Genomic DNA, 72089 nt, shown 5'->3' on the forward strand with positions numbered 1-72089 from the left:
AAACTTGCAACAACAAAGTAGAGGACATCTAACTTGTTTTTGCAGGGCATGTTGTGATGTGATATGGTCAAGACATGATGCTAAATTTTATTGTATGAGATGATCATGTTTTGTAACCAAGTTATCGGCAACTGGCAGGAGCCATATGGTTGTCGCTTTATTGTATGCAATGCAATTGCGCTGTAATGCTTTACTTTATCACTAAGCGGTAGCGATAGTCGTGGAAGCATAAGATTGGCGAGACGACAACGATGCTACGATGGTGATCAAGGTGTCGCGCCGGTGACGATGGTGATCATGACGGTGCTTCGAAGATGGAGATCACAAGCACAAGATGATGATGGCCATATCATATCACTTATATTGATTGCATGTGATGTTTATCTTTTATGCATCTTATCTTGCTTTGATTGACGGTAGCATTTTAAGATGATCTCTCACTAATTATCAAGAAAGTGTTCTCCCTGAGTATGCACCGTTGCCAAAGTTCGTCGTGCCCAGACACCACATGATGATCGGGTGTGATAAGCTCTATGTCCATCTACAACGGGTGCAAGCCAGTTTTGCACACGCAGAATACTCAGGTTAAACTTGACGAGCCTAGCATATGCAGATATGGCCTCGGAACACTGAGACTGAAAGGTCGAGCGTGAATCATATAGTAGATATGATCAACATAGTGATGTTCACCATTGAAACTACTCCATTTCACGTGATGATCGGTTATGGTTTAGTTGATTTGGATCACGTGATCACTTAGAAAATTAGAGGGATGTCTTTCTAAGTGGGAGTTCTTAAGTAATATGATTAATTGAACTTAAATTTATCATGAACTTAGTCCTGGTAGTATTAGCATATCTATGTTGTAGATCAATAGCTCGCATTTAGCTCCCCTGTTTTATTTTTGATATGTTCCTAGAGAAAATTAAGTTGAAAGATGTTAGTAGCAATGATGCGGATTGGATCCGTGATCTGAGGATTATCCTCATTGCTGCACAGAAGAATTATGTCCTTAATGCACCGCTAGGTGACAGACCTATTGCAGGAGCAGATGCAGACATTATGAACGTTTGGCTAGCTCAATATGATGACTACTTGATAGTTTAGTGCACCATGCTTACACGGCTTAGAATCAGGACTTCAAAGATGTTTTGAACGTCATGGATCATATGGATGTTCCAGGAGTTGAAGTTAATATTTCAAGCAAATACCCGAGTTGAGAGATATGAAGTCTCCAACAAGTTCTATAGCTAAAACATGGAGGAGAATAGCTCAAGCAGTGAGCATGTGTTCAGATTGTCTGGGTACTACAATCGCTTGAATCAAGTGGGAGTTAATCTTCCAGATAAATAGTGATTGACAGAATTCTCTAGTCACCATCACCAAGTTAGTAGAACTTCGTGATGAACTACAGTATGCAAGGGATGATGAAAACGATTCCCGAGCTTTTCATGATGATGAAATCGATGAAGGTAGAAATCAATAAAGAGCATCAAGTGTTGATGATTAACAAGACCACTAGTTTCAAGAAAAGGACAAAGGGAAATAAAAGGAACTTCAAGAAGAACGACAAGCAAGTTGCTGCTCAAGTAAAGAAGCCCAAGTCTGGTCCTAAGCCTGAGACTAAGTGCTTCTACTACAAAGGGACTGGTCACTGGAAGCGGAACTGCCCCAAGTATTTGGCGGATAAGAAGGATGGCAAAGTGAACAAAGGTATATTTGATATACATATTATTGATGTGTATTTTACTAGTGTTCGTAGCAACCCCTCGGTATTTGATACTGGTTCAGTTGCTAAGAGTAGTAACTCGAAACGGCAGTTGCAGAATGAACAGAGACTAGTTAAGGGTGAAGTGACGATGTGTGTTGGAAGTGGTTCCAAGATTGATATGATCATCATCGCACACTCCCTATACTTTCGGGATTAGGGTTGAACCTAAATAAGTGTTATTTGGTGTTTGCGTTGAGCATGAATATGATTTGATCATGTTTATTGCAATACGGTTATTCATTTAAGTAAGAGAATAAATTGATGTTCTGTTTACATGAATAAAACCTTCTATGGTCATACACCCAATGAAAATGGTTTGTTGGATCTCGATTGTGGTGATACACATTCTCATAATATTGAAGCCAAAAGATGCAAAGTTAATAATGATAGTGCAACTTATTTGTGGCATTGCCGTTTAGGTCATATTGGTGCAAAGCGCATGAAGAAAATCCATGCTGATGGGCTTTTGGAATCACTTGATTATGAATCATTTTGATGCTTGCGAACTATGCCTCATGGGCAAGATGACTAAGACTCCGTTCTCCGGAACAATGGAGCGAGGAACTGACATATTGGAAATAATACATACTGATGTATGCAGTCCGATGAGTGTTGAGGCTCGTGGCGGGTATCGTTATTTCTAACCTTCATAGATGATTTGAGCAGATATGGGTATATCTACTTGATGAAACATAAGTCTGAAACAATTGAAAAGTTCAAAGAATTTCAGAGTGAAGTGGAGAATCATCGTAACAAAATAAAAGTTTCTACGATATGATCGCAGAAGTAAAATATTCGAGTTGCGAGTTTGTCCTTCAGTTAAAACAATGTGAAATAGTTTCACTACTCACGCCACCTGGAAACCACAGTGTAATGGTGTGTCCGAACGTCGTAACCGTACTTTATTAGATATGGTGCGATCTATGATGTCTCTTACCGATTTACCACTATCGTTTTAGGGTTATGCATTAGAGACAACTACATTCACGTTAAATAGGGCACCATCTAAATCCGTTGAGACGACACCGTATGAACTATGGTTTGGCAAGAAACCTAAGCTGTCGTTTCTTAAAGTTTGAGGTTGCAATGCTTATGTGAAAAAGTTTCAACCTCATAAGCTCAAACCCAAATCGGAGAAGTGCATCTTCATAGGATACCCAAAAGAAAATGTTGGGTACACCTTCTATCACAGATCCGAAGGCAAGATATTCATTGCTGAGATTGGATCCTTTCGAGAGAAGGAGTTTCTCTCAAAATAAGTGAGTGGGAGAAAAGTAGAACTTGATGAGGTAACTGTACCTGCTCCCTTATTGGAAAGTAGTTCATCACAGAAATCTGTTCCTATGACTACTACACCAATTAGTGAGGAAGCTAATGATGATGATCATGTAACTTCAGATCAAGTTACTACCAAACCTCGTAGGTAAACCAGAGTGAGATCCGCACCAGAGTGGTACGGTAATACTGTTCTGGAGGTCATGTTACTTGACCATGATGAGCCTATGAACTATGAGGAAGCGATGATGAGCCCAGATTCCGCGAAATGGCTTTAGGCCATGAAATCTGAGATGAGATCCATGTATGAGAACAAAGTATGGACTTTGATTGACTTGCCCATTGATCAGCGAGCCATTGAGATTAAATGGATCTTCAAGAGGAAGACGGACGCTGATAGTAGTGTTACTGTCTACAAAGCTTGACTTGTCGCAAAAGGTTTTCGACAAGTTCAAGGGATTGACTACGATGAGACCTTCTCGCCCGTAGCGATGCTTAAGTCTATCCGAATCATGTTAGCAATTGCCGCATTTTATGATTATGAAATTTGGCAGATGGATGTCAAAACTGCATTCCTGAATGGATTTCTGGAAGAAGAGTTGCATATGATGCAGCCAGAAGGTTTTGTTGATCCAAAGGGAGCTAACAAAGTGTGCAAGCTCCAGCGATCCATTTATGGACTGGTGCAAGCCTCTCGGAGTTGGAATAAACGCTTTGATAGTGTGATCAAAGCATTTGGTTTTGTACAGACTTTTGGAGAAGCCTGTATTTACAAGAAAGTGAGTGGGAGCTTTGTAGCATTTCTGATATTATATGTAGATGACATATTACTAATCGGAAATAATATAGAATTTCTGGATAGCATAAAGGGATACTTGAATAAGAGTTTTTCAATGAAAGACCTCAGTGAAGCTGCTTACATATTGGGCATTAAGATCTATAGAGACAGATCAAGACGCTTAATTGGACTTTCACAAAGCACATACCTTGACAAAGTTTTGAAAAAGTTCAAAATGGATCAAGCAAAGAAAGGATTCTTGTCTGTGTTACAAGGTGTGAAATTGAGTAAGACTAAATGCCCGACCAATGCAGAAGATAGAGAGAAAATGAAAGATGTTCCCTATGCTTCAGCCATAGGCTCTGTCATGTATGCAATGCTGTGTACCAGACCTGATGTGTGTCTTGCTATAAGTCTAGCAGGGAGGTACCAAAGTAATCCAGGAGTGGATCACTGGACAACGGTCAAGAACATCCTGAAATACCTGAAAAGGACTAAGGATATGTTTCTCATATATGGAGGTGACAAAGAGCTCATCGTAAATGGTTACGTTGATGCAAGCTTTGACACTGATCCGGACGATTCTAAATCACAAACCGGATACGTGTTTACATTAAATGGTGGAGCTGTCAGTTGGTGCAGTTCTAAACAAAGCGTTGTGGCGGGATCTACTTGTGAAGCAGAGTACATAGTTGCTTCGGAAGCAACAAACGAATGAGTCTAGATGAAGGAGTTCATATCCAATCTAGGTGTCATACCTAGTGCATCGGGTCCAATGAAAATCTTTTGTGACAATACTGGTGCAATTGCCTTGGCAAAGGAATCCAGATTTCACAAGAGAACCAAGCACATCAAGAGACGCTTCAATTCCATCCGGGATCTAGTCCAGGTGGGAGACATAGAGATTTGCAAGATACATACGGATCTGAATGTTGCAGACCCGTTGACTAAGCCTCTTCCACGAGCAAAACATGATCAGCACCAAAGCTCCATGGGTGTTAGAATCATTACTGTGTAATCTAGATTATTGACTCTAGTGCAAGTGGGAGACTGAAGGAAATATGCCCTAGAGGCAATAATAATGTTATTATTTTATTTCCTTATATCATGATAAATGTTTATTATTCATGCTAGAATTGTATTATCCGGAAACATAATACTTGTGTGAATACATAGACAAACTAAACGTCACTAGTATGCCTCTACTTAACTAGCTCGTTAATCAAAGATGGTTATGTTTCCTAACCATAGACGTGTGTTGTCATTTGATTAACGGGATCACATTATTAGGAGAATGATGTGATTGACATGACCCATTCTATTAGCTTAGCACCCGATCATTTAGTATGTTGCTATTGCTTTCTTCATGACTTATACATGTTCCTATGACTATGAGATTATGCAACTCCCGTTTGTCGGAGGAACACTTTGTGTGCTACCAAACAACACAACGTAACTTGGTGATTATAAAGGAGCTCTACAGGTGTCTCCAAAGGTAAATGTTGGGTTGTTTTATTTCGAGATTACGATTTGTCACTCCGATTGTCGGAGAGGTATCTCTGGGCCCTCTCGGTAATGCACATCACATAAGCCTTGCAAGCATTGCAACTAATGAGTTAGTTGCGAGATGATGTATTACGAAACGAGTAAAGAGACTTGCTGGTAACGAGATTGAACTAGGTATTGAGATACCGACGATCGAATCTCGGGCAAGTAACATACCGATGACAAAGGGAACAATGTATGTTGTTATGCGGTCTGACCGATAAAGATCTTCGTAGAATATGTGTGAGCCAATATGAGCATCCAGGTTCCGCTATTGGTTATTGACCGGAGACATGTCTCGGTCATGTCTACATTGTTCTCGAACCTGTAGGGTCCGCACGCTTAAGGTTTCGATGCCAGTTATATTATGAGTTTATGAGTTTTGATGTACCGAAGTTAGTTCGGAGTCCCGGATGTGATCACGGACATAACGAGGAATCTCGAAATGGTCGAGACATAAAGATTGATATATTGGACGACTATATTCGGACACCGGAAGTGTTCCGGGTGATTTCGGAGAAAATCGGAGTACCGGAGGGTTACCGGAACCCCCCCGGGAGAAGTAATGGGCCATATGGGCCTTAGTGGAGAGAGAGAAGGGCAGCCAGGGTGGGCCGCGTGCCTCCTCCCCCATGGTCCGAATTGGACTAGGAGAGGGGGGCGGCGCCCCCCTTTCCTTCTCCCTCCCCACTTCCTTTCCCCCTCCTAGTAGGAGTTCTACTCCTACTAGGAGGAGGACTCCTCCTTGGCGCGCCTATAGGGCCGGCCGGCCTCCTCCCCTTGCTCCTTTATATACGGGGGCAGGGGGCACCCCTAGACACACAAGTTGATCCACGTGATCGTTTTCTTAGCCGTGTGCGGTGCCCCCTTCCACCATAATCCTCGATAATATTGTAGCGGTGCTTAGGCGAAGCCCTGCGACGGTAGAACATCAAGATCGTCACCACGCCGTCGTGCTGACGGAACTCTTCCCCGACACTTTGCTGGATCGGAGTCCGAGGATCGTCATCGAGCCAAACGTGTGCTAAAACTCGGAGGTGCCGTAGTTTCGGTGCTTGATCGGTCGGGCCGTGAAGACATACGACTACATCAACCGCGTTGTCATAACGCTTCCGCTGTCGGTCTACAAGGGTACGTAGATCACACTCTCCCCTCTCGTTGCTATGCATTATCATGATCTTGCGTGTGCGTAGGAATTTTTTTGAAATTACTACGTTCCCCAACATATATGTGATGTATGAGATTGATCATGTTCTTGTAATAGGAATCACGACTTGCATGTCGATGAGTATGACAACCGGCAGGAGCCATATGAGTTGTCTTAATTTATTTATGACCTGCGTGTCAACTTAAACGTCATGTAATTACTTTACTTTATTGCTAAACCGTTAGCCATAGTAGTAGAAGTAATAGTTGACGAGACAACTTCATGAAGACACGATGATGGAGATCATGGTGTCATGCCGGTGACGATGATGATCATGGCGCCCCGAAGATGGAGATCAAAAGGAGCAAAATGATATTGGCCATATCATGTCACTATTTGATTGCATCTGATGTTTATCATGTTTTACATCTTATTTTCTTAGAACGATGGTAGCATAAATAAGATGATCCCTCGCTAAAATTTCAAGGAAGTGTTCCCCCTAACTGTGCACCATTGCGAAGGTTCGTTATTTCGAAGCACCACGTGATGATCGGGTGTGATGGATTCTAATGTTCGAATACAACGGGTGTAAGCCAGATTTACACACGCAATACACTTAGGTTGACTTGACGAGCCTAGCATGTACAGACATGGCCTCGGAACACGGAAGACCAAAAGGTCGAACATGAGTCGTATAGAAGATACGATCAACATGAAGATGTTCACCGATGATGACTAGTCCGTCTCACGTGATGATCGGACACGGCCTAGTTGACTCGGATCATGTATCACTTAGATGACTAGAGGGATGTCTATCTGAGTGGGAGTTCATTGAATAATTTGATTATATGAACTTAATTATTATGAACATAGTCTAAATTGTCTTGGCAAATTTGTTGTAGATAAATAGCTCATGTTGTAGCTCCCTGTTTCAATACGTTCCTAGAGAAAGACTAAGTTGAAAGATATTGTAAGCAATGATGCAGACTGGGTCCATAGTCCGAGGAGTGTCCTCACTGCTACACAGAAGGGTTACGTCTTTGATGCACCGCTCGATGTGCAAACCCCTACAACATTGTCTGTGGATGTTGTGAACACCTGACAGACACATCCTGATGACTACTTGATAGTTTAGTGCACCATACTTTACGGCTTAGAATCGGGATTCCAATGACGTTTTGAATGCCATAAGACATATGAGATGTTCCAAGAGCTGAAATCGGGATTTCAGACTCATGCCCGTGTTGAGAGGTATGAGACCTATGACAAGTTCTTTTGCCAACAAGATGGAGGAGAATAGCTCAGCTAGTGAGCATGTGCTCAGAATGTCTGGGTGCTACAATCACTTAAATCAAGTGGGAGTTAAACTTCCAGTTAAGATAGTGATTGATAGAGTTCTCTAGTCACTATCACTAAGCTACTTGATCTTCGTGATGAACTATGACATGCAAGGGATGGGGTTGATCCTGCAGCTGTTCGCGGTGCTTAAGACCGCAAAAGGTAGAAATCAAGAAGGAGCATCAAGTGTTGATGGTTTAACAAGACCACTAGTTCCAAGAAGGGCAAGGGCTAGAAGGGAAACTTCATGGATGGCAAACTAGTTGCCGCTCCAGTGAAGGAACCCAAGGTTGAACCCAAACCCGAGACTAAGTGCTTCTGTTGTAAGGGGAACAGTCACTGGTAGCGGAATTACCCCAAATGCATGGTAGATAAGAAGGCTGGCAACTTCAACAAAGTATATACATGTTATCAATGTGTACCTCACTAGTACTCCTGGTAGCACCTGGGTATTGGATACCGGTTCAATTGCTATTATTGGTGACTTGAAGCAAAAGCTACGGACTAAATGGATACTGGCTAAGGGCGAGGTGATGATGTGTGTTGGAAGTGTTTCCAAAGTTGATGATATCACCATCGCACGCTCCATCTGCCTTCGGGATTAGTATTGAACCTAGATAAATGTTATCAGGTGTCTACGTTGAGCATGAATATAATTAGATCATGTTCATTGCAATACGGTTATTCATTTAAGTTGGAGAATAATGGTTATTCTGTTTACATGAATAATACCTTTCATGGCCATGCACCCTATGTGAATGGTTCATTGAATCTCGGTCATAGTAATACGCATGTTCATGCCAAAAGATGTAGAGTTAATAATGATAGTACCACTTTCTTGTGGCACTGCCGCTTAGGTCATATTGGCGTAAGATGCATGAAGAAACTCCATGTCGATGGATGTTTGGAGTCACTTGATTTTGAATCGCTTGACACATGCGAGCCATGCCTCATGGGCAGGATGACTAAGACCCCGTTTTCAGGTACAATAAAACGGGCAAGTGACTTGTTGGAAATCATACATGCTGATGCGTGTGATCCAATGAGAATTGAAGCGTGCGGTGGATATCGCTATTTTCTCATCTTCACTGATGATTTGAGTAGATATATGTATATTTACTTAATGAAGCACAAGTCTGAAACATTTGAAAAGTTCAAGCGATTTCAGAGTGAAGTTAAGAACCATCATAACAAGAAGATCAAATTCCTACGATCTGATCGATGATAATTTCTAAGTTATGAGTTTGGCAATCACTTAAGACATTGTGGAATTGTTTCAAAGTTGAATCCACCTGGAACACCATAGGGTAATGGTGTGTCCGGACGTCGTAATCGAACCTTATGAGATATAGTGCGATCTATGATTTCTCTTACCGATCTATCGTTTTCATTTTGAGGTTATGCGTTAGAGACAGCTGCATTCACTTTAGATAGGACACCATCTAAGTCCGTTGAGATGACGTCGTGTGAACATTGGTTTGGCAAGAAACCAAAGTTGTCGTTTCTTAATGTTTGGGGCTGCGATGCTTAAGGCTTCAGCCGAAGAAGCTCGAACCCAAAGCGGACAAACACATCTTCATAGGATACCCAAAGGTGACAGTTGAGTACACCTTCTATCTCAGATCTGAGGGCAAATTGTTTGTCGCTAAGAACGGGTCCTTTCTCGAGAAGGAGTTTCTCTCGAAAGAATTGAGTGGGAGGAAGATAGAACTTGATGAGGTTGTCGAACCTTTATTTCAACCAGAGAGTGATGCAACACAGAAAGATGTTTTCTGTGGCGCCTACGTCTGTTGAAGTGGGAGTTAATGATAGTGATCATGAAGCTTCGAATCAAGTTGCTATCGAACCTCATAGGTCGACAAGGATATGTACTACTCCTGAGTGGTACGGTAATCCTGTCTTAGATATCATGTTGTTAGACAACAATGAACCTACGAGCTATGGAGAAGCGATGGTGGGCCCGTATTCCGACAAATGGTTAGAAGCCATGAAATCCGAGATAGTATCCATGTATCAGAACAAAGTATGGACTTTGGTGGAGCTATGGAGAAGCGATGGTGGGCCCGTATTCCGACAAATGGTTAGAAGCCATGAAATCCGAGATAGTATCCATGTATCAGAACAAAGTATGGACTTTGGTGGACTTGCCCGATGATCGGCAAGCCATTGAGAATAAATGGATCTTTAAGAAGAAGACGAACGAGGACGGTAATGTCATCGTCTATGAAGCTCGACTTGTGGCAAAGAGTTTTTCACAAGTTCAAGGAGTTGACTACGATGAGATTTTCTCACCCGCAGCGATGCTTAAGTCCGTCGGAATCATGTTAGCATTAGCTGTATTTTTCAATTATGAAATCTGACAGATGGATGTCAAAACAAGTTTTCTTACCAGTTTTCGTAAGAAAGAGTTGTATGTGATACAATCAAAGTTTTTGTCGATCCTAAGGATGCTAAAAGGTATGCTAGCTCCAGCGATCCGTCTACGGGCTAGAGCAAGCATCTCGGAGTCGGAATATATGCTTTGATGGAGTGATCAAAGCTTTTAGGTTTATACAATGTTTGCTAGCAACTTGTATTTACAAGAAAGTGAGTGGGAGCACTACAACATTTCTGATAAGTATATGTGGATGACATATTGTTGATCCGAAATGATGTAGAATTTCTGGAAAGCATAAACGGTTGTTTGAAGAGTGATTTTCAAAGGAAGACCTGGATAAAGCTGCTTACATATTGGGCATCAAGATCTATAGAGATAGATCAAGGCGCCTAATGATACTTTCAAAGAACGCACACCTTGAGATGTTTTTGAAGGAGTTCAAAATAGATCAGTCAAAGAAGGGATTCTTACCTGAGTAGTAAGGTGTGAAGTTGAGTAAGACTCAAAGATTGACCACGGCAGAAGAAAGAGGAAGGACGAAGGTCGTCCCCTATGCTTTTGTCATAGGCTCTATACGGTATGCCATGCTGAGTACCGCACCAGATGTGTGCCTTGCCACATGTCTAGCAAGAGGGTACAAAGGTGATCTAGGAGTGGATCACCAGATAGCAGTCAAAATTATCCTTAGAGGAATAAGGAAATGTTTCTCGGTTATGGAGGTGATAAAGAGTTCGACGTAAAGAGTTACGTCGATGCAAGCTTAACACCTATCCGGATAGCTCTGAGTAGAGATACCGGATACGTATAATGGAGCGACAATTTGGAATAGCTCCAAGTGGAACGTGGTAGCAGCATCTACGATATGACATAAAGTTTTGCGAAATACATAGGGATCTGAATATTGTAGACCCGTTGACTACAACCTCTCTCACAAGCATAACATGATCAAACCCAGAACTCATTGAGTGTTAATCACATAGTGATGTGAACTAGATTATTGAGTCTAGTAAACTCTTTGGATGTTGGTCACATGGAGATGTGACCAGTGAGTGTTAATCACATGGCGATGTGAACTAGATTATTGACTCTAGTGCAAGTGGGAGACTGTTGGAAATATGCCCTAGAGGCAATAATAAATTGGTTATTATTATATTTCCTTGTTCATGATAATCGTTTATTATCCATGCTAGAATTGTATTGATAGGAAACTCAGATACATGTGTGGATACATAGACAACACCATGTCCCTAGTAAGCCTCTAGTTGACTAGCTCGTTGATCAATAGATGGTTATGGTTTCCTGACCATGGACATTGGATGTCGTTGATAACGGGATCACATCATTAGGAGAATGATGTGATGGACAAGACCCAATCCTAAGCCTAGCACAAGATCGTGTAGTTCGTATGCTAAAGCTTTTCTAATGTCAAGTATCATTTCCTTAGACCATGAGATTGTGTAACTCCCGGATACCGTAGGAGTGCTTTGGGTGTGCCAAACGTCACAATGTAACTGGGTGGCTATAAAGGTGCACTACGGGTATCTCCGAAAGTGTCTGTTGGGTTGGCACGAATCGAGACTGGGATTTGTCACTCCGTGTAACGGAGAGGTATCTCTGGGCCCACTCGGTAGGACATCATCATAATGTGCACAATGTGACTAAGGAGTTGATCACGGGATGATGTGTTATGGAACGACTAAAGAGACTTGCCGGTAACGAGATTGAACAAGGTATCAGAATACCAACGATCGAATCTCGCGCAAGTATCATACCGATAGACAAAGGGAATTGTATACGGGATTGATTGAATCCTTGACATCGTGGTTCATCCGACGAGATCATCATGGAGCATGTGGGAACCAACATGGGTATCCAGATCCTGCTGTTGGTTATTGACCGGACAGTTGTCTCGGCCATGTCTGCATGACTCCCGAGCCCGTAGGGTCTACACACTTAAGGTTCGATGACGCTAGGGTTATAGGGAATAGATGTATGTGGTTACCGAATGTTATTCAGAGTCCCGGATGAGATCCCGGACGTCATGTGGAGTTCCGGAATGGTCCGGAGGTAAAGATTTATATATGGGAAGTCATCATACGGTCACCGGAATAATTCGGGGGGTTACCGGTATTGTACCGGGACCACCGAAGGGGTTCCGGGGGTCCACCGGGAGGGTCCACCTGCCCCGGAGGGACCTATGGGCTGTGTGTGGAGAGGGACCAGCCCCTTAGTGGGCTAGGCGCCTCCCCCCTAGGGCCCATGCGCCTAGGGTTTAGGGGGAACCCTAAAGGGGGGCGCCCCCTTGCCTTGGGGGGCAAGGCAACCCCCCTGGCCGCCGCCCCCTCCTCAGATTGGATCTGAGGGGGACGGTCCCCTCTTCCTTGCCCCTATATATATGTGGGGGGTGGGAGGGCAGCCGCACCCAAGTTCTGGCGCAGCCCTCCCTCTCTCCCATGTCCTCCTCCTCTCCCGCGGTGCTTGGCGAAGCCCTGCAGGATTGCCACACTCCTCCTTCACCACCACGCTGTCGTGCTGCTGCTGGATGGAGTCTTCCCCAACCTCTCCTTCTCCCCTTGCTGGATCAAGGCGTGGGAGACGTCACCGGGCTGCACGTGTGTTGAACGCGGAGGCGCCGTTGTTCGGCGCTTAGATCGGAATCAACCGCGATCTGAATCGCTACGAGTACGACTCCTTCATCCGCGTTCTTGCAACGCTTCCGCTTAGCGATCTACAAGGGTATGTAGATGCACTCCCCTTCCCCTCGTTGCTAGATTACTCCATAGATTGATCTTGGTGATGCGTAGAAAATTTTAAATTTCTAGTACGATCCCCAACATGCTATTTGTTTTCTAAAACAAATTTCACTAATAAGATAAATCGATTGATTTAGATAAGTTAGGAAAGTTAGATTAAAATGTATTATTTGTTTCCTGAAAATCTGTTATTTGTTTCCTAAGACAAATTGAACCAATAAAAGGAATCGATTGATTTGCATAATTTAAGAAAGTTAGATTAAAATGTATTATTTGTTTCCTGAAAATTTGTTATTTGTTTCCTAAGACAAATTGAACCAATAAAAGGGATCGATTGATTTGCATAATTTAAGGAAGTTAGATTAAAATGTATTATTTGTTTCCTAAGACAAATTGAACCAATAAAAGGAATCGTTTGATTTGCATAATTTAAGGAAGTTAGATTCGTGATTGTTATACGTTAGGAAAGTTCTGGTTGTAATGAAGAGTGGAGAGAAAAATAAACCGATGGACCAGGGTGGGAGGGGGTGGTGGGAGGAGAGACGAAAAAACTAGCAAAAATAAACCGCGGACCAGGGTGGGAGGGGGTGGTGGGAGGAGAGACGAAAAAAAAACCAACGGAAATAAACCGCGGAGACGATTCACCAACTCGTCCATTAGGAATAGAGATTATCAAAAATGTTTTTATATTATGAGACAGAGGGAGTACAAAATTATACTACTATTAAGGATAAGACATTTATTTTGGGACGAAGGAAGTATTGCAAAAGAACCCAGATACCTCAAATTGCACTATGGTTCGGAGTCGGTAGCCTCCTCACACTAAAAAAGAGAAATTCCACCAACTCGTTTGTACTTCAATGTGACTTTTTGGATAAAGTATGGTGAAATGCATTTTGGCAACAACATTATGCATATCAAGTTTCGATCACATATGAGATCGGCAATCTGGCTCCACTTCAATGTCAGCCATGTAAGGACATGTTCGGTTAGTTTTACGAAGCAAAACATAATAGTAGAATGGTTCCACATAGGTTGGTCAAAGGAACAAGGCAAGTTAGGATGGAATGAGGTGATTCCTCATTGGCGATATTCATGCGCGGAAAGATCGAATTGGTCGATTAGAGGAGATGGATAGAAAACTACATTTTTTCTTTTGCTTAACTTTCAAATTTTAGGGTGAAGTGCGGATACAAAAGCTCTCTAAATGTGCAATATACGATGAGAACAACCTATATGGCAAGCAAGCTAATACACTAGGTAAGTAAGAGCAATAAGATAGCTAGCAAGCAAACACAAGTAAATATGTGAAAACGAGTTAACCACACATGTTGAAAACACAGATGTATCCCCAAGTTCACTCTTGGAAGGTGCCTTGAAGAGGTGTAAAAGTCTAAGCTCCAGAATGCCACAAAGTGTCTCATACCTAGTCTTCGTTTGAGACAGCCCCAATGGATGAGCCTAAAATCACTTATGGTTGGTCTTGAAGGCGATCATTGTATATTTACAAACTTCTCGGAGCACACCACACAATAGAAGCTTCCAATCCTTGACTCCTACCGCCCAGGAGTTTCAAATCTCCAAGAGGAACAAGTTTGGTGATGAACAAGTATGAGGATCACGAATTGGTTTGGTGGAAGTTTAGATCGAATGGTTCTCTTCATTCCTAAAAATTTGGTGGAGTTTGAGTGGAGGGATGAAGCGACCTTTGGGGGTTTAGCAATAGTGGAGAAGCTCATATGGAGGATTAGAGTGGAGGAAGAAGAAGGGTGTGTGTTTATACCCCCTAGCCCCTTGTAACTGTTGCAACACTGTGGGCCCGGGGGACCCTGAATAAAGGTCCTGGAGACCCGGAATCACCCGAAAGCCAAACCACCACCATGGGGAACCGGGTTATCTTGAGAGGTTACACCTCTACCCTAGGATTCTGACACGTCCAACCGTGGGTGGAGGGGACGAGAGCCCGAGGTATCCAGAGAGTTTATTTTGGACAAGGATCTCAACAGTTGTCTTCTCGGGCTAGGGTTTTAACCCAAAACTCATTAGGCAAATAGGATGGCTTAATGTATAAGTTTTGCATGATACCAAATTTTGTCGAGTGTCGAAGGTATCCATAGAGTTCTCTTTGGACCCCGGGGAGCCTACCCCTGGACCCGAGGATCCTAGTAGATGTCTTATCTGGATAGGGTTTTAACCCAAAATTCCTTAGGCACGTAAAATGGCTTAGTGTATGAGTTTTTCAATATATCCAAACTTGCTCGAACACCTTAACTTAAACTTGATCATATGTCGAGCCGGTCTAGGTTAAGCCTGATCCCGACCAAAAGCCCGAAAATATGCATTTTCTCAAATCCGAACTCGGCACAAATACAAGACCGAAGCCCAAAAACTCAGCATGTTGTTTACCAGTGTTGTTATGTGTAAGCCCGATCCAAAAAGTGCAAAACAAAAGCCCGAGCCCGGACACGAATATACTTTGCAAAACAAAGTCCGAGCCCCACCTGAGAGGCAAGGGTTTTTTGGTCCGGGCTCGGGGCACGGGCTCGGGCTTTTGTTTCGCCTCGATCCAATCTAACATCGGTTCCCAAGATGATTTCGCTAAGGGTTGATCTGGACATCGGCCCTAGGTTATGTTGGCAGGCCTGATTTATCTGGCCACCGCTCCGAATCATCGGATCCTGACTCCATGTTCGGTCCGATGAGATAGCTTTTGTTCCAAGAGAGGCGTGACATCGGTGTTTGGGTGGGGATTATCCTCTATTCTCCGGAGACGGGGCCACCTACATCGCCAGGCCGCACAGCCTGGCCAACACCGTCTCTTGGCAAATCCACCGCGAGCAATGTCAACAACGTGTCCGACAAGCGGAGACAGAAGACATGTTCGTGGAGGTCGACGTGGCGATGGAGGAATTTGACTGGGCATCGACGACAACGTCGCCTACTCCGCGTCGGCACACACGCCATCTCCGCCAACACCAAGGAAAAGTAGACCATGAGAGTCCGCGGCTACTTGGGTCCTAGGAAGGCGTTCGCCACTGCCTTGCCGGCATACACAAACGGTGTCTTGCCCGCTTCGCGGGGGCGCAGGCCACGGTGCCCCCCCCCCCCCAAAAAAACAATCCTGATATGTGCTTTACGGAAACGGAGGCTACTGCCCTTCCGCTGATGCATATCCCCACGGGGCTCACGATAGTCCGATGGGTGGGTTGTCGGACATGGGGAATACATGTCGTGGAAATGGGGCTCCGTTGCGGCCGGCGATAGAACTAGGTAAGAATAGCCTACCCTAGTCCGCTATAATCTAGTTGAAATATGTCCAAAATGTGTAAATATTCTGTCCGGTTTATATGAAAATCACCCATTTTGCATGTAATTTGTCTTGTTAGTTGAAATCCGGTTTAAAATGTATGCGGTACATTGGATGGCCGGCTCCTACATCAGTGTTCGCGGAGTGGTCCCTCGGGTCCGCGGACGGATGCGGTGTCCGATTTCGGGGTCAGTGTTGGAGATGCCTAACTCCTCTCTCAAGTGGTGACGGTGGTGAGAGGCACCCAAGAATAGAGACAACTTCAATGAATATAGGGCAAAGTGAAAGTAGCACTTTGCGGAAACAAATCTGTTTCCGGTGTAAGAGTAGTAAATTAAATGCCTATAATAGCAACTATTTATATATCATACATACACTAGACATTTGTTATTATTTTTTCAGACAAATTATTGTATCTTTGATCTGACAACTTTTTTTTGAGAGAGAGAATTGTTCTGTCAACTATTGATTCTACTAAACTTTTGGTACCTTAGCGGTTTGTATCGGCTTTGTGTCTACGTCTAAATCGGATCACCATTACATGTCCACCGAGTCACTATTTTCCTACAGGAATTCCATGGTTCTGTATATAATAAGAAGAAAAATGTCAAAATATAACACTCTATTACAAAAAGGTAAAAATGACATTCCATGTTATATATTCAATTTAAGGGAACGTTTAAATCAAATACCATAAGTACTACTAGTTTTCTAATAGTTCATAAAAAGAAACACACAAACCCAATAGTCCCAATTTACTTCTTTAGAGAAATGGTGGCGTGCCTTTTGAAATTCTTTTGATTTCTACTTTTATTTTTGGTTGCCGTCTTTAAACATTTTTTACCTTTTTCTTTTTCTGAATATTTATTTTGAAGGAAAAATTATGATCTATTCATTTTCAATCATGGTAGTACAATGAACACCCGAAATAATAAAAATTACATCCAGATCCGTAGACCACCTAGTGACGACTACCAGCACTGAAGCGAGCCAAAGGCACGCCACCTTTATCGCCTCCCTCATTGGAGCCAGGGAAACCTTTGATGTTTCAGTTTTATGGAATTTCATCAAGAGGGTTGGTGTTTTGGCCTTTACGCACGCACCTCATCGAGCAAGGCATTTGAAGTTGGTAAAACTACATGGTTAAGGAGTCGATGAACCAAATCATTTCATGATGTTTTGATCGCTTTAAAGTTTTCCCCTCTGCCTAGGCATAGCTTCATGTTTGTAGGGTTTTGCTCTTGCCGGCGTGATTATATATGCATGTGCGTTAGTGTTGGCTGTAGGTCGGGCATTTGCTTGTTATTTTTGTATCCCCTTAATGCTTCACTTTGAGTCAATAAAATATACCAGTAACTCTGTCTCATAATACGTATAAGACGTTTTTGTAGGTTACCTTTTATTGGAAACAAAAGGAGGTGATGAACCAAAATTATACTCAACCATTAGTTGAGGGACCAAAAGTTCACTTATAGGAGCTGCATCTCGTACTCTGATTACAAATTGCATGAAAATCCTACTATATGGAGTAGTTCATGAATGTATTATTTGGGGTAATAGTAATCAAACAGGTTCGTTATCAACCAGAGGTAATCCCTGTCTTAATGCTATATAATCCAGGTTCAGCAAATTTCAGAGAGTCCACAGACTGAGCTTAATGCTATATAAAGCATTTAACAAGCAGGATTTGACCCGGTTGGCTGCAGCGTGGACAACTGTTAAACTTCACTCTGTACCACAAGAATGTAAACAGATGTACTGTACTTCTGATAGTGATACCTCGTACAAGGTTGCTTAGAGCGTAAACAGCAGAAGAATGTCGGGCGACTGTCGGGGTACAGTTCGCCGGCTATAACGTTAGTTACAGCAAAGAGCAACAGCATGCTGTCATTTTGTAACAAAAAGAATAGACTAGACACACACAATCAATCAAGTGCTCAGTCAATTAGTTGCTTAAGAAAGTTCAGCAGAATGGCTCTTCCATAGATTTTTGGCATGTAGGGCTCTTCCATAGATTTTTGGCGTGTGCACATTTTTCTTCTGATGAGGCGGCTTGCTTGATCTCATCAGGATGGGCAGCCTATTTCCTTGTCATGGGACCATCCCAACTCTTCCAAAAATGCTAATAATACGCCATTTGACCAACCAAAACCAGTCTGCAGAATGATATCCAACGACCTCAAGTTAGAATTTCAGATGGTAGTTGGAGGAGGAGATACTCTGTATTTGTGGTTATGAGGAAACAAGGCTGGCAAAATTAAAACCTTGGTAGTATTTGTGGTTTCGAGAAAACAAGACTAGCAAAATTAGAGCCTTGGCAATTAGAGCTTACAACAAACTATGGACGAATAAATTGTGTAAGGTTCACCATTTATCAAGTACAAACATGCTTTATCATATTGTGAACACAAACGAAGGGCTTTTACTTTCCTTCCTAACATACAAGTCCATACCTGTGGTTTGTATTCACCGCCTCCTCCGGATTTTCCACAGGCCTCGACGTCGTACTTCTCATGCATTGCGCCGCTTGATTTGTAGGCTGCATAGTTTGTTCTCACCCACCTCGTGGCGATGTCCTCAGCAAATTCTTTTGCTTCTGTTGAACCAGAGTTCAGCAATCCCTCAGCTATCAGATGCTGCAATGGTGCCCATCCATTTGGAAAATCCCTGTTTAATTACCAGAATAACAGTTTTAAAGAAGGGACGCCAAATAATTTCCTGTGCCAGGTAGAGTTTTACGATCTCTAATAAACCATTTCAGGAAACTAACCATTGTTGCCCTGTATTGGATACTGAAGTTGCTATTCCTGCAGGACAGACCAACCCTGATGCTTGGAGGCTTCTCATGACTCTCACTGATTTTGCTTCATCCAGAAATGGCCCCAAACCTGGTTAAGTCCAGACAACCATAATCAGTGGCGAGCAACAAAAGGGTGAATGTTCAGAGAGTTCCGTAATCGCTGTTATTATTATTTTTAGGGAAACATGCTGCTAGATATTATACTTTTCGATACTTCCTGGCTGTCACTGCACCATTAGGTATGAGAAAATAAACACAGGGAGACAGGGAACATACAGTACGCACCTGAATTATGTGCATTTAACCACAAGGGTACGAAGTTAGAAGCAAAGATGTTGCGGTTTTGTGACTTCAATTCCCACTTGTAGGGTCCCTGGACAATAGTAATAATGTATCAAGTTAATACAACCAGAAAAAAGTCACCACAGTCGGACATGATTATAGGAGATCAAGCTGATTTACTCTACGAGCTCACCTGGCAATTTCCATCAGTGGGAAGCCAGTAGTCAAGCCACTGTTCCATCTCAGAATTCCACAAAAGAGACTCGATTGCCGTATGGCGTGCTTTTGAAGCCTGTGAGAAAAGTTCTGCAGTTGCCTTCTCTCCAATGAGTTTGGCAAAGACCGCTATGTCCCGTTCCATCTGTATTGTGAATTAAGGTAAGGATCATTTAACACTCGTAACAGCTAAGAACTTCTTGCCCAATAAGCATCTTCCAAGCTAAGGTGTAGCAGAGTAAAGTAAAATACGACGTTGAACCGAATGATACATGCTAAATATTGATTATAATAATTAGGTCCATACCTTACCTTGCATATGAATGTGTTCAAGTCCACAGGTATAACAAATGTTGTTACCAAGGTTGTCATGTCAGTTGAATTGCTGCACAAGTGAATGAAACCATCATTATAAACAGCACGTGGTACACATTATGATTTTGATCCCACTGGAGCTCTTTTGGCACCACATCACTTAATCAACAGAAGATTCAGCATTCGTTTTATTGGTAATTCACGAGTTACAGAACATCCAACCTCATCCATCGAGAGCTAAAATCCCATCCTGATTCAGCCGCTGAAGCAATCTGGTGGTACAATTTTTCCTTGGCAGCCGTAGAATTAAGCTTTGAGGCCAGTTCCTCATCCTGAAAACAGCAGAGACTGCATATTGAGTTTATCTTTGACATGGCAAAACTTTCACTGCGACCAGCATAGTTAACAACACAATAATAACCAAAGTAAAAGACTTTACAATTGTTGCACTTTCTGGTCTAGGTTTGTTCCACATGGCCTGGTAACGACTCAAATTATGCAGCCGTCCATGATTGTCCATTATTTCCACGTTGTGAAGCTCTGCGTAAAAACCATTGTACAGGGGAACTGAATTTTAACCATGTGAGGTTGTAAAAGGGGATGCTAAAATATGGGTTTTATGCCTGCTACCTGATACCCAGAAGCTATGCTCTTTCAGCAAAGAGGGGAATGCTCTCCTCACAAGGCCCAAATCACCTGTTGCCGTGTATAATTCCAAAACCATCGAGCTCAAAAGTGGTGGTTGGCTGCAAAGTGAAAGCATATATCAGGTGACCAACATATAGCCACATGAATGCATTATAAGTTTTTTTGTACTTCATTTGGAAGATGACCCCAAAACTATTTTATTATTTTGACAAGAGAAGATGACACCAGTAATAAATATAATGTTACAATAAAGTTACGAACTTTCTCAGGTAGAGAAGACAATGTGAACTTTCCTAGCAGGTGATGAGTGATATGGCAGAAATAAGAGTGAACTGCACTTAATTTGGACCGGGTAGACTGTCACTTTGCACTAGTTTTTGCAAAAGTTTCCACTGGCTCAGTTGAGTTGGATACAATAATATTGCACTTCGCGCAAGTATCTTCAAAAAACACACATAATTTTTCTATTTCTTATTTTAAAATTGTGATTATACATTAGCATTATGTGGTGAAGTACACACCTATAAATTTTGGTTGAAAAATATGATCACTTGCAATCTAAAAATAGCAAGTATACGATCTTTTTCAGATGTGTGTTTTATTTACAAAAACTTTATAGGCATATAGTTCAACACATAATACACTGCACTTTTCAGGTTTTATATGTATGTTTTTTACGAGGCATGATACATGATACTCCCTCCATTCCATAATGTGGTGCCTATAGTTTTTTTTCAAAAGTCAAACTTTCCAAACTCTGACCATATTTATAGAAAAAATCATGTACATTTATAACATCAGATGCGCATCAATGGACACGTTATGAACTATATTTTCATATTCTGTATGCTTGGTATTGTAGACATAGACTGTTTTCCCTACATAAACCCAGTCAAAGTTTTGCTAGTTTTGACTTTTCAGAAAATATATATGCTAGAGGGAGTACGAAGTGCAATATTATGATAAAAAAGGTCAAAAACCCTCATGCAAAAAATACAAAAAAAATCTCTGCGTTGTACATGCATGCAAATCAAACAGTGGGAGGGGAGATGGAGTTGTCACCTTCGATTAGTGTAGTAGGATCTGGCACCGTTGAGAACGAACCCATATTCCTCCACGAGGTACACAAGATTGAGCACGATGTCCTTTGCCGTGTCGTACATTTTGCTCACCAGCAAGCCCCTGCATGCATGCATCAACCCAAGCAGAAATCAAGCATCTACTACACCATCCTGTCCTTTTTTTCGTGTGTGTGTGTGGGAATATACTACACACACTACCCTGTCGGTGTACCGGGACAACAGCACGAACCAGCTACTGCAATTTCCTCTAGAATGAACAAGGACGGACGGATCAACCTCAGTGGATCCTCGATTGGGACAAATTTAATGGAGCCAGCGGTCCCCGGCCGGCCCTGCGCCGGTCAGCGAAGCACCACGTCCCATCCCATATAAAAAATCAGCCGCCCACAGTATATGCTTCCATAGATTACGTGACAAAGGTGAAGAGACAAGTGAGCTAGGGGAACTCCACCACGTAAGCCCGAAACAGTCCAAAGGGCAACCTAACTAGCTACTTCTAGTAGTAGCTGACAAGTGGAAGAACACGTGAAGCTACGTTGAGAGGTTCATGAACGACCAATAATGGAGGGGCCGAGAGGAATACGAGGTGTAGGAGAGGAGTAGGTACGGACCTGACGACCCAGTACGAGTCCCAGTAGTAGACCTCCCGGAACCTGGAGCCCGGCACGACGACCCTGCCGGGCAGCGGCAGCAGGGTGTGCCGGTCGGGCCGCGCCGCGACGGACGGCGCCACCCGCCGCGCCAGGTCCTTCCACAGCGCGTGCACCTTCAGCGCCCACGCCCGCGCCTCGCCGCTCGCGACCCTCGGCAGGAACCCGCGCGGCTCGGCCTCGAAGTCCGGCGGGTCGGCCTCCACCAGGTCGGACCCCGCCGTCGCGAAGTACCGGGCCAGGAACGCCTTCATCTCCCCGCGCGTGGTCACCGTCGCGAGCGCGGCCTCCGCGGCGGCCCGGTCGGCGCCGGGCGCGAGCGGCAGGTCGACGTAGAGCTTGGGGTCGAAGTCGCGCGGCCCCAGCGCGCGCAGCGCCTCCGACTGCACGCGCTGCAGCAGCGCGAGCAGCGCGCGGGCGCCCTCGTCGCGATCGCCGTCGCCGGCGGCGGCGGCGTGGGCGGGCTCCATCTGCGCTGCGCGGAGCAGGGAGGCGAGGAGGAGAACGGGCAGTAGTAGAAGATGGCGCGGAGGCGGGGCCATTCGATGAAGATGAAGAGAGGGTTTTCTGTTCTGTTGCGGGATTTGCGGGGGCGTGACGTCCTTGCGGGAACGGGAAACGGTGTCCCGTTGAGACGGTTCCGCTTCCGTACGGCGGCGAGAGGGGCGACGGGGGCGCGGCGGACTCTTCCTCTCCCCTCCCGCGGTTGGCTGATGGAAAGCGGAAAGGATTATTTTGCTGGGGGTTTGGGCTTCGCGACGCGTGGGTTTTTATTCGGAACGGGGGGGAGGGTGGAGGCGCCTGCCGACCTGGGCCGGCCGTTGGGATCGATGCCCTGTGAACGAACTTGTCGCATGTGTAGCGGTTAGGCTTCTCTTTCGTTTTTCGTTGGTGGCGCGCTGGCCTCCACGTCAGTCGACGGTGGCGGTGGCGGTGGCGGATACCATCGCGGCGGCAGGGGAGGGGGACGCGCGCCACCCACCATGGACGGACGGAGGACATATCATACGCTGGTCAGTGGTGACGGCGCCTGCTTTGCGTAGTTGGACGTGATTAGACGGACTTATCACGTCAGTTTTTCTTTACACACAGTACAATCATACAATCACACATGTTTACAGGAACGCACATACACTCACACGCAGCCATGTAACATACACCTTGCACAATATATTGAGATTAACAAAGTCATTACACGCACCTCGTAGGCGATGAAAACATGCAATATATGTAGATTCGAGTAGTACGATGAGTCGATGATGAAGATGAATTGCAGCAATATAGTATGTTTACCTAGATATCAATCATATCTATATGAGATCGGTCTTTATTTTTCCTTCTTCAAATGATACACATTGTTTTTTTTAAAAGATGAATTACTAGACGCTCTCCTAAGTTTGTATGGTTTCTTATTTCTTTTAGCTTTTCTATAATCAGTGCTCATTCCGTTTGGAGTACTTTTGGAGGATTTTTCATGATTTTTATCCATGGTATTTTTTAGGGACGGGGCTTGCTTCCCTTCTCCGTCATTTCTTTTCTGGCCAAAAAACGGCAATGACCCCCTATTTTTGTATTTTTCCTTTCCCTCGGGTAATACCCGTAATTGATTCCTTTTTTTTTGCGGGAACCCGTGATTGATTCCGGATGAGAAAGGCTTGCAAAAAGAAATTCTACATGGAAAATGTCCGCCAATCCCACTATTTTGCGCTCCAATGTAAATAAAGCAAGGACGTCCATAAAGTAGAGGTATGCTAAATCACAGGTAGAAGAAAACTTGCAATCTAGAGGCTGACTGCGTCGAATGAATTAATTACAGGCAAAAAGTAAACTCTGCAACTATAGCGGACTGGGGCTTTAGTGTCCCCTATGGCTTCTTCAAGCACTGACCCCATGGAACCATGAACACGCCAATGGATCTCAAGAACCAAAAGTAAGAAATTTAAATCTTATTCTTCATGATCTCTTCTCGTTGTTCTTATCCATCTTGTTGAACTGGTTGCTTTTCCTTTTTATTGCGAGAAAACTTCCATTCTATTCATCTTCAATCATGGAATAGAACGAACACCAGAAATAATAAAATTACATTCAGATCCGTATACCTCCTACCGATGACTACAAGCACCGAAGCGAGTCGAAGGTGCGCTGCCGTCATCGCCCCTCCCTCGCCGGTGACGGGCAAAACTTTCTGTAGTAGACAGTCAGGAAGTCGTCGTGCTACGGCCCTATAAGACCATGGCAGCAGAACAACAATCGTCGCTGATGAAGAGTAGCGTAGATCGGAAGGATCCAACCTGAAAACACACCAACGTAGACGAACAACGATCATATCCGAGCAAATCCACGAAGACAGATCGACCGAAGACACACCTCCATATGCCGACCGACAATGCTACACACCACCGGAATGGGGGCTAGGCGAGAAGAATCTTAGTCCATCTTCAGGGACCCGCGGCCGTCTCGTCTTGAGCAGGATACAAACTCTAACAAAACTCGAAGGAACATCTAAAACAAAAGCCCTCCCGTCGGCAAGGGCCGGATTCCACCACGCCGGCATGGCCCTAAGGCCACCGGGGATGAGGCAGACCGCTGGCGGTGCCGGCAGGAGGCACAAATTGCTTTACTTAGGAGATAAAGAAACGGTGGATTAGTACGTAACTAGTTGCTTTTCCCTAGTGACAAACAAATCAAAGACTCCGATCATGATTGTTTAAGATCTATTCAAATCCGATCAATTGTAGAACCATGTAGACACACTAGGAATAGCAGTTGTGCACAACTTAGTTTGTCAGGTGATTCATGTTACTTCGCCCTTATGTACAAGAATCTGGTATTTATTCGAGGCGTATGGTATGTCATACAATTAGATGTCTAATTGTTGTTTATCTCTAATCTATATTAGTGTCACAAAATTAGCATCATGTTCTTTTCCAGTTGATTTAGATTTTGACAGTTGTAGAATAATCTAGTTTACACATAGTATTCCAGTAGTGCGGCCATGTACACATGACATGTAGTATGATTATTAGGATTAAAGGGTTACACTACAAATTTACAACATCATTTGATTACTTGTGGCATGGGCGACTACAAGGTAACCTGTTTGTGAACCTTGTTTCATAAATCTAAGTGTCAAGCATATGCATATAAACTAATGTGAATACTGATTCATATAGGATTTACATGAACCTACACCTGGAAATGCAACAAATTATATTAATAAAGAGGGTCCCAAAGCTTGGCCTGTAACTTTTAACTAAAGGGGAAGCTTACGTCCTTTTATAACAACTATGCAAAAGCCATTGGTTTTAGCATCCGGAGAGGGAGTCAACATAAAGTAGAGATTTCTCATGTAATACAACAACTGACATTTACATGCTCTCATGAAGGTATGGGCTACTTGTATTTTGTTTCGTTATATTACATTTGGATTCACTAAGATACTTGTTTTAATTGACATGCTTTCGTGCAGAAGATGAGAGAGATAATTCTTTGAATTACAGTAGGCCTGAAGAACAATGTGGTTATGAAGCCCGTATGAAGATAAGTCTAAAATATGAATTATATTATGTGTACGAATTTGAGACTGCACATAACCATAATATTGCTATCGGAGACACGGCCATAGAGCATCTCCAGCCGTGTCCCCAACAGTCCCCCTAGACGATTTTTCCGCGCCGGTGCCGAAAAATCGGTCCCGTCGCGTCCCTAGGAGCCCGTTTTTCACCGGTTTGGGCCGAAACTGGTGCCAGTGGATTCAGATCGAACCCGGCGCGCTGGGGGGCGCCCGGGGACGCCGGGGCGAGCGATTTTGGCACGGATGAGGATGGGCCCGCCGAGTCAGCTAGAGGCCGCTTCGTCGTCCTCATCGCTGATACGTCTCCAATGCATATATAATTTTTTATTGCTCCATGCTATATTATCTACTGTTTTGGATATTATTGGGCTTTATTTTCCATTTTTATATTATTTTTGGGACTAACCTATTAACCGGAGGCCCAACCCAGATTTGCTGTTTTTTTGCCTATTTTAGGGTTTCGAAAAAAAAAAATCAAACGGAGTCCAAACGGAATGAAACCTTCGGGAACGTGATTTTCTCGCCGAACATGATCCAGGAGACTTGGACCCTACGTCAAGAAACAAAGGAGGAGGCCACGAGGTAGGGGGGCGCGCCTACCCCCTCCCCCCAAGCGCGTCCTCCACCCTCGTGGGCCCCCTATTGCTCCACCGACGTACTCCCTCCTATATATACCTACGTACCCCAAACGATCAGATACGGAGCCAAAACCCTAATTCCATCGCCGTAACTGAAGGAAATATGCCCTAGAGGCAATAATAAAGTTATTATTTATTTTCTTATATCATGATAAATGTTTATTATTCATGCTAGAATTGTATTAACCGGAAACATAATACATGTGTGAATACATAGACAAACAAAGTGTCATTAGTATGCCTCTACTTGACTAACTCATTAATCAAAGATGGTTATGTTTCCTAACCATGGACAAAGAGTTGTTATTTGATTAACAGGATCACATCATTAGGTGAATGATCTGATTGACATGACCCATTCCATTAGCTTAGCACCCGATTATTTAGTATGTTGCTATTGCTTTCTTCATGACTTATACATGTTCCTATGACTATGAGATTATGCAACTCCCGTTTACCGGAGGAACACTTTGTGTGCTACCAAACGTCACAACGTAACTGGGTGATTATAAAGGTGCTCTACAGGTGTCTCCAAAGGTACATGTTGGGTTGGCGTATTTCGAGATTAGGATTTGTCACTTTGATTGTCGGAGAGGTATCTCTGGGCCCTCTCGATAATGCACATCACATAAAGCCTTGCAAGCATTGCAACTAATGAGTTAGTTGTGAGATGATGTATTACGGAACGAGTAAAGAGACTTGCCGGTAACGAGATTGAACTAGGTATTGAGATACCGACGATCGAATCTCGGGCAAGTAACATACCGATGACAAAGGGAACAACGTATGTTGTTATGCGGTCTGACCGATAAAGATCTTCGTAGAATATGTAGGAGCCAATATGAGCATCCAGGTTCCGCTATTGGTTATTGACCGGAGACATGTCTTGGTCATGTCTACATTGTTCTCGAACCGTAGGGTCCGCACGCTTAAGGTTTCGATGACAGTTATATTATGAGTTTATGAGTTTTGATGTACCGAAGGAGTTCGGAGTCCCAGATGAGATCGGGGACATGACGAGGAGTCTCGAAATGGTCGAGACGTAAAGATCGATATATTGGACGACTATATTCGGACATCGTAAAGGTTCTGAGTGATTCGGGTATTTTTCGGAGTACCGGAGAGTTACGGGAATTCGCCGGGGAGTATATGGGCCTTATTGGGCCATACGGGAATAGAGGAGAGAGGCCAAAAGGAAGGAGGCCTGCGCCCCCCCCCCCTCTGGTCCGAATTGGACAAGGGGCGCAGCCCCCTTTTCCTTCTTCCTCTCCCCCTCTTTCCCCTTCTCCTACTCCAACAAGGAAGGAAGGAGTCCTACTCCCGGTGGGAGTAGGACTCCCCTTGCCGCGCCCCCTCCTAGGCCGGCCGCCCCCTCCCCCTTGCTCCTTTATATACGGGGGCAGGGGGCACCTCTAGACACACAAGTTGATCTTCGTGATCGTTCCTTAGCCGTGTGCGGTGCCCCCCTCCACCATATTCCATCTCGGTCATATTGTAGCGGTGCTTAGGCGAAGCCCTGCGACAGTAGAACATCAAGATCGTCACCACGCCGTCGTGCTGACGGAGCTCTTCCCCGACGCTTTGCTGGATCGGAGCTCGGGGATCGTCATCGAGCTGAACATGTGCCAAGAACTCGGAGGTGCCGGAGTAACGGTGCTTGGATCGGTCGAACCGTGAAGACGTACGACTACATCAACCACGTTGTGCTAAAGCTTCCGTTGTCGATCTACAAGGGTACGTAGATCACACTCTCCCCTCTCGTTGCTATGCATCACCATGATCTTGCGTGTGCGTAGGAAAATTTTGAAATTACTACGTTCCCCAACAGTGGCATCTGAGCCTAGGTTTTATGTGTTGATGTTATATGCACGAGTAGAACACAAGTGATTTGTGGGCGATATAAGTCATACTGCTTACCAACATGTCATACTTTGGTTCAGCGGTATTGTTGGACGAAGCGGCCCGGACCGACATTACGCGTACGCTTACGCGAGACCGGTTCTCCCGACGTGCTTTGCACAAAGGTGGCTAGCGGGTGACAGTTTCTCCAACTTTAGTTGAACCGAGTGTGGCTACGCCCGGTCCTTGTGAAGGTTAAAACATCACCAACTTGACAAACTATCGTTGTGGTTTTGATGCGTAGGTAAGATTGGTTCTTGCTTAAGCCCGTAGCAGCCACGTAAAACTTGCAACAACAAAGTAGAGGACGTCTAACTTGTTTTTGCAGGGCATGTTGTGATGTGATATGGTCAAGACATGATGCTAAATTTTATTGTATGAGATGATCATGTTTTGTAACCGAGTTATCGGCAACTGGCAGGAGCCATATGGTTGTCGCTTTATTGTATGCAATGCAATCGCGCTGTAATGCTTTACTTTATCACTAAGCGGTAGCGATAGTCGTGGAAGCATAAGATTGGCGAGACGACAACGATGCTACGATGGAGATCAAGGTGTCGCGCCGGTGACGATGGTGATCATGACGGTGCTTCGAAGATGGAGATCACAAGCACAAGATGATGGTGGCCATATCATATCACTTATATTGATTGCATGTGATGTTTATCTTTTATGCATCTTATCTTGCTTTGATTGACGGTAGCATTATAAGATGATCTCTCACTAATTATCAAGAAGTGTTCTCCCTGAGTATGCACCGTTGCGAAAGTTCTTCGTACTGAGACACCACGTGATGATCGGGTGTGATAGGCTCTACGTTCAAATACAATGGGTGCAAAACAGTTGCACACGCAGAATACTCAGATTATACTTGACGAGCCAAGCATATACAGATATGGCCTCGGAACACGGAGACCGAAAGGTCGAGCGTGAATCATATAGCAGATATGATCAACATAGCGATGTTCACCAATGAAACTACTCCATCTCACGTGATGATCGGACATGGTTTAGTTGATTTGGATCACGTAATCACTTAGAGGATTAGAGGGATGTCTATCTAAGTGGGAGTTCTTAAGTAATATGATTAATTGAACTTAAATTTATCATGAACTTAGTCCTGGTAGTATTTTGCAAATTATGTTGTAGATCAATAGCTCGCGTTGTTGCTTCCCTGTGTTTATTTTGATATGTTCCTAGAGAAAATTATGTTGAAAGATGTTAGTAGCAATGATGCGGATTGGATCCGTGATCTGAGGTTTATCCTCATTGCTGCATAGAAGAATTATGTCCTTGATGCACCGCTAGGTGACGGACCTATTGCAGGAGCAGATGCAGACGTTATGAACGTTTGGCTAGCTCAATATGATGACTACTTGATAGTTTAGTGCACCATGCTTAATGGCTTAGAATCGGGACTTCAAAGACGTTTTGAACGTCATGGAGCATATGAGATGTTCCAGGAGTTGAAGTTAATATTTCAAGCAAATACCCGAGTTGAGAGATATGAAGTCTCCAACAAGTTCTATAGCTAAAAGATGGAGGAGAATCACTCAACAAGTGAGCATGTGCTCAAATTGTCTGAGTACTACAATCGCTTGAATCAAGTGGGAGTTAATCTTCCAGATAAGATAGTGATTGACAGAATTCTCTAGTCACCATCACCAAGTTAGTAGAACTTCGTGATGAACTATGATATGCGAGGGATAACGGAAACGATTCCCAAGCTCTTCGTAATGCGGAAATTGACGAAGGTAGAAATCGAGAAAAACATCAAGTGTTGATGGTAGACAAGACCACTAGTTTCAAGAAAAGGGCAGAGGGAAGAAGGGGAACTTCAAGAAGAACAGCAAGCAAGTTGCTGCTCAAGTGAAGAAGCCCAAGTCTGGTCCTAAGCCTGAGACTAAGTGTTTCTACTGCAAAGGGACTGGTCACTGGAAGCGGAACTACCCCAAGTGATTGGCAGATAAGAAGGATGGCAAAGTGAACATAAGTATATTTGATATACATGTTATTGATGTGTACTTTACTAGTGTTTATAGCAACCCCTCAGTATTTGATACTAGTTCAGTTGCTAAGATTAGTAACTCGAAATGGGAGTTGCAGAATAAACAGAGACTAGTTAAGGGTGAAGTGATGATGTGTGTTGGAAGTGGTTCCAAGATTGATATGATCATCATCGCAGACTCCCTATACTTTCGAGATTAGTGTTGAACCTAAATAAGTGTTATTTGGTGTTTGCGTTGAGCATGAATATGATTTGATCATGTTTATTGCAATACGGTTATTCATTTAAGTTAGAGAACAATTGTTGTTCTGTTTACATGAATAAAACCTTCTATGGTCATACACACCAACGAAAATGGTTTGTTGGATCTCGGTTGTAGTGATACACATATTCATAATATTGAAGCCAAAAGATGCAAAGTTAATAATGATAGTGCAACTTATTTGTAGCACTGCTGTTTAGGTCATATTGGTGTAAAGCGCATGAAGAAACTCCATGCTAATGGGATTTTGGAATCACTTGATTATGAATCACTTGATGCTTGCGAACCATGCCTCATGGGCAAGATGACTAAGACTCCGTTCTTCGGAGCGAGCAACTTACTTATTGGAAATAATACATACTGATGTATGCAGTCCGATGAGTGTTAAAGCTCACGGCAAGTATCGTTATTTTCTGAACTTCACAGATGATTTGAGCAGATAAGGGTATATCTACTTGATGAGACATAAATCTGAAACATTTGAAAAGTTCAAAGAATTTCAGAGTGAAGTGGAAAATCATCGTGACAAGAAAATAAAGTTTCTATGATCTGATCGCGGAGACAAATATTTGAGTTACGAGTTTGGTATTCAATTAAAAACAATGTGGAATAGTTTCACAAACTCATGCCACATGGAACACCTCAGCATAATGGTGTGTCCGAACGTCATAACCGTACTTTATTGGATATAGTGCAATCTATGATGTCTCTTACCGATCTACCACTATCGTTTTGGGGTTACGCATTAGAGACAGCTGCATTCACGTTAAAAGGGCACCATCTAAATCTGTTGAGACGACACCGTATGAACTGTGGTTTGGCAAGAAACCAAAGTTGTCATTTCTTAAAGTGTGGGGTTGCAATGCTTATGTGAAAAAGTTTCATCCTGATAAGCTCAAACCCAAATCGGAAAAGTGTGTCTTCATAGGATACCCAAAAAGTTACTGTTGGGTATACCTTCTATCACAGATCCGAAGGCAAGACATTCGTTGCTAAGAATGGATCCTTTCTAGAGAAGGAGGTTCTCTCGAAAGAAGTGAGTGGGAGGAAAGTAGAACTTGATAAGGTAACTGTACCTTCTCCCTTATTGGAAAGTAGTTCATCACAGAAATCTGTTCCTGTGACTACTACACCAATTAGTGAGGAAGCTAATGATGATGATCATGTAACTTCAGATCAAGTTACTACCAAATCTCGTAGGTAAACCAGAGTGAGATCCGCACCAGAGTGGTACAGTAATCCTGTTCTGGAGGTCATGCTACTTGACCATGACGAACCTACGAACTATGAAGAAGCAATGGTGAGCCCAGATTCCGCAAAATGGCTTGAAGCCATGAAATCTAAGATGGGATCCATATATGAGAACAAAGTATGAACTTTGGTTGACTTGTGTAACATCCCCAGCATCACACTACAGTAATCTCTCATTAATGAAGGTCATGTCATCATGATCATCATGCCAAAATGCCCCTTGTCCAAAATCTGCTTCAAATTCAAATTCAAATTGCATGTCGAATATTTGCTTCTTCTTTCATGCAATTAAAATAGTTCATCCTATGGCAAATGATCCCTAGATATTTGTCATGTTGAATCCAACATCTTTGGAATTCCCAAATTGCCTGTGGAAATTAATTATTGTTCCAGCAGCATTTAAATATGCCATTCCCAATTTCCAAAATTCCTAGACAATTCCTCTTGCCTCCAAACTATTTGTGGCAATACTAAAAATGTGGAGGAATTTATGGGCCAAGTCCCATATTTTTCCTAAATCCCTTGGATGCAAAAAAAAACCTTTTCCTCTCTCTATTTTAATTTTAAGATGAAAAGAAGCCCCCCTCCTCGCTGGGCCTTGGCCCAGATGGCCAAGTGGCCCGAGCCATCTGGCCCACTCCAGCTGGCCAGCCCAGCCTCCCACGCTCCCCCGGTTGCCTTCCTGTTCGAGCGACCGCGGGCACGGTCGCCATCAAACCCCTCGCCGGCGATGCCCAACGAGAGGATAAGGCCTCCACCGCCCCGACGCCTCGGCCCCCTCGCCTCCCACTTGCCCTGCCTCCCCCCTCCACTCGTGCTAGTCCCTATCCCCTCGCACACTCGCTCCCCCTCCTCCAGATCTGCCTCGCCGACGTGCCCTGCACCGTCCGCCGTGCTGACCGCGGCCACCGCTGTCCCCGTCCCTCTCCGACGATTCCCCGAGCGCCGTCGTACCCCGCGAAGTCTTCCTCGACCACCGGACCAAGCCAGGAGCCCCACAGCGAGCGCGGCGACCTCTTCTTCTTCCTCTACTCCGACGAACGCCGGCGTCGAATTCGGCCACTTCGCGCCTTCCCCGAGCCCACTGAGCACATCTGTAGGCTCACTGTGAGCTACACTTCCCCCCTCTCTTTTTGCTTCCATACGCGCCCAGAGCGGCTGGGCCCGCCATGGCCGAGACGAGCTCCGTCGTTGAACTCATTGCAGTCGCCCTGATGCTCCTAGCGCCGCGCTAGCGCCACCACCGAGCTCCTGGAGCTCCTAGCTGCTCAACGCACCCCTCCGCCACCCTTGCCGTGCCCTGGACGCTCGAATCCGTCGACGTCCGAACTCCGGCGCCGCTCCGGTCAGCGCTGCCGTGGCTCTAGGCCATCCCAGCACTCGGGACCGCCGATGTTGGATGCGTGCGGCTCCCCTCGTTCGAACGCGCGTCACGGCGCTCGTTTTAACCACCCCGTAGGCTTTTCCCGATGCGCTCCCGATCTCCGCTGCCGCCTCCACTCGCCACCGGCGATACTCCGGTCGTCCCCGAGGCCGGTCGTCGTCACCATCGTGTGCGCGGCGCCGGGCCGCACCCTTAGGTCCAAGCCGCAGGTCCGAAGGCCCCCTGTAGCGCGGCTCCGGCCAACTCCGGCGAGGCGCCGCCGTTGCTTTGGTCGTCGGAGCCGCTCCGTCGCCGGCGACCGACGTGGCGCCGCGTGGCCCCCCCTGTTGACTCTGTTGACTCAGTCAACTGTGCCGACTGGGCAGGCCCCAACCGCTGACACGCGGGCCCCGCCGCTTATTCCTCTAACTAAACTATTTTAATAATTAAAACTAATTAGTTTAGTTAATTAGACACTGACAAGTGGGCCCAGTAGTTTTACTAACTAAATTTAGATTAGTTTAATCCCTGTTTAACCCACTGTCTATGACAGGTGGGTCCCCCATGTCAGTTTTGACCGGTCAGCCGTCCTGTTGACTGTTGACGTCACTATGACGTCATGCTGATGTCATATTTCTATTTTTGTTAATTTAGTTAATTTCAGAATATTGTTTAAACTTTAAAAATTCATAGAAATTAAACCGTAGCTCAGATGAAATTGTTTTCTATATGAAAGTTGCTCAGAAAAATCCAAGGAATCCGAATACGTGGTTCGTTCATCTGTCACATGCCCCTAGCATGCTGAACATGGAACTTTCCCCCTCTTTTCCTTGTCCGGAATCCACCTAACGTCGGGAATTCACCCTCGGATGTTTCCCCCCTTCGTCTGCAACGTGTAGTACCGCGTTAGAGCACGCTTAGCGCTACGTATCGTCATGTCATGCTTAGTGTTACCTCTGTTTGCTATGAATTTACTGTTTCTTCCCCCTCTTCTCTCCGGTAGACCCCGAGGCCACTGATGCCTCGGTGATCAACTACGTCGTCGACAACGACCCCTCCTTGCCAGAGCAACCAGGCAAGCCCCCCCTTTGATCATCCCGATATCGCCCATTCCTTTCTCTCATGCTTGCATTAGATTTTGCTACTGTTATTGTATGCTCCTATTCTGATGCATAGCCTGCTTTTGTATCTGCTGTTGTACCTTACGTGCTTATCCTAAACTGCTTAGTATAGGTTGGTTAGTGATCCATCAGTGACCCCCACCTTGTCCTTGTTGCCCCTCCTTCATCATTGAAGACCCGATCAACGGGATTGAAGACCAGGCCCCGGCACCGCACACCACTTTCCCCTTAGTTGCTCGACACTGCTGGTTACTATCGAGTGCCGACGGTGAGACCTCTACAACACTTCTGATGTTAACCCTGTAGTGTAGCTATTCGGTCGTGGTCATCGAGGGTGATTCCGCCTTAACCACTTCCGATATGACTATGTCGTGCAACTCCTCAAGTGTGAACCTCGGGGGTGGTTTCTCTTACATTCGCCTTGATGATTACATTGAGTGGAATTCATCGATGGTTATTCCTCGGGTTTTCCCCTTGATGTTTAGACACACAGTTACTATGATTACTATGACTTTACAATGAACCATGTTACTAAAGACGGGTCGACCCTGAGGGGTGCCCGCGCGAGCTTAATTGCAAGTGATGTGGAGTCGGGTTGACCTGGAGGGTGCCCGCGAGATAATTACGAGGCGTGGCCGGGCATTCCTAGCCCTTGCCGCAAGTCCTCGAGACGGGGCAACGGGGTCACATCTTTCGTGAGCCTCTGCTTGTTACCACACGTTCCTAATCCACTATGATTTGGATATTTGATCCGAGAGGCCTCTGGCCTGATAGCACTAACCATCACGTGGGCATAGTATGGGCGTTCTGCGTCGTATACATCAGCTGAAGCTTAATAGACGTCAGCGACTGAGTGGCGCGCGCCGGGTTGGACTGCTTAAGCGCCTGCCTTGTTGAAGGAGGTAGCTAGGTCTGCTCACCGGCCGCCCTCGCAATGTGCAGGAGTTCCCGGGGAGATGGCCCATGACCCCTGGGGGCATAGGTTTAGTCCGGCGTGCTGGCCTCTCTATTAAGCCTAGGTCGGGTTGCGGCGTATTGTTTGGACGAGGCCGGGCATGACCCTGGAAAGTGTGTCCGGACGGAGTTAAGCGAGCGTGGTGGGTAAGTTGGTGCACCCCTGCAGGGAAGAAAACATCTATCGATAGCCTGTCCTACGGTAACGGACACTTGGAGTTGTATCCCGATCGATACAACTAGAACTGGATACTTGTGATGAGAACTGGATGGTGATCAGGATTTGATTGTGATGATAATAGGATAGTATGGCTCTGGGATTGCTTTCTCGCAGGGAGTCGAGAAAGGATCTCTAGCCAAGGTTGATAACACTACTACTACTTTACTTTATGCTACTCTACTCCCTCGTGTTTGCTGCAAGATGGTGGTTTCCAGAAGATGCTAGTCTTCGATAGGACTAGGCCTTCTCTCGATTCTGGCATTTCTGCAGCCCAGTCCACATATACAGCCTTCCTTTGATAATGTTGCATATGTAGTGTAGATCCTTGCTTGCGAGTACTTTGGATGAGTACTCACGGTTGCTTTGCTCCCTTTTTTCCACCTCTTTCCATTCTTCTCGGATGCTGCAACCAGATGGTGGAGCCCAGGAGCCAGGCGACACCACCGACGACTGCTACTACCCCGAGGGTGCCTACTACCACGTGACGGACGCCGACGACCAGGAGTAGTTAGGAGGCTCCCAGGCAGGAGGCCTTGCCTTTTCGATCAATGTTGCTTTTGTGCTAGCCTTCTTAAGGCAAACTTGTTTAACTCATGTCTGTACTCAGATATTGTTGCTTCCGCTGACTCTTGTGTATTCGAGCTTATGTATTCGAGCCCTCGAGGCCCCTGGCTTGTAATATAAAGCTTGTATTATTTTAACTTGTGTCTAGAGTTGTGTTGTGATATCTTCCCGTGAGTCCTTGATCTTGATCGTACACATTTGCGTGTATGATTAGTGTACGATTGAATCGAGGGCGTCACAAGTTGGTATCAGAGCATTGACTGCCTGTAGGTAGCCCCCTTTCCAACTCCTTGGCCGAAGTCGAGTCTAGTCACTACAAAAACTTTTACTAACATGGCTGTGTGGCTTACGGGCCCACGTTGCCATTGGGAGGTATTAGGATCTTTTATTTCTCGTCTATGCTCTGAGACTCTGATCTCTCTTCTATTCGGGTTAAACATTTTACTAACTCTGACATTAGGTTCTTGTACCCGCTTCCTCCCGGAGAGCCCTGACATTACCAATGATCGCTTGCTTCGCCAGAAGATTTTGCAGATACTCCTCGATGTTTCTCGAGACCCTGTGCCCACTACCTTGCAGTTCCTGACCACAGATAATCTCCGTGAGTAACATCTTTGCCGCTTGTACCTTCATACCCAGTTGCTCCTATTATTACAAGATGTACTCCGTTGTTTTGAGAATCCTTTGTGCCTTCTGCTTTGCGGCTTCTTTTTGCACTACGGATGATTCACTGAACCCGTTTAACCCCAGTTGTTGATATGCTTTCCAAAATACTTGGAAATACTATGTGATCTTCCGAAAATCCTTTGCAGCCTATTGCTGTTGATTCTCCCGCATTAGGATAAATTCCATATGTCTAGCAATATTCTTTAAACTTCTTTGTGGTTGTCATTCTGTTCCTATGGATTCAACGTGTGAGCGAATATTCGCAATCATCAATTAATCCTTGGAAAAATTCTTTCCAGCTTTGACATCGCTCCGGTTATGAGCCGGTTCTTGCCCAATCTAAATCTTATCGGGTGCGCCTTTAAGTCTATTCAACTTACTCATCTTTTGATCAGAGCCTCTACTTCTGATCTTTCGACTTGAAATCATAACTCCTTTGTACTCAAGCATCGAATTAATCAGATGTTTCTATAATCCAATGCCTTTGCATTTCTTCCTTCTTTTGATTGAGTACTGATACTCACATCAGATCCATTAAGGACCGCTGAATCCTTTGTTGGATTATTATCCGGCAGTTTCCTTCATATTCGAAATTTTGTGCGCTCTTCCCCTGATACACATTGCCTTTGGTAAATTGTATCCTCTGCCTCTCAACCATGCTCTGCCTTCGAGCTTGTGTTATTTTACTCGTGGAGTTTGTGGTATATGTTCCCAAGATGCCCCTATGGGTTGGACCTATGCCTTCTTTAATCCATGTGAATCCGAGAGTTTTCACGAGTCATACTCTTCTGGTGTTTTGCCAGATAACATTTCAACACTACAACTTCATCGAAAACGAGGAGTAAATGAAAGGTTATGCATTGAAGAAGTGGGAGTCGACCTTGAACTTTGTGTTCATGCCCATAGACACGATGTAGACCTTAGCATGTAAGCTTCTCTTTTAATCTAATGTTCCCTTGGTATAAGCTCATCTTGCATTTGTAAATTGATTCTTTGCAATCGTGGTTCCGGTCATATTTTCTCCTTGATTCCATTTCCCGGACAAGTTAAAATACTTGACTTCTACAGATCATTTCATCTGTCCAACCTCTATTCTGATCAACCTCGAGGATTGCCCCCTGTTATCTCGAGGATATTGTGTCTTCGCACTACCTCTTGTAAATTCTTAATTGGAGTGATACTCCATCACATCATTCTTAGCCTGATCGGCTATATCATTATCGTACTAAATTTTAACTGTGCTACCTAGTCCTTATTCCTGGAGCACAACTTTTCGATGATGAGCGAAGCTTACGTCGATCTTCATCATCTTATCATTCCACCTTGAACAACAAGCTTGAATCCGAGCTTGTGTCGTATCCATGGTTCCAATAGCCTTCGCTTCATCATTCCTTTTGCTTGATGGCATCGCTCCTCGATGGCATCTTCATAGAGCCTCTCGACAAAGGCGTCGTGATCAGCATCAACATTTTGACTTCTGTTGAAATGACAATTGAATTCGTGGTGAGAGATACCATCCTTGACCTATGATGAATTGAGTTATCATCGACTACCACCTTGTCTTCTTTCCAACACATGATTGATCATGTCTTGGTTATACCTTGGACTCCTTGCTATTCCTGCAATTGTTCTTTGAGTATTTCTTGTGATCTTCAACTCCAACCCCTACTGGGAACACCATGTTAATGCTACCTTGAAGCATGACTGAGGTATTTCGGATATCAACAAGAACATTGGAAGCACATTGTCGAATGTTTCTTGATCTATTATACAAACACCGTTGTATGGGTAATATCATGATTCTTCCCTCGCCCCCCTTATCTAAATGCTTTTGAACTTGCTGTCATATCATGTATATCCTGCTCCGCTTCCCCATGGGAAGGATATACTCCCAAATTCTTGTGTGTAAACACATTTTCCTTTCCAATGTTCTGTTTAATCTGATGATCACATTTTCCTTTCCATTGTTTTGTTTAACCTTTCTTGTGATCTATATGATCTAAGCAGTAATATTCTTCTGCTTAAATAAACATCTTGGTGTACAACTCTTACAGTAAAACCCTGTTACTATTGTTGTTGATATTCTGGTAACCACCGATGGACAAGAACTTTGCCTAATGGTCCGCCTCGTTCCAACGAGCAGGAAAATGGTTCTCTTCGTCCCTCGCCCTTGGTACCAACGTTGATGCCAACATAACTGACATGCTATCCTATGACATGCCTTGCTATCATATCCGTGCAAGATGTCGCTGCCTTTCCTCCTCTGAACACACAAGGTGGGCCCATAACCCACAGTACCACAGGATCGAAATCTAACTCTTCTGTATATCTTTGATTCCAAAATATACTTGCATTTGGCTTCATATCATGTCACGAGCCACCTTCCGAGAGATGATCTATTCCCGATGCTCTGAACCCCTTTCTCACACTCTGTTCAGGTATCAATCGTTTGTCCATTCGGTTGAAACTTCTTATTGTGCCTTCATATTTTACTCTCGACGTTTTCTTAAAATTCAACTCGAGGGATACTTCTGTCACATTCCCTGCATTTTTTTTCACCAGACAATTAACCATATAATTAAGGGCCAGTTCACCCGAAGTTACTCTTTACTTCCCCACTTAAATCTCGGGACGAGATTTCTTGTAGTGGAGGAGATTTGTAACATCCCCAGCATCACACTACAGTAATCTCTCATTAATGAAGGTCATGTCATCATGATCATCATGCCAAAATGCCCCTTGTCCAAAATCTGCTTCAAATTCAAATTCAAATTGCATGTCGAATATTTGCTTCTTCTTTCATGCAAATAAAATAGTTCATCCTATGGCAAATAATCCCTAGATATTTGTCATGTTGAATCCAACATCTTTGGAATTCCCAAATTGCCCGTGGAAATTAATCATTGTTCCAGCAGCATTTAAATATGCCATTCCCAATTTCCAAAATTCCTAGACAATTCCTCTTGCCTCCAAACTATTTGTGGCAATACTAAAAATGTGGAGGAATTTATGGGCCAAGTCCCATATTTTTCCTAAATCCCTTGGATGCAAAAAAAAACCTTTTCCTCTCTCTATTTTAATTTTAAGATGAAAAGAAGCCCCCCCTCCCCGCTGGGCCTTGGCCCAGATGGCCAAGCGGCCCGAGCCATCTGGCCCACTCCAGCTGGCCAGCCCAGCCTCCCACGCTCCCCCGGTCGCCTTCCTGTTCGAGCGACCGCGGGCACGGTCGCCATCAAACCACCTCGCCGGCGATGCCCAACGAGAGGATAAGGCCTCCACCGCCCCGACGCCTCGGCCCCCTCGCCTCCCACTTGCCCTGCCTCCCCCCTCCACTCGCGCTAGTCCCTATCCCCTCGCACACTCGCTCCCCCTCCTCCAGATCTGCCTCGCCGATGTGCCCTGCGCCGTCCGCCGTGCTGACCGCGGCCACCGCTGTCCCCGTCCCTCTCCGACGATTCCCTGAGCGCCGTCGTACCCCGCGAAGTCTTCCTCGACCACCGGACCAAGCCAGGAGCCCCACAGCGAGCGCGGCGACCTCTTCTTCTTCCTCTACTCCGACGAACGCCGGCGTCGAATTCGGCCACTTCGCGCCTTCCCCGAGCCCACTGAGCACATCTGCAGGCTCACTGTGAGCTACACTTCCCCCCTCTCTTTTTGCTTCCATACGCGCCCGGAGCGGCTGGGCCCGCCATGGCCGAGACGAGCTCCGTCGTTGAACTCATTGCAGTCGCCCTTGATGCTCCTAGCGCCGCGCTAGCGCCACCACCGAGCTCCTGGAGCTCCTAGCTGCTCAACGCACCCCTCCGCCACCCTTGCCGTGCCCTGGACGCTCGAATTCCGTCGACGTCTGGACTCCGGCGCCGCTCCGGTCAGCGCTGCCGTGGCTCTAGGCCATCCTAGCACTCGGGACCGCCGATGTTGGATGCGTGCGGCTCCCCTCGTTCGAACGCGCGTCACGGCGCTCGTTTTAACCACCCCGTAGGCTTTTCCCGATGCGCTCCCGATCGCCGCTGCCGCCTCCACTCGCCACCGGCGATACTCCGGTCGTCCCCGAGGCCGGTCGTCGTCACCATCGTGTGCGCGGCGCCGGGCCGCACCCTTAGGTCCAAGCCGCAGGTCCGAAGGCCCCCTGTAGCGCGGCTCCGGCCAACTCCGGCGAGGCGCCGCCGTTGCTTTGGTCGTCGGAGCCGCTCCGTCGCCGGCGACCGACGTGGCGCCGCGTGGCCCCCCCTGTTGACTCTGTTGACTCAGTCAACTGTGCTGACTGGGCAGGGCCCCAACCGCTGACACGCGGGCCCCGCCGCTTATTCCTCTAACTAAACTGTTTTAGTAATTAAAACTAATTAGTTTAGTTAATTAGACACTGACAAGTGGGCCCAGTAGTTTTACTAACTAAATTTAGATTAGTTTAATCCCTGTTTAAACCCACTGTCTATGACAGGTGGGTCCCCCATGTCAGTTTTGACCGGTCAGCCGTCCTGTTGACTGTTGACGTCACTATGACGTCATGCTGATGTCATATTTCTATTTTTGTTAATTTAGTTAATTCCAGAATATTGTTAAACTTTAAAAATTCATAGAAATTAAACCGTAGCTCAGATGAAATTGTTTTCTATATGAAAGTTGCTCAGAAAAATCCAACGAATCCGAATACGTGGTCCGTTCATCTGTCACATGCCCCTAGCATGCTGAACATGGAACTTTCCCCCTCTTTTCCTTGTCCGGAATCCACCTAACGTCGGGAATTCACCCTCGGATGTTTCCCCCCTTCGTCTGCAACGTGTAGTACCGCGTTAGAGCACGCTTAGCGCTACGTATCGTCATGTCATGCTTAGTGTTACCTCTGTTTGCTTATGATTTACTGTTTCTTCCCCCTCTTCTCTCCGGTAGACCCAGGCCGATGCTGCCCTTGTGATCGACTACGTCGTCGACAACGACCCCTCCTTGCCAGAGCAACCAGGCAAGCCCCCCCTTTGATCATCCCGATATCGCCCATTCCTTTCTCTCATGCTTGCATTAGATTTTGCTACTGTTATTGTTTGCTCCTATTCTGATGCATAGCCTGCTTTTGTATCTACTGTTGTACCTTACCTGCTTATCCTAAACTGCTTAGTATAGGTTGGTTAGTGATCCATCAGTGACCCCCGCCTTGTCCCTGATTGCCCCTGCTTCATCATGAAGACCCGATCAACGGGATTCGAAGACCAGGCCCCGACACCGCACATCACTTTCCCCTTAGTTGCTCGACACTACTGGGTTACTATCGAGTGCCGAGGGTGAGACCTCATAGCACTTCTGATGTTAAACCTGTAGTGTAGCTATTCGGTCGTGGTCATCGAGGGTGATTTCCTCCTTAACCACTTCCGATACGACTCTGTCGTGCAACCCCTCAAGTGTGAACCTCGGGGGTGGATTCCTCTTACGTTCACCTTGATGATTACATCGAGTGGAATTCACCGGGGGTGATTCCTCGGGTTTTCCCCTTGATGTTTGGACACACGGTTACTTGGTACTATTTACCACCATGTTACTTGAAAGACGGGTCGACCCTGAGGGGTACCCGCGCGAGCTTAATTGCGAGTGATGTGGAGTCGGGTTGACCTGGAGGGTGCCCGCGAGATAATTACGAGGCGTGGCCGGGCATTCCTAGCCCTTGCCGCAAGTCCTCGAGACGGGGCAACGGGGTCACATCTTTCGTGAGTCTCTGCTTGTTACCGCGCGTTCCTAATCCACTACGATTTGGATATTTGATCCGAGGGGCCTCTGGCCTGATAGCACTAACCATCACGTGGGCATAGTATGGGCGTTCTGCGTCGTATACATCAGCCGAAGCTTAATAGACGTCAGCGACTGAGCGGCGCGCGCCGGGTTGGACTGCGTAAGCGCCTGCCTTGTTGAAGGAGGTAGCTAGGTCTGCTCACCGGCCGCCCTCGCAACGTGCAGGAGTTCCCGGGGAGATGGCCCATGACCCCTGGGGGCATAGGTTTAGTCCGGCGTGCTGGCCTCTCTATTAAGCCTAGGTCGGGTTGCGGCGTATTGTTTGGCCGAGGCCGGGCATGACCCTGGAAAGTGTGTCCGGCCGGAGTTAAGCGAGCGTGGTGGGTAAGTTGGTGCACCCCTGCAGGGAAGAAAACATCTATCGATAGCCTGTCCTACGGTAACGGACACTTGGAGTTGTATCCCGATCGATACAACTAGAACTGGATACTTGTGATGAGAACTGGATGGTGATGAGGATTTGATTGTGATGATAACAGGATAGTATGGCTCTGGGATTGCTTTCTCGCAGGGAGTCGAGAAAGGATCTCTGGCCGAGGTTGATAACACTACTACTACTTTACTTTATGCTACTCTACACCCTCCTGTTTGCTGCAAGATGGTGGTTTCCAGAAGATACTAGTCTTCGATAGGACTAGGCCTTCTCTCTATTCTAGCATTTCTGCAGCCCAGTCCACATATACAGCCTTCCTTTGATAATGTTGCATATGTAGTGTAGATCCTTGCTTGCGAGTACTTTGGATGAGTACTCACGGTTGCTTTGCTCCCCTTTTTCCACCTCTTTCCATTCTTCTCGTATGTTGCAACCAGATGGTGGAGCCCAGGAGCCAGGCGACACCACCGACGACTGCTACTACCCGAGGGTGCCTACTACCACGTGACGGACGCCGACGACCAGGAGTAGTTAGGAGGCTCCCAGGCAGGAGGCCTTGCCTTTTCGATCAATGTTGCTTTTGTGCTAGCCTTCTTAAGGCAAACTTGTTTAACTCATGTCTGTACTCAGATATTGTTGCTTCCGCTGACTCTTGTGTATTCGAGCTTATGTATTCGAGCCCTCGAGGCCCCTGGATTGTAATATAAAGCTTGTATTATTTTAACTTGTGTCTAGAGTTGTGTTGTGATATCTTCCTGTGAGTCCTTGATCTTGATCGTACACATTTGCGTGTATGATTAGTGTATGATTGAATCGAGGGCGTCACAACTTGCCCACTGATCGGCAAGCAATTGAGAATAAATGGATCTTCAAGAGGAAGACGGACGCTGATAGTAGTGTTACTATCTACAAAGCTAGAATTGTCGCAAAAGGTTTTCGACAAGTTCAAGGTGTTGACTACGATGAGAGTTTCTCACTCGTATCTATGCTTAAGTCTGTCCGAATCATGTTAGCAATTGCCGCATTTTATGAAATCTGGCAAATGAATAAACAAAACTGCATTCCTTAATAGATTTATTAAAGAAGAGTTGTATATGATACAACCAGAAGGTTTTGTCAATCCTAAAGGTACTAACAAAATATGCAAGCTCCAGCGATCCATCTATGGACTGGTGCAAGCATCTTGGAGTTGAAATATACGCTTTGATAAGTTGATCAAAGCATATAGTTTTATACAGACTTGCGATGAAGCCTATATTTACAAGAAAGTGAGTGGGAGCACTATAGCATTTCTGATAAGTATATGTGAATGACATATTGTTGATCGGAAATAATGTAGAATTAATCTGCAAAGCATAAAGGAGTGTTCTTAAAGAAGTTTTTCAAAGAAAGACCTCGGTGAAGCTGCTTACATATTAAGCATCAAAATCTATAGAGATAGATCAAGACGCTTGATAATTTTTTTCAATGAGTACATACCTTGACAATATTTTGAAGTAGTTCAAAAATGGAACAGTCAAAGAAAGAGTTCTTGGCTGTGTTACAAGGTATGAAATTGAGTAAGACTCAAAGCCCGACCACGGCAGAAGATAGAAAGAGAATGAAAGTCATTCCCTATGCCTCAGCCATAGGTTCTATAAAGTATGCCATGATGTGTACCAGATCTATTGTATACCCTACACTCTATTAAGCAAGGGAGTACAATAATGATCTAAGAGTAGATCACTGGACATTGGTCAAAATTATCCTTAGTGGAATAAGGAAATATTTCTCGATTATGGAGGTGACAAAAGGTTCGTCGTAAAAAGTTACGTCGATGCAAGTTTTGACACAGATCTGGATGACTCTAAGTCTCGATCTAGATACATATTGAAAGTGGGAGCAATTAGCTAGAGTAGCTCCGTGCAGAGCATTGTAGACATAGAATTCGCAAAATACTTACGGATCTGTATGTGACAGCCCCGTTGATTAAAATTATCTCACAAGCAAAACATGATCACACCTTAGTACTCTTTGGGTGTTAATCACATAAATAATGTGAACTAGATTATTGACTCTAGTAAACCCTTTGGGTATAGGTCACATGACGATGTGAACTATGGGTGTTAATCACATGGTGATGTGAACTCTTAGTGTTGAATCACATGGCGATGTGAACTAGATTATTGACTCTAGTGCAAGTGGGAGACTGAATGAAATATGCCCTAGAGGCAATAATAAAGTTATTATTTATTTCCTTATATCATGATAAATTTTTATTATTCATGCTAGAATTGTATTAACCGGAAACATAATACATGTGTGAATACATAGACAAACAGAGTGTCACTAGTATGCCTCTACTTGACTAGCTCGTTAATCAAAGATGGTTATGTTTCCTAACCATGGACAAAGAGTTGTTATTTGATTAACGGGATCACATCATTAGGTGAATGATCTGATTGACATGACCCATTCCATTAGCTTAGCACCCGATCGTTTAGTATGTTGCTATTGCTTTCTTCATGACTTATACATGTTCCTATGACTATGAGATTATGCAACTCCCGTTTGCCGGAGGAACACTTTGTGTGCTACCAAACGTCACAACGTAACTGGGTGATTATAAAGGTGCTCTACAGGTGTCTCCAAAGGTACATGTTGGGTTGCGTATTTCGAGATTAGGATTTGTCACTCCGATTGTCGGAGAGGTATCTCTGGGCCCTCTCAATAATGCACATCACATAAAGCCTTGCAAGCATTGCAACTAATGAGTTAGTTGTGAGATGATGTATTACGGAACGAGTAAAGAGACTTGCCGGTAACGAGATTGAACTAGGTATTGAGATACCGACGATCGAATCTCGGGCAAGTAACATACCGATGACAAAGGGAACAACGTATGTTGTTATGCGGTCTGATCGATAAAGATCTTCGTAGAATATGTAGGAGCCAATATGAGCATCCAGGTTCCGCTATTGGTTATTGACCGGAGACATGTCTCGGTCATGTCTACATTGTTCTCGAACCGTAGGGTCCGCACGCTTAATGTTTCGATGACAGTTATATTATGAGTTTATGAGTTTTGATGTACCGAAGGAGTTCGGAGTCCCATATGAGATCGGGGACATGACGAGGAGTCTCGAAATGGTCGAGACGTAAAGATCGATATATTGGACGACTATATTCGGACATGGGAAAGGTTCCGAGTGATTCGGGTATTTTTCGGAGTACCGGAGAGTTACGGGAATTCGCCGGGGAGTATATGGGCCTTATTGGGCCATATGGGAATAGAGGAGAGAGGCCAAAAGGAAGGAGGCCTGCGCCCCCCCCTCTAGTCCGAATTGGACAAGGGGCGCAGCCCCCTTTTCCTTCTTCCTCTCCCCCTCTTTCCCTTTCTCCTACTCCAACAAGGAAGGAAGGAGTCCTACTCCCGGTGGGAGTAGGACTCCCCTTGGCGCGCCCCCTCCTAGGCCGGCCGCCCCCTCTCCCTTGCTCCTTTATATACGGGGGCAGGGGGGCACCTCTAGACACACAAGTTGATCTTCGTGATCGTTCCTTAGCCGTGTGCGGTGCCCCCCCTCCGCCATATTCCACCTCAGTCATATTGTAGCGGTGCTTAGGCGAAGCCCTGCAACAGTAGAACATCAAGATCGTCACCACGCCGTCGTGCTGACGGAACTCCTCCCCGACGCTTTGCTGGATCGGAGCCCGAGGATCGTCATCGAGCTGAACGTGTGCCAAGAACTCGGAGGTGCCGGAGTAACGGTGCTTGGATCGGTCGAACCGTGAAGACGTACGACTACATCAACCACGTTGTGCTAACGCTTCCGTTGTCGATCTACAAGGGTACGTAGATCACACTCTCCCCTCTCATTGCTATGCATCACCATGATCTTGCGTGTGCATAGGAAAATTTTGAAATTACTACGTTCCCCAACAGTAACTTCCTGTATCCACGAGATCCCATCTTGGGGCCTATTTCGGAGCTCCGCCGGAGGGGGTATCCATCATGGAGGGCTTCTACATCAACACCATAGCCTCTCCTATGAAGTGTGAGTAGTTTACCTCAGACCTTCGGGTCCATAGTTATTAGCTAGATGGCTTCTTCTCTCTTTTTGGATCTCAATACAATATTCTCCCTGTCGGTGTCAAAACCGGCGGATCTCGGGTAGGGGGTCCCGAACTATGCGTCTAGGATCGATGGTAACAGGAGGAAGGGGACACGATGTTTACCCAAGTTCAGGCCCTTTTGATGGAGGTAATACCCTACGTCCTGCTTTATTGATATTGATGATATGAGTATTAGAAGAGTTAATCTACCACGAGATCGTAGAGGCTAGAACCCTAGAAGCTAGCCTATGGTATGATTGTTGTATATGATCTATCGACTAGCCTGGCCTTGGTTTATATAATGCACCAGAGGCCTAGGATAACAAGAATCCTAGCCGAATACGCCGGTGGGGAGGAGTCCTTGTCTTGATCACCAAGTCTTGTGGAATCTTCCATGTATGCGGCAGCTGTCCGAACTGGCCCATGAGTATACGGCCATGGGGGTCCTCGACCCAATCTAACAGATTGGGAGACGACATGGTGAGTACCCCCTAGTCCAGAACACCATCACTCCCCCTCTCTTGTGGAGATCTATTCGATGTAATCTTCTTTTTTGCGGTGTGTTTGTTGAGACGGATGAATTGTGGTTTATGATCAAGATTATCTATGAACAATATTTGAATCTTCTCTGAATTCTTTTATGTATGATTGGTTATCTTTGCAAGTCTCTTCGAATTATCAGTTTGGTTTGGCCTACTAGATTGATCTTTCTTGCAATGGGAGAAGTGCTTAGCTTTGGGTTCAATCTTATGGTGTCCTTTCCCAGTGACAGTAGGGGCAGCAAGGCACGTATTGTATTGTTGCCATCGAGGATAACAAGATGAGGTTTTTATCATATTGCATGAATTTATCCCTCTACATCATGTCATCTTGCTTAAGGCGTTACTCTGTTTTCATGAACTTAATACTCTAGATGCATGCTGGATAGCGGTCGATGAGTGGAGTAATAGTAGTAGATGCAGGCAGGAGTCGGTCTACTTGTCTCGGACGTGATGCCTATATACATGATCATACCTAGATATTCTCATAACTATGCTCAATTCTGTCAATTGCTCAATAACAATTCGTTCACCCACCGTAAAATACTTATGCTCTTGAGAGAAGCCACTAGTGAAACCTATGGCCCCCGGGTCTATCTTCATCATATTAATCTTCCAATACTTAGTTATTTACTTTGCTTTTATTTTACTTTGCATCTTTATCATAAAAATACCAAAAATATTATCTTATCATATCTATCAGATCTCACTCTCGTAAGTGACCGTGAAGGGATTGACAACCCCTTATCGCGTTGGTTGCGAGGAGTTATTTGTTTTGTGCAGGCACTAGGGACGCGCGCGCAACCTCCTACTGGATTGATACCTTGGTTCTCAAAAACTGAGGGAAATACTTACGCTATTTTGATGCATCATCCTTTCCTCTTCGGGGAAATCCAACGCAATGCTCAAGAGGTAGCAAGAAGAATTTCTAGCGCCGTTGCCGGGAATGTTCGCGCAACTCAAGATCTGACTCCCAACAATGAGCCATTTCTGGCGCCGTTGCCAGGGAGTGTCGGAGTAATGGGCCGTGGGTAGGCTAACCCGAGGCCCATTACCTTTCAAGACATCAGGGCTGACTGCGCCCCTCAAGACAACTGACGCAGAGCCGACTTCAGGAGGGCGGCTGGAGGAACAACCGGCAGCCCATATGCGTCCGAGCCCTAGAGAGGAGATCAAGACCGGCCGACTCCGACTGGCGGCTTCCAGAGAAGCCGGCCACGGGGAGTCGGCCCACGACACTAGCAAAGCCCACGCCCTCACCAGGGGGGATGGGGCAGGGAGTGGCGACAGTAAATCCCACTCCCTTCCCTTTTCCGGGGGATGGCCAGGGCTCAGTGCATTGTACCCGCGGAGATCTCTGTCTGGCGCAGCACTGTTGCCATGCCATCCCTGACGTCAGCAACGGTGGGCGGAGTCCTGTACCCACGATGGTCTGACAATACGACCCACGGAAGACGGGACCTACCAGTCAGTGAGAGTCCGGAAGACGGCAAGGGCGCCACCAGTCGGACCCGCAGGGAGCCGGCCAGCGGAAGTCGGCTTTCCCCTCCCATGGGTCCCACGCGCCATTAACCAGACGAGACGGGGAGTGGCTACAGTAATCGCCTGCCACGCAGCAGGCCTGTAGCCACAACCCCATGACCAAGCCTGCGTCATTAGAGGCACGACTACAGTAATCAGCAGCCGGCAGGACCCGCCAGCGGCGGGTGCAGCATGTCGGCTCCGTACCAGACCAGTCGGCTGGGCTCACCAATCGGTGGGCCCCAGCAGTAGGCCGAAGGGCCCGCAGGCGAAGAGACTGACAACTGGGCCCTACGTCCATACAGTTTACCATTGTACCCCTGGGGGTAGGCTTATATAAACCCCCAGGACACCCATGCAAAGGGTTCCAATTCATTAGAACTAGACCAGACCTTAGAGAAAGGAGAGAGCTAGCCCTGCCTTCTCCCGTACACAGATACAACTCGAGGAGCGCCTTTGTACTCACTTTGCCTTAGTGATCATGCGGAGACCCCACAGAGCAGGACTAGGGGTGTTATCTCCTAGGAGAGCCCCGAACCTGGGTAAAGTACGCAGGCGTTCATGTCTACGCCTCATCCCGTTTCCAGGCACCGGCGACGTTCTACTCACCCCCACCATGATAAGCCATCCATTGGCATATGTCGCACTCAACCCCCAACATTTGGCGCCCACCGTGGGGCCTGGTGCACCGTCGTCCGGAGACCTGTTCTGGATGGGAACCCTTTTTCTCCCTGGCGAGCGCAGCCAACCCGGCACGCCAGACGGAGTCTGCGCCGACGCGCTGCATGGCGCCGAAATCGTCTGCGCGGCCAGTTGCCTCGCCGATCTTGTCGGCGAGGTCCGCCTCTCCGATGAGCCTGCATCCGACGCAGGCATGGGCGGCCCCGAGAGCCTCATTGCGGGCCTCCTCGATCAACTCCACGTCGCCAGCGAGCCAGCCGGGGACTTGGAGTCCGTAGGCTCCACTGATCCGATGCTGGTCGACTCTGACACCGCGTCACTTGACACGTTTCCCACCAACGTGGTGGTCTACGATGAATCGCTTCCTCACGCGGAGAGCGGTGGAAGTACCGTCACAGAAGTGCTTGTCATTGATCATGATGAGCACTCGGGCGGCGATTATGACCCGCTCAACGCGGCGCTACAAGACCTGGCCGCGCCCATTCCCGAAGACGCCGACGTCGAGACGCTAGAGGCACGCCGCCTTTAGCTAGTCGAAGGCGTCAAAAAGCTGGACAACATGAGACGCCTGTCAAAAGCCTACTAGTGTGAGATGGACCACGCTATGGGCGGCACGCCGGTTGCGTCTGGGCCTAGCCGCCTTGGCATGGTCCAGCAGTGTGGCGCGGCTATCGCCGATCTGTTCGAGGCGAATTGCCCCATCTACGCCACACCTGCGGAGAATATTCGATCCGCCCAGGCGGCGGCGGACGAGCTGGACAAGTTCGAGGGCGAAGAACGTCGCTTAATGATGGAGCGCGTCCAGCGACTCCTCGACGCGGCTGCTGAGCAGAATGAGGCCGTCTGCCACACTGATGCACCGCGCCGACAGAATGACAACCTGCTTCCGCACCGAGACCAAGGCGCGGAGTCTCGGACGCCAACTGGCGGCGTCCGCGGAAGAAAGGACAAGGAGCCTGCTGCCAGCCGCAGTCGGACTCGCGTTACCATAGAGCGGGACCGAGACGGCCACCCAAGAACAGTGGAACAACGGGACGACTGTCCGCCTCCACCCCCTCGGAGGGAAAGGCGAGTCTCCCCACCGCCTGTTGTTCACCCGATGCTCGGCGACCGCCTTGGCTGCCGAGAGGGAGTCGGAGAGAATGACGCCCGCCACCGGATCGACCGTCTCCATCGATCCCTGGCGGTTGAAGAAGAAGATGAGTTGAGTCCGCCGTGTTTCGGCCCCCGCATCCAAAACGAGCCCTTCCCCAAAGGGTTCACGCTCCCCAGAGATACACCCAAATACACCGGCTCCGTGAAGCCGAAAGACTGGCTGGTCGACTACTCCACGGTCATCAGCATAGCAAACGGCAACAAGCGTGTTGCCGTGAAGTACGTTCCGCTCATGCTCCAAGGCACGGCCCGGACTTGGCTGAATAGCTTAAGGCCCCGCAGCATCAACAGTTGGGTCGACTTCATTGATGCCTTCATCCGCAACTTCACCAGCACATACAAAGCGGCCTCCCGAGCCTCGCCAGCTCTCCTTATGTGTACAAGGCCCCAGTGAGTCAACCCGCGACTACCTCATGCGCTGGGCCGAGCTTCGCAACTCCTGTGAAGGCGTGCATGAGGTGCATGCCATTGAATACTTCACCGCAGGATGCCGAGAGGGCACCTCCTCAAGCACAAGCTTCTCTGCGACGAGCCGGAAACCCTCGATGAGCTGTTGATCACAGCGGACAAGTACGCCATGGCCGACTCCTCCATGAAGACGGAGATTCAAGTCAGCGCGACCGGCAAGGTGGCTCCTTAGGCTCCTCGAACTCCGGCCGGAGACACCAGTCGGCGTCAATAGTAGAACGACCACAAGCGCAAAGCCCCACCACCGACTTCCACCAGTCGGCAGGTGGCGACAGTCGAAAACCAGCAGCCGGAAGGGTAGCCCCCGCCCAAACATCAGAAGGGCGGCAAGCCCAACTGGCAGCCGGCTTTCTCATATGAGCAGACCTTGGATGGACCCTGCAAGTTCCACAGTGGCGTAAAACCGTCCAACCACACCACTCGGAAATGCCACTGGCTCACCAGGATAGCCAAGGGAGACAGACTTTTGCCTCCCCCACCTGCGGGGCAGCCGCCTCCTCCACCCCAGCAGCCGGCGGTCGGACCAGTCAGCGCAGTACAAGACGAGTACCCGAAAGAGCAGGGAGCTTATGTCGTGTTCACCAGTGTGGCCGACGATCGACGCAGCAGGCGGCTGCAGCAGTAGGAGGTGAATGCAGTAGCGTCTGACACCCCAGAGTTTATGCACTGGTCTGAGAAGCCCATCAACTGGAGCAGAGCTGACCACCTCGAAGTAATGCCCAAACCCGGCTCCTATGCCTTGGTTTTGGACGCCACCTTTGCCATGGACAAACGAGCTACTCGCTTCTCCAGAGTCCTGATAGACGGCGGCAGCGGCATCAAGATCCTGTACAAAGACACCATGGAGAAGTTAGGAATCAGACAGAGGCAACTACAGTCTAGCCGGACGGTGTTCCACGTCATAGTTCCTGGCCTTTCCTGCTCTCCAATCGGCAAGATCTTGATCGACATCCTCTTCGGAGACAAGGATCATTTCCGCCGAGAGTCAATTTGGTTCGAGGTGGTGGACCTGGAGAGCCCATACCATGCGCTGCTTGGCCGGCCAGCCCTGGCCAAGTTCATGGCCGTCCCCCACTATGCCTACCTCAAGATGAAGATGCCGAGTTCCAAGGGGATCCTGACCATAATTGGCGACTACAAGAAGTCGTCCACCTGCGCATCAGAGAGCAGTCGGCTGGCCGAGTCCCTCCTGATCGCAGCTGAGAAGCGACTGCTAGATCGGGTTGTGGCGATGGCAAGCAAACAGCCAGAGATGTCGCCTGATCCCAGAGAGTCGGAAGCTGAGGGCTCGTTCAAGCCGGCCAAGGAAACAAAGAAGATACCTTTGGACCCAGAGCACCCAGAGAGGTACGCTGTCGTAGGCGCCAACCTCGACAGCAAATAGGAAGGCGAGCTCGTCGATTTCCTCCGTGAGAATCGAGACATCTTCGCATGGTCCCCCAAAGACATGCCAGGTGTCCCGACGGAATTCGCCGAGCACAAATTACACGTCCGATCTGATGCCAAGCCAGTCAGGCAGCCTTTGCGCCGCTTGTCGGAAGAGAAGAGGAGAGTTGTTGGAGAAGAAATAGCCCGGCTGCTTGCGGCTGACTTCATCATGGAAGTATTCTTTCCAGAATGGCTGGCCAACCCGGTCCTGGTACTGAAGAAGAACAAGCAATGGCGAATGTGTATTGACTACACTAGCCTCAACAAAGCATGCCCCAAGGACCCGTTCACTTTGCCAAGGATCGACCAAGTGATAGACTCCACAGCCGGATGCGAGCTGTTGAGTTTCTTGGATGCATATTCAGGGTATCACCAGATCAAGTTGAACCTGGCCGACAGGCTGAAGACTGCCTTCATCACGCCGTTTGGAGCTTTCTGCTACCTGACCATGACGTTCGGCTTGAGGAACATCGGCGCCACCTTCCAACGATGCATGCAGAAGTGCCTCCTCAAGCAGCTCGGCAGAAATGCTCATGTTTACGTGGATGATGTGGTGGTAAAAACGGAGAAGCGTGGAACACTGCTGGAAGACCTCAAGGAGACCTTTGAGAACTTGCGCCGATTTCAGATCAAGCTCAACCCGGAGAAGTGCGTCTTCGGAGTACCAGCCGGCCAGCTCCTTGGTTTCCTGGTCTCCGAACGCGGCATAGAATGCAACCCTGTGAAGATCAAGGCAATTGAAAGGATGGAGGTACCCAGCCGACTGCTGGACGTATAAAAGTTCACCGGCTGTTTGGCGTCCATCAGCCGATTCATCAGTCGGCTGGGCGAGAAGGCTCTTTCCCTGTACCAACTCATGAAGAAGACCACTTTTTTCGAGTGGAACCACAAGGCGGACGAAGCATTTTTCCAACTAAAGAAGATGCTGACTACTCCACCTGTCCTGGCGGCTCCGACTCCTAAGGAGCCCATGCTCCTCTACATCGCTGCCACCAGCCGAGTGGTCAGCACAGTCATTGTGGTAGAGCGCAAGGAGGAAGGCAAAGCGCTACCAGTCCAGAGACCGGTATATTATTTGAGTGAAGTACTGTCGACCTCCAAGCAAAACTACCCCCACTACCAGAAGATGTGCTATGGTGTGCATTTTGTCGCCAAGAAATTGAAGCCTTACTTCCAAGAACATCCAATCACTGTGGTCTGCACGGCTCCTCTAGCTGAGATCATCGGCAGCCGAGACGCTTCGGGTCGAGTGGCCAAATGGGCCATAGATTTGGCCCCCTATACCATCTACTACCAACCTCGCACTGCCATCAAGTCACAAGCGCTGGCCGACTTCCTCGTCGACTGGGCCGAAACCCAGTATCTACCGCCAGCGCCCGACTCCACCCATTGGCGAATGCATTTCGACGGTTCCAAGATGCGCACCGGCTTGGGAGCCGGCATCGTCCTCACCTCTCCCAAGGGCGACAAGCTCAAGTATGTGCTGCAAATCCATTTTGCTGCCTCCAACAACGTCGCCGAGTACGAGGCACTCATTCACGGGCTCCAGCTAGCCAAAGAGCCCGGCATTCGCCGAATCCTGTGCTATGGTGACTCCGACTTGGTGGTCCAGCAGTCGTCACGCGATTGGGATGCCAAGGACGCAAACATGGCAAGCTACCGCTTCCTCGTACACCAACTCAGCGGATACTTTGAGGGGTGTGAGTTTCTCCATGTACCAAGAAACGACAACGACCAAGCAGACGCCCTGGCGTGAATCGGCTCCACCCGTTAGGCGATACCGTCCGACGTCGCCCTCCAGCGCCTCCTTAAGCCATCTGTCAAGCCATCATCGGAGTCAGACTCCATCTTCGTGCCGGCTCCTCCTGAAGTAGTTGGATCCGACTCAAGAGCCCCGCAGACGGCATGAGTATTTCGGCAGGCGGCACGGGAATCGTGGCAGTCGCACCTGGCTCGGGGACTGCGGCAGTCAACCCGGAGACTGCAGAGCCCGGCCCGAGGACTGCGCCAATCTTCCCGGGGACTTCATCAACACAACAAGCGACCGCCGACTCCAACCCGCCACCTCCCGGCCCAACCGCCCTCGTCCAAGTCACAGTCTTGGCTGTTGCAGAAATCGCAGCACCTTCATGGGCCCAGCCCATCCTCAAATTCATAGTGAACAAAGAGCTGCCAGCCGATGAGATCTCGGCTCAGCTAGTACAACGCCGGGCGGCAGCGTACACCATCGTCAATAGAGAGCTCGTAAGGTGCAGTGTCACTAGTGTTCACCAGCGATGTGTGGAGCCAGAGCAAGGCCAAGCAATCCTCAAAGACATCCATCAAGGCGAGTGTGGCCACCATGCGGCTTCGAGAGCACTCGTCACCAAAGATTTCCGCCATGGCTTCTTCTGGCCGACTGCTCTTGAAGATGCCAAGTCTTTGGTCCAAAAATGCAAGGGGTGCCCGAAGTTCCGCTCTAAGCCTCATCAGCCGGCTTCGGCACTCAAAACTATTCCTATTGCCTAGCCCTTTGCTGTTTGGGGCCTGGACATGGTCGGACCATTCAAGACGGCACGAGGCGGTTTGACTCACTTACTTGTCGCAGTGGACAAGTTAACCAATCAAGAGTTTAAATGGTCCGACCGCTGTGACCTTCATCTCCGACATCACAACTCGGTACGGCATACCGCACAACATCATCACCGACAATGACACAAATTTTGCCAAAGGTGCCTTGGCCCGTTTCTGTGCAACGCAGGGCATCCTACTGGACTTAGCGTCCGTTGCCCATCCGCAGTCCAACGGCCAGGTAGAGCGAGCAAACGGTCTAATCCTGTCCGGGATCAAGCCTCGGCTGGTCGAGCCTCTGGAGCGCTCGGCAGGCTGCTGGCTTGATGAGTTGCCAGCCGTCCTCTGGAGCCTACGCATGACTCCAAACAAGTCAACCGGCTTCACGCCCTTCTTCCTCATCTACGGTGCTGAAGCCATCATCCCAACGGACATAGAGTTCGACTCCCCTCGAATCACCATGTACACCAAAGAGGAAGCAGAAGAAGCACGTCAAGACGGCGTCGATCTGCTGGAAGAGGGCCGACTGTTGGCACTCAGCCGATCGAGCATCTACCAGCAGAGCCTACGCCGATACTACAACCGGAAGGTCAAGCCGTGATCTTTCCAAGAAGGAGACCTTGTGCTCCGGCTGATTCAGCGAACAGCCGGCCAGCACAAGCTCTCAGCACCTTGGGAAGGCCCTTTCATCATCAGCAAAGTGTTGGGCAACGACTCCTACTACCTGATCGATGCTCAGAAGCCCCGAGCACGCAAGAGGGACGACTCCGGCAAAGAGACGGAGTGGCCATGGAATGCAAACCTCCTCCGAAGATTTTACAGTTAATGCAATATGTATCACGCTACCTTTTGTATTAAAGTACGAAGACCTCGGGCCCCTCGAGAGGAGCTCGGGGACTGCCTTCTTTTATCTATATGATAAAGAGTTATGCCTATGAATATGTTATTCTTCGTTATGCCACTTGGCACCGGGTTCGACTAGTCAGCCCGGGGACTTGCCGACTTGAGCTATGAAATGACTTCCTGCAGCCGGACAAGTAATGTGTGGCACTTAAGCCGTCTCCTGTTAGAAGCCGCAGATCACAGAGCGACTGTCTGGCGAACAGGAGTAAGGTAGAATGGGTTCCCATATGAAAAATGGCTAAGGACTTAAAGCTCGCCCATAGTTTAAAGCCGGTTTTCAGCCTTTTACAACCCACTCTTTAGCAGCCGGCTTGCCGTTTCCTAAATTAACTTGCTAAAAACTCTAAAAGGCCAAGTACTTGGTTTCCCAAAGAAGCCAAGTTTTCGATCTAGCGGCAATCCGCAGAGCGGCTATCCGACTAGCAAGACGACAACCAAGGGAAAACGGCAAAGGAAAAAGTCAAAGAGCAATAAGCAAGAAGAGATAGAATGCAGATAAATATTTACATAGAAAGGCTCTTGGCCGAATCATCAAACAGAAGTTCAAGATACACCCAGTGGGTGGAATTATGCAAAATAACAAGTTCATTGAGAATGCTAGGCAGGTAAAATAAAGATAAAGTGGCAGCCTAGGAAGCCGCGGGCAGACTCGGAGGACCGGAGGGGTCGGCGGTGCCGGTTGCCGGGGCGGCCGGCTGGTTGGTCTCCGCTTGATCACCTCTGGCAACAGCTGGCTCAGTTGGGCGCGGCTCATTGCTAGAGGCATGGTCGAGCTGGGGCTGGCCGTCTGCCTCGATCTCTGGCGCCTCCTCCTCGTCTCCTTCCTCCTCTTCGCCTTCCTCTTCGCCACTTGAGTCGATCACCTCCGCCGAATCCTCGCCGTCGTCCGGGTTCAGCCCGAACCACTCCGGCGGCGCCTCCTCGCCATTCTCAGCCCGCTCTGGGACGAAGACGCTGGTGTCGGTGTACTCGGCGATCAACGCGGCGCACTTGACAAGATCGTCTTCCACTGCTGCCAGCTCCGCCCGAGCCTCCAGCCGGAACGTGGCTAACTGGGCTAAGCTTAGCCCAGGATACCACGCCTTGGCGAATTATAAAGCCCGGCGTGCTCCAGCCCGGGCCGAAGAACCCTTCCAGGCCTCAAGACGGCCGGCTGCGACCTCCAGCCAGTCGGCAGTCCGACTGGGGGTGCGCGGTGCCTGCATATCCGGCCATAGGGCGGCAGTCGCCTGGGCGCCGACACGTTGAAGCCGGCGCAACATCCGGTGGGCTGGCCAAAGGCGGGCCTGAATGCTAAGGATCTGCTCGCCAAGAGTTCGGGGGGTGTTGGCGGCAATCTGTGCGCCGTCCGCCCTCCGTGCTTCACGATCAGCCTCGATGGCTTGATTGGCGGCGTCCGAATGGCCGGGGAAGAAGTTTGCTAAGGAAGAAGAACGAAGAAACAAGGTTAAATTTTTAAGGCCAACTCGACTAGTAGTCGGCAGCCCAGAAAAGGAAATGAGGGGAAGCTCACCATTGACAAGATCTTCGATTGCCTGGAAGCCGGAGACCAGTGTCGCCTCTTTGTCGGTCCAGGAGGAGCGCTCGGACGCAAATTCAGCGAGAAGGGCGGTCTCCTTGTCCTCTGCCTCCTTCTGGGCCCTCTGGAGCAGCTCCTTCTGCTCTGCCAGCTGCGTAGCCAGCCGGTCGCGCTCCTCTGTCAGCCGGCCGCACTCCTCCTCCTTGACGCGCAATGCGGTGTTGACTTCGGCCAGCTGCTGCTAAAGGGCGGCGTTGGCTTCTGAAGAAGGAGGGGGAGGGGTGTCAGTTGTCAACAAAGAAGAAAGGTCGCCGGGGAGATCTGACCCGACTGCTTAGCAGTCGGCCTGAATCTCGAGGACTACAACCCGCGGGTGCACCAGCGCGCCCTCGTAGAGAAAGAAGAGGACTCACCCCGGCTGTCCGACAAGTCGGCGGTCCGCTTGGCCAGCTCCTCAACATTGGCATTGAAGGAGGTCACGCGAAGATTGTGGTAATCCTGCATCAAAATTTCAGAAAAAGTGTTGGTACTTGGAACTCACCGATTAGAGTTCCGAGCCGCCTACTCAGCAGCCGACCCAAAACTCGGGGACTACACCCAGTGGGTGCGCTGGCGTGCCCCCACAAAGAAAAACAAGGAAGCAAAGCAAAAAGAAAGGATGCATACCCGGATGGCCATTCGTGACGCCAGATATGCCTTGGTGCACTCCTTGATGGCGTCACCCTCGGCCCGGAGCTTGGCCTGGACGTCCAAGAGCGCCCGGTTCAACGGGCCCGTGCCGCCTCCCCGCACCCAGCCGGTGGGCGCGGTGCTCGACACCTTGGTGTCCGGGATCGTGGAGCTCGCAGCGCCGGTCTCTAGAGGACGCAATGCCGAAGCCGCCTTCACGAGACGGCGGCGCGTCGGCGTACTGACCTCGAGGGCCAGGCCCGTCACAGCCGCACCTCCGGTTGGCGGCACTGTTGAGTCCGCCGGTTGTCCGCCTGGCGTGCCTTCGGAGGGTGGCATGTTGGGGAACGTAGCAGAATTTTAAAATTTTCTACGCATCACCAAGATCAATCTATGGAGTCATCCAGCAACAAGGGAGATAGGAGTGCATCTACATACCCTTGTAGATCGCGCGCGGAAGCGTTCAAGAGAACGGGGTTGATGGAGTCGTACTCGTCGTGATCCCAATCACCGATGACCTAGCGCTGAACGGACGGCACCTCCGCGTTCAACACACGTACGGTTGGGAAGACGTCTCCTCCAACTTGATCCAGCAAGGGGGAAGGAGAGGTTGATGGAGATCCAGCAGCACGACGACGTGGTGGTGGAAACTACGGCGATCTCGGCAGGGCTTCACCGAGCACTGCGAGAAGGAGAGGTGTCACGGGAGGGAGAGGCCAGGGGCTAGGGTGCGGCTGCCCTCCCTCCCCCCACTATATATAGGGTCCCTAGGGGGGGGGGGGCGCCGGCCCTAGGAGATCCAATCTCCAAGGGGGGGCGGCGGCCAAGGGGGTGGCTTGCCCCCCCAAGCCAAGTGGGGCGCCCCCCACCCCTAGGGTTTCCAACCCTAGGCGTAGGGGGAGGCCCAGGGGGGCGCACCAGCCCACTAGGGATGGTTCCCCTCCCACTTCAGCCCATGGGGCCCTCCGGGATAGGTGGCCCCACCCGGTGGACCCCCGGGACCCTTCCGGTGGTCCCGGTACAATACTGATTACCCCGAAACTTTCCCGATGGCCGAAACTTGACTTCATATATATAAACCTTCACCTCCGGTCCATTCCGGAACTCCTCATGACGTCCGGGATCTCATCGGAGACCCCGAACAACTTTTGGGTTACCGTATACTAATATCTCAACAACCCTAGCGTCACCGAACCTTAAGTGTGTAGACCCTACGGGTTCGGGAGACACGCAGACATGACCGAGACGACTCTTTGGTCAATGACCAACAGCGGGATCTGGATACCCATGTTGGCTCCCACATGCTCCTTGATGATATCATCGGATGAACCACGATGTCGAGGATTCAATCAATCCGTACACAATTCCCTTTGTCAATCGGTACGTTACTTGCCCGAGACTCGATCGTCGGTATCCCAATACCTCGTTCAATCTCGTTACCGGCAAGTCACTTTACTCGTACCATAATGCATGATACCGTGATCAACCACTTGGTCACATTGAGCTCATTATGATGATGCATTACCGAGTGGGCCCAGAGATACCTCTCCGTCATACGGAGTGACAAATCCCAATCTTGATTCGTGCCAACCCAACAGACACTTTCAGAGATACCTGTAGTGTACCTTTATAGTCACCCAGTTACGTTGTGACGTTTGGCACACCCGAAGCACTCCTACGGTATCTGGGAGTTGCACAATCCCATGGTCTAAGGAAATGATACTTGACATTCGGAAAAGCTATAGCAAACGAAATACACGATCTTTGAGCTATGCTTAGGATTGGGTCTTGTCCATCACATCATTCTCCTAATGATGTGATCCCGTTATCAATGACATCCAATGTCCATAGTCAGGAAACCATGACTATCTTTTGATCAACGAGCTAGTCAACTAGAGGCTCACTAGGGACGTGTTGTGGTCTATGTATTCACACATGTATTACGATTTCCGGATGACACAATTATAGCATGAACAACAGACAATCATCATGAACAAAGAAATATAATAATAACCATTTTATTATTGCCTCTAGGGCATATTTCCAACAGTCTCCCACTTGCACTAGATTCAACAGTCTAGTTACATTGTGATGAATCGAACACCCATGCAGTTCTGGTGTTGATCATGTTTTGCTCTAGGGAGAGGTTTAGTTAACGGATCTGCCACATTCAGGTCCGTATGTACTTTACAAATATCTATGTCTCCATTTTGAACACTTTCACGAATGGAGTTGAAGCGACGCTTGATATGCCTGGTCTTCCTGTGAAACCTGGGCTCCTTGGCAAGGGCAATAGCTCCAGTGTTGTCATAGAAGAGAGTCATCGGGCCCGACGCATTGAGTATGACTCCTAGGTCGGTAATGAACTCCTTCACCCAGATTGCCTCTTATGCTGCCTCCGAGGCTGCCATGTACTCCGCTTCACATGTAGATCCCGCCACAACGCTTTGCTTGCAACTGCCCCAGCTTACTGCCCCACCATTCAAAATATACACGTATCTGGTTTATGACTTAGAGTCATCCAGATCTGTGTCGAAGCTAGCATCGACGTAACCCTTTACGACGAGCTCTTCGTCACCTCCATAAACGAGAAACATATCCTTAGTCCTCTTCAGGTACTTCAGGATATTCTTGACCGCTGTCCAGTGTTGCATGCCGGGATTACTTTGGTACCTTCCTACCAAACTTACGACAAGGTTTACATCAGGTCTGATACACAACATAGCATACATGATAGACCCTATGGCCGAGGCATAGGGGACGGCACTCATCTTTTCTCTATCTTCTGCCGTGGTCGGGCATTGAGCCATGCTCAATCTCGTACCTTGCAATACAGGCAAGAACCCCTTCTTTGACTGATCCATTTTTAACTTCTTCAATATCTTGTCAAGGTACGTACTCTGTGAAAGACCAATGAGGCGTCTTGACCTATCTCTATAGATCTTGATGCCTAATATATAAGCAGCTTCTCCAAGATCCTTCATTGAAAAACACTTGTTCAAGTAGGCCTTTATGCTTTCCAAGAATTCTATATCATTTCCCATCAACAGTATGTCATCCACATACAATATGAGAAATGCTACCGAGCTCCCACTCACTTTCTTGTAAATGCAGGCTTCTCCATAAGTCTGCGTAAATCCAAACGCTTTGATCATCTCATCAAAACGAATGTTCCAACTCCGAGATGCTTGCACCAGCCCATAAATCAAGCGTTGGAGCTTGCACACCTTGTCAGCATTCTTAGGGTCGACAAAACCTTCCGGCTGCATCATATACAATTCTTCCTTGAGGAAACCATTAAGGAATGCCGTTTTGATGTCCATTTGCCATATCTCATAATCATAGAATGCGGCAATTGCTAACATGATTCGGACGGACTTCAGCTTCGCTACGGGTGAGAAAGTCTCATCGTAGTCAACCCCTTGAACTTGTCGATAACCCTTAGCGACAAGCCGAGCTTTATAGATGGTCACATTACCATCTGCGTCTGTCTTCTTCTTAAAGATCCATTTATTTTCTATGGCTCGCCGATCATCGGGCAAGTCAGTCAAAGTCCATACTTCATTTTCATACATGGATCCTATCTCGGATTTCATGGCTTCCAGCCATTTGTCGGAATCTGGGCCCGCCATCGCTTCTTCATAGTTCGAAGGTTCACCGTTGTCTAACAACATGATTTCCAGGATAGGGTTGCCATACCATTCTGGTGTGGAACGTATCCTTGTGGATCTACGAAGTTCAGTAGCAACTTTACCTGAAGTTTCATGATCATCATCATTAACTTCCTCTCTAGTCGGTGCAGGCACCTCAGGAACAATTTCTTGAGCTGCGCCACTTACCGGTTCAAGAGGTCATACTTCATCGAGTTCTACTTTCCTCCCACTTATTTCTTTCGAGAGAAACTCTTTCTCTAGAAAGGATCCATTCTTGGCAACAAAGATCTTGCCTTCAGATCTGAGGTAGAAGGTATACCCAATAGTTTCTTTAGGGTATCCTATGAAGACGCATTTTTCCGACTTGGGTTCGAGCTTTTCAGGTTGAAGTTTCTTCACATAAGCATCGCATCCCCAAACTTTTAGAAATGACAACTTAGGTTTCTTCCCAAACCATAATTCATACGGTGTCATCTCAACGGATTTCGACAGAGCCCTATTTAAAGTGAATGCGGCAGTCTCTAAAGCATAGCCCCAAAATGACAACGGTAAATCGGTAAGAGACATCATAGATCACACCATATCCAATAGAGTGCGATTACGATGTTCGGACACACCATTATGCTGAGGTGTTCCAGGCGGCGTGAGTTGTGAAACTATTCCACATTTTCTTAAGTGTGTGCCAAATTCGTGACTCAAGTATTCTTCCCCACGATCTAATCACAAGAACTTGATTTTCCTGTCACGTTGATTCTCAACCTCACTCTGAAATTCCTTGAACTTTTCAAAGGTTCAGACTTGTGTTTCATTAAGTAGACATACCCATATCTACTCAAGTCATCAGTGAGGGTGAGAATATAACGATAGCCACCGCGAGCCTCAACACTCATTGGACCGCACACATCAGTATGTATGATTTCCAATAAGTTGGTTGCTCGCTCCATTGTTCCTGAGAACGGAGTCTTGGTCATTTTACCCATGAGGCATGGTTCGCACGTGTCAAATGATTCGTAATCAAGAGACTCCAAAAGTCCATCTGCATGGAGCTTCTTCATGCGTTTGACACCTATGTGACCAAGGCGGTAGTGCCACAAGTATGTGGGACTATCATTATCATCCTTACATCTTTTGGTATTCACACTATGAATATGTGTAACATTATGCTCGAGATTCATTAAGAATAAACCATTCACCAGCGGAGCATGACCATAAAACATATCTCTCATATAAATAGAACAACCATTATTCTCGGATTTAAATGAGTAGCCATCTCGAATTAAACGAGATCCTAATACAATGTTCATGCTCAAAGCTGGCACTAAATAGCAATTATTGAGGTTTAAAACTAATCCCGTAGGTAAATGTAGAGGCAGCGTGCCGACGACGATCACATCGACCTTGGAACCATTCCCGACGCGCATCATCACCTCGTCCTTCGCTAGTCTCCGCTTATTCCGCAGCTCCTGCTTTGAGTTACAAATGTGAGCAACCGCACCGGTATCAAATACCCAGGAGCTACTACGAGTACTGGTAAGGTACACATCAATTACATGTATATCACATATACCTTTAGTGTTGTCGGCCTTCTTGTTCGCTAAGTATTTGGGGCAGTTCCGCTTCCAGTGACCACTTCCCTTGCAATAAAAACACTCAGTCTCAGGCTTGGGTCCATTCTTTGACTTCTTCCCGGCAGCTTGCTTACCGGGCGCGGCAACTCCCTTGTCGTCCTTCTTGAAGTTATTCTTACCCTTGCCTTTCTTGAACTTAGTGGTTTTATTCACCATCAACACTTGATGTTCCTTTTTGATGTCCACCTCTGCCGATTTCAGCATTGAATATACCTCAGGAATGGTCTTTTCCATCCCCTGCATATTGAAGTTCATCACAAAGCTCCTGTAGCTCGGTGGAAGCGACTGAAAGATTCTGTCAATGACCGCGTCATCCGGGAGATTAACTCCCAGCTGAGTCAAGCGGTTATGCAACCCAGACATTTTGAGTATGTGCTCACTGACAAAACTATTTTCCTCCATCTTACAACTGAAGAACTTGTCGGAGACTTCATATCTCTCGACCCGGGCATGAGCTTGGAAAACCATTTTCAGCTCTTCGAACATCTCATATGCTCCATGTCTCTCAAAACGCTTTTGGAGCCCCGGTTCTAAGTTGTAAAGCATGCAGCACTGAACAAGGGAGTAATCATCAGCACATGACTGCCAAGCGTTCATAACGTCTTGGTTCTCTAGGATGGGTGCGTCACCTAGCGGTGCTTCTAGGACATAATCTTTCTTGGCAGCTATGAGGATGATCCTCAGGTTCCAGACCCAGTCCGTATAGTTGCTGCCATCATCTTTCAGCTTGGTTTTCTCTAGGAATGCATTGAAGTTGAGGGCAACATTAGCGTGGGCCATTTGATCTACAAGACATAGTGTAAAGATTTTAGACTAAGTTCATGATAATTAAGTTCATCTAATCAAATTATTCAATGAACTCCCACTCAGATAGACATCCCTCTAGTCATCTAACTGAAACATGATCCGAGTCAACTAGGCCGTGTCCGATCATCACGTGAGACGGACTAGTCAACATCGGTGAACATCTTCATGTTGATCGTATCTTCTATACGTCTCATGCTCGACCTTTCAGTCTTCCGCGTTCCGAGGCCATGTCTGTACATGCTAGGCTCGTCAAGTCAACCTAAGTGTATTGCGTGTGTAAATCTGGCTTACACCCATTGTATTCGAACGTTAGAATCTATCACACCCGATCATCACGTGGTGCTTCGAAACAACGAACCTTCGCAACGGTGCACAGTTAGGGGGAACACTTTCTTGAAATTATTACGAGGGATCATCTTATTTAAGCTACCATCGTTCTAAGCAAATAAGATGTAAAAATGGTAAACATCACATGCAATCAAATAGTGACATGATATGGCCAATATCATTTGCTCCTTTTGATCTCCATCTTCGGGGCTTCATGATCATCGTTGTCACCGGCATGACACCATGATCTCCATCATCATGATCTCCATCATCGTGTCTTCTTGAAGTTGTCTCGTCATCTATTACTTCTACTACTATGGCTAATGCTTTAGCAATAAAGTAAAGTAATTACATGACGTTTATGTTGACACGCAAGTCATAAATAAATAAAGACAACTCCTATGGCTCCTGCCGGTTGTCATACTCATCGACATGCAAGTCATGATTCCTATTACAAGAACATGATCAATCTCATACATCACATATATTATTCATCACATCCTTTTGGCCATATCACATCACACGACACATGCTGCAAACACAAGTTAGACGTCCTCTAATTGTTGTTGCAAGTTTTTACGTGGCTGCTATAGGTTTCTAGCAAGAACGTTTCTTACCTACGCCAAAACTACAACGTGATATGTGTCACATCCCTAGCTTCTGGTAATGCTCTAGGCTAGCTTCATGTGTGCAACATGTTTAATTTGTATGAAATTTGAAATGGGGATGACCAAGCCCTAGCACCAAAGCATTGCAAATAGGTTCAACTTCAAAATATTTTCACAGAACCCAAATTGGTTTGCAAAAATGTTCATGATTACTGGAAAAGGGTGAAAACCATATCCAGAGATGATGGGTATTTTTCCAAGACATTTTGGATTTTTTTGAATAAACCATATTGTATTTGACTTTGGGCATTTAAATACTATAAATAATTTAAATGTTCAAATAAATGTTGGAAATTGTTAAAGGTCACTGAAATAATTCAGAAAGCACCCATAATTATTTCCAGGATTTTATAAAGTGATTTGATATTTAAATCAAATCCAAAAACAAATTGCAGAAATAGAAAAGAGAAACAGAACAGAAATAAAAGAGAGAAGGACTTACCTGTGAAGCCCACCTGGTGGCCCAACAGGACCGGCCCAGCGCGGCCCAGCCCGCCACCGCTACTCCCCCCCCTGTCGTCTTCCTCTTGCCAGTGGGAGCAGCTGCGTGCTCGCACGCGCGCGGCCGAGGAGGCCACCTCCTCCCTGCCTGGCTGCCTCCTCCTTCCCTGGTCCCTCCCGCGACGCCACGCAGCCCCGACCCCCTCTCACTTCTCCCTCGCCTCTGGACCTCCCTCCCCCTCGCTCCTCTGTTTCCCCTCCCGCGACCGAACGGAGCCGCCGCCACCGACGAGAGCCACCGTGGCTACCGGCCACCCCACGGCTCACCGACGCCCCAGGAAGCTCCGCCGGTCCTCCCTCTACCTCCTCAACGAGCCACGAGGCCCCGGACGTGCCACAACACCGCCCTCGATGCCTTCTTCAACCTCGGGACCGCCGGCCATCTTCGTCAAATTCGCCGGCTCCGGACCATCCCCGGCCTCGTCTCCGCCTCGAATGGATCCGCTGTGAGCCTCCGCTGCCTCTCCTGTGCTCGCCCCCTCCGTTCTCGCCCCCTAGCCCCATCTCCCACCGCGGCCGAGAGTTTCTCGCCGCCGGCCATGGCGTGGCCGTGGCCACAGCCACCGCAGCTCGTTCTCGAGCCCACCGTCGTGCTCACCACAGTCCCAGGAGCACATAGCACTCACCAACGCCTCCCCTGGCGCCCTGCATCGCCTAACCCGTCGTTGCCGTAGCTCCGGCCGCCGCCTAAGTGGTCGCCGCCGTCGACCCCGGCCTCCCTGTGCCCAGCTGCGTGCGCCCCTAGATGCGCGGGAGCACGGGCTCCCTCTTGGTGCCCTCAGCGCGACCAGCCGCGGGCTGTAGCGCCGTTCCGAGCAACTCCGGTGAGGTCTCGCCGTCGCCGTGGTCGCCGGCGTCACTTGCTGACGGGGCTGGCTTCATTAGCCACTAAACACCGCACCGTGTCACTGACACCTAGGCCCCACGCCTTAACTAATCTTAGTTTATTTTCTGTTTAGCTTAAATTAATCACAGTGGCCCCACGCGTCAGCTTTGACCGCGCTGACGTGGCCTTTGACCCGGCCCCACCTGTCATTGACACTAACTAGCCCTGTGCCACTGACGTGTGGCCCCCACACGTCAGGTTTGACCTGGACCCGCCCTGTTGACCTGATGACGTCAGGATAAGGTCATGCTGACGCAATAATTCCTTTCTGGAATTAAAATAAATTAGGAAATAATTTATAAATTCCAGAAAATTGTATAAACTTCTAAAAATCATAGAAATTCAACCGTAACTCCAAATTAAATAATTTATATATGAAAAATTATCAGAAAAATTCAAGGAATCCATCTGTACCATTTTCATGCATGTTAGAACAACTTATAGCTGCTGTTTAGCACAAATCAATTAAAGGGCATTTAAATAATCACATATGGAGTTTGAATTTGAATCTTGTATTCAAACCAACTTCATTTAATCTATTGCTAGTTGCATTAGCTCATAACACATTCATTTTGCCATGTCATGATCATGCATCATATTGTGCATTGCATTGATTGTGTTCCCTTCTGTGTTGCCGGTATTTGTCCCCTCTCGGTAGACGTGATACCGATGATGTGATCGTTGACACTGATGAAGACTCAATGTTATCTTCAGAAGTGCCAGGCAAGCAAAACCCCCTTGTTCATTCCGATAAAATCCCACTCTCTCGCTCCTGCTCTCTTTTACTGCATTAGGACAACATCGATTCATCTGTTACTTGCTGCGGTAGCTGAACCCCTTTATCCTCTGCATGACCTGTCATTCCACAGTAATTAGATGAAACCCACTAGCATGAGTAGGAGTTGTTTGAGCCCTGTTGTGCCTACTCATTCATGTTTGTTTGTCATGCCTGCTACTGCTTAGAGTTGAGTCAGGTCTGATTCATCGGGGATGAATCAGAGGCGTGTGAACATGTCCTACTGTGTGTGAGATAAGTGTGTGAACACGATTTGGTAAAGGTAGCGGTGAGAGGCCATGTAGGAGTACATGGTGGGTTGTCTCATTGCAGCCGTCCTCAGGAACTGAGTTCTGTGTTTGTGATCCATGATTCAGCTACTACCACGCATTGGGCCCGAAACCAATGGACCCTCTCGGCTTCTTGATCACCCTTGTCCTCTGTCCAGGAGTTGCAAGTAGTTTCTGGTGTTTGTAGTATGCTGGAGGCCGTGCGCAGCGCTGACCGTAGGGGTGGGCTGTGATGCGGTAGGCACGTGGCACGGTGTACCGGGCGCCCGTTTGGTGTCTCGGGAACCCTGTTCACATCGTTTGGGGCTGTGAGCGAAACTCCGGCCGGATCTCCTCATGGATGGAACCCGAATAGGCGATAAACCTGGACTAGAGACTTAGGTGATTAGGTAGGTCGTGGCCGACACCCACGTTGGGCTTCCGCTTGAAGGTTGCCGAGTACATGTCGTGTAAACGACGGTAAGTGGTGAGAGCGTGTGTGAAGAAGTACACCCCTGCAGGGTTAATATGATCTATTCGAATAGCCGTGTCCGCGGAAAAGGACTTCTGGGTTGCTTATATCAGTTCATAGACAAGTGAAAGTGGATACTCTAAAATACGCAAGATAAGCGTGAGTGCTATGGATGGCGTTCTCGTAGGGAGACGGGAGCGGTTCCATAGTGGTGTATTGATATGGTGAATATGTGGACTCGTGTGCGCCACCTCAAAAGAGTCGCTTGCAGTCGTAGTTTAGGATAGCCACCGAGTCAAAGCTGGCTTGCTGCAGTTAAACCCCACCATCCCCTTTGTTGATAATGATGCATATGTAGTTAGTTCTGATGTAAGTCTTGCTGGGTACATTTGTACTCACGTTTGCCTATTTTATGTTTTTGCAGAGAGACTTCAGTCTCACTAGTAGTTCCACGTGGACTTCGACGTTTAGCTTGTTACCTCAGCTACGATCTTGTGCCCCGGCAGGATCTGGTAGATAGTCAGGCTTCTCAGCCTTTTTCAGTTATAGATGTCTGTACCCAGACATGATAGCTTCCGCTTGTGCTTTGACTTGTATGCTCTGATTGTTGGGTCATAAGACCCATGTTTGTAATATCTCGCTCCTCGGAGCCTATTGAATAAAATACTTGAGTCGTAGAGTCATGTTGTGATGCCATGTTGTATTTGCACATATCGAGCATATTGTGTGTATGTTATTGAAATGCTTGGTATGTGTGGGATCTGACCATCTAGTTGTTTATCTTTAGTAGCCTCTCTTACGGGGAAATGTCTCCTAGTGTTTCCACCGAGCCATGGTAGCTTGCTACTGCTCCGGAACACTTAGGCTGGCCGGCATGTGTCCTTCTTCGTTCCTGTGTCTGTCCCTTCGGGGAAATGTCACGCGATGAATACCGGAGTCCTGTTAGCCCGCTACAGCCCGGTTCACCGGAGTCCTGCTAGCCCAGTGCTACAGCCTGGATTCACTCGCTGATGACCGACACGTTCGATGCTGGGTCATGGATGCCTGTCCCTGTAAGTCTGTGCCACTTTGGGTTTACGACTAGCCATGTCAGCCCGGGCTCCTTATCATATGGATGCTAGCGACACTGTCATATACGTGTGCCAAAAGGCGCAAACGGTCCCGGGCAAAGGTAAGGCGACACCCGTGGGAATACCGTGCGTGAGGCCGCAAAGTGATATGAGGTGTTACGTGCTAGATCGATGTGGCATTGAGTCGGGGTCCTGACAGCGTTGGTATCAGAGCTTGACTGCCTGTAGGATTACCAAGCCAAAATGGTCGAAGTTGAGTCTAGAAATTCTTTAGTTATATAAGGGAATTGATTGTGGGATGGAACGTAAGGCTCTTTCTACTCCTTATACCTTATGCCTTCTGATCTGAGTCATCATCTTCTCTTCTACGGGGATTAAGAACTAGGCTATCTCTTCTTCCCATCAGGATCACGTGTTACTAATCCGTAGACTTATAAGATTGTTGGATTTAAGCTTGAGTTCAGTTCCTACTACCTCCATATGTTAATTGTTGATCTCGAAACCTTGATATTGTGCTTCTGAGTGGTTATGCCACCATTTTTGTGAATGTCTCAAGTCTTTTCTGAGCATTTACAGCCGTTATGCTGTCCGAGTCGTTCCAGGTTTCTAAATAGTCTGATGCATTTGCAAATCCTTTCTTCCCGTTTCAATGTTCCCATGGGCCAGATTAACCACACTAATCAGTGAGTTGAGGTACTCCGTTACCTTGACATATATGTTGGAGATATTATTATGACCCTAGGTGTCTTAGGGGATCATCTAGTAATTTAGCCATGATTTGTGTTCCCAGTGTGATGATTCTGGCCATCATTCTCGAAAGCATCCCGTGATGCTACTTAGTAGTAGGTATTCTACTCCTGGGTTCTGAACCCGAGATTCACTCTACCTACTTCATGTTGATAGTAATTGCTAGTGCCTTTAGGATATTAGTAACCTTTGCGATAGTCCTTGAAGTCCGTGGTATCTTCTTCTTCCAAATACCATGAACTACTTATGGCAGAAGTTCCTCGTTGAACTGAAATATCACAACAGGATTATTCTTGATGAGTTCTCCATTCATAAATCGTGACTCTGCCAGTTCTACCTTTCTGCATGGGTTATCCGGAAGAAATATGTTGAACTTCGTTCGACATGCTAATCCATGCATCCACAACTCAGAAAATCATATGTTCTTTTGAGTTGTCCCATCTTAGTTGTTTTTGACCCTCGCCTATCAATTGATAGTCAAGAGTATGCGTGCATTCGTTCGTCGATGCCTATTACCCTTGTGGTCCGCCAAGCCATTCTATTTTAGAATGAATAGGAGAAACAAACGCCAGTACCTCATCCATATCTAGGATTGGGTCAAAGTAGTTGTATTCCGCAGATCAAATGCCAATCCAGCTTTTGGTCTGCTCTACCCTGAAGTATTACCTTCTTTATGACAGGAATTTCATGAGAATTGCACCACCTTTTGTGAATTCTTGACATAGTGATACTTCTCGCCATCCTTTTTCATTCCTCGGTTCCGTGTTGTTGCAGCCGGAGTGCCGACAAGTGAATCATGATGTGTGAACTCAATACTCCTAGCAACCCCATTGCTTGGTAGTTAATGGACAATAATCTTATTCTTAGTATGTTGGTTATTGAATCACCATTCTAAGATTGATCGTGCTACCTAGTCCTTATTTCCTGGTGCACTCTTTGATTGATGAGTTAGGATTTTGTCAAGTCCTCGCTCATTTGATCATATCATCTTGCCCTGAAAAGCAAGATTGTTCTCGAGCTTAGTAACATATCGGTGGTTCGTGATTTCCGAAGATCTTCTCGGAAGTATTACCAGGTCGTCACCTGACCGTTATGTTGAGCTCGTGATCAAGTTGGTTTCTTGTGAACCACCCTTTCTCCAAGAATCTGTGTTGGATATCCCTGAGCTAGTTGGTTAAGCTAGACAACAACTTGGAGAATTGGAAGATAAAAGCTTGCCTGACTTAGTTCATGTTAAGGGATATCTTTTTGTGTGTGTGTGTGTGTGTGTTGAAGAAAGATGGTATCTTCATCAATTGGTCCTTGTGAACAATTGTTGGATCTATTATCTTACCCAAACCTTTGATTTAAGTATGGGCTATCGTCAAATCAAATCAGAACCAACGATGTTCGTAATGCTGTCTTACTCGTGGATTTTCCTCGAGCATACACCATTATATCTTTTGGGTCTGAACAATGCTATCACCGTGTTCACACGATGGTGGAAGTCCAGTGATATGGAAATTCCGATGAGTTGTTGTTGAGTCCATTGACAACATCCTTATTTCCTCCATGATGTTGTTGAACATTAAGTTAGTGTTGGAAACTTTTGAAAGCATTTTCTTCATGCTAGCATGAAGTACTTGTTTGATGAAAGGAGTGACTTCCTTTGATTCACGTGCATTTTGATGTAAGTTGCCGTCGTGAATTCGAGAAAGTTTGTTTTTGCTCCTTTGGAATCATCCCAAGTCGGTCATGCACGTGCGAAGAATTCTGTGGTCTGTTAGACTGATCATCTTCATTCCATATGTATATCCTAGCACGCCA

General features: G+C 47.1%; 1 protein-coding gene across 1 annotated transcript; it reads right to left on the minus strand.

Annotated features, from left to right (window-relative positions):
- Positions 1 to 17940: 17940 nt before the first annotated feature.
- On the minus strand, positions 17941 to 23046 carry LOC123049002 (probable trehalase). The gene is made up of 11 exons (XM_044472016.1): positions 22246 to 23046; positions 21615 to 21734; positions 20535 to 20650; positions 20344 to 20444; positions 20127 to 20236; positions 19902 to 19974; positions 19567 to 19734; positions 19377 to 19464; positions 19062 to 19179; positions 18745 to 18958; positions 17941 to 18447 (listed from the first exon to the last, which is right to left on the minus strand). Exons 1-11 carry the CDS (start codon positions 22824 to 22826, stop codon positions 18358 to 18360), a joined length of 1779 nt encoding a protein of 592 aa, XP_044327951.1. The 5' UTR covers positions 22827 to 23046; the 3' UTR covers positions 17941 to 18357.
- Positions 23047 to 72089: the final 49043 nt, after the last annotated feature.

This window comes from Triticum aestivum, chromosome 1A, assembly GCF_018294505.1.
Source record: "Triticum aestivum cultivar Chinese Spring chromosome 1A, IWGSC CS RefSeq v2.1, whole genome shotgun sequence".
NCBI classification, from domain to species: domain Eukaryota; kingdom Viridiplantae; phylum Streptophyta; class Magnoliopsida; order Poales; family Poaceae; genus Triticum; species Triticum aestivum.

Bases quoted from the DNA above. Each gene is read 5' to 3' on its own strand.
- LOC123049002 (XM_044472016.1), bottom strand. From the start codon at position 22,826: ATGGCCCCGCCTCCGCGCCATCTTCTACTACTGCCCGTTCTCCTCCTC. The intron at 19,180-19,376 runs GTGCGTACTGTA...GGACTTAACCAG, and splicing joins GTTAAATGCACATAATTCAG to GTTTGGGGCCATTTCTGGAT. The intron at 18,448-18,744 runs GTATGGACTTGT...ATCATTCTGCAG, and splicing joins GCGGTGAATACAAACCACAG to ACTGGTTTTGGTTGGTCAAA.